The sequence below is a fragment of the Phyllobates terribilis genome, unplaced genomic scaffold, assembly GCF_046119375.1.
Source record: "Phyllobates terribilis strain yellow unplaced genomic scaffold, ASM4611937v1 Scaffold_1__5_contigs__length_1240528914, whole genome shotgun sequence".
In the NCBI taxonomy this organism is placed as follows: domain Eukaryota; kingdom Metazoa; phylum Chordata; class Amphibia; order Anura; family Dendrobatidae; genus Phyllobates; species Phyllobates terribilis.
The window spans coordinates 255,424,794-255,496,882 of NW_027362761.1; the positions used below are offsets into that span (position 1 = coordinate 255,424,794).

A 72,089-nucleotide genomic window follows, 5' to 3' on the forward strand; every position below is an offset into this window, starting at 1 on the left:
GCCATTTATATCATTAGCTATTTGCTCTATCTGAATTTTGGAAGATATAATGAAGCTGCGATTGGTTTATTTTTTACATCTCCACATTCTAAAAGGCACATACAGGTGCTTCTCACAAAATTAGAATATCCTCAAACATTTAATTTATTTCAGTTCTTCAGTACAAAATGTGAAACCCAAATATTATATTGAGTCATTACAAAAAAGAGTGATCTGTTTCAAGTGTTTATTTCTGTTAATGTTGATGATTATGGCATACAGCCAATAAAAACACAAAAGTCATTATCTCAGTAAATTAGAATAATTAAAAAAACACCTGCAAATGCTTCAGAAGCGTTTAAAAAGGTCCCTTAGTCTGTTTCAGTAGGCTCCCCAATCATGGGGAAGACTGCTGACTTAACAGATGTCCAGAAGGCAGTCATTGACACACTCCACAAGGAGGGTTAGCGACAAAAGGTCATTGCAAAAGAAGCTGGCTGTTCACAGAGTGCTGTATCCAAGCATATTAATGGAAAGTTGAGTGGAAGGAATAAGTGTGGTAGAAAAAGGTGCACAAGCAACCGGGATAACCACAGCCTTGAAAGGATTGTTAAGAAAAGGCCATTCAAAATTTTGGGGGAGATTCACAAGGAGTGGACTGCTGCTGGGGTCATTGCTTCAAGAGACATATACAGGACATGGGATACAAGTGTCGCATTCCTTGTGTCAAGCCACTCATGACCAATAGACAATGCCAGAAGCGTCTTGCCAGGGCCACGGAGAAAAAGACCTGGACTGTTGCTCAGTGGTCCAAGGTGTTGTTTTCAGATGAAAGTAAATTTTGCAGCCTGTGGCACTGCTGAGGTGTTATGGAAGCCCAGGTTGCTTTGATAGCAGCCTTCAGCTCGTCTGCATTGTTGGGTCTGGTGTCTCTCATCTTCCTATTGACAATACCCCATAGATTCTCTATGGGGTTAAGGTCAGGCGAGTTTGCTGGCCAATCAAGCACAGTGATACTGTTGTTTTTAAACCAGGTATTGGTACTTTTGGCAGTGTGGACAGGTGCCAAGTCCTGCTGGAGAATGAAATTTCCAAAAAGCTTGTCGACAGAGGGAAGCATGAAGTGCTCTAAAATTTCCTGGTAGACGGCTGCGCTGACTTTGGTCTTGATAAAACACAGTGGACCTACACCAGCAGATGACATGGCTCCCCAAACCATCACTGATTGTGGAAACTCCACACTAGACCTCCAGCAGCTTGGATTGTGTGCCTCTCCACTCTTCCTCCAGACCCTGGGAGCTTGATTTCCAAATGAAATGCAAAATTACTTTGCATTTACTTTTAGTGTCAATGACTGCCCTCTGGACATCGGTCAAGTCAGCAGTCTTCCCCATGATTGTGGAGCCTACTGAAACAGACTAAGGGACCTGTTTAAACGCTTAAGAAGCCTTTGCAGGTGTTTTTTGTTAATTATTCAAATTTACTGAGATAATGACTTTTGTGTTTCATTGGCTATAAGCCATAATCATCAACATTAACAGAAATACACACTTGAAATAGATCACTCTAGAATCATAGAATCATAGAATCATAGAATGGTAGAGTTGGAAGGGACCTCCTGGGTCATCTGGTCCAACCCCCTGCTCAAAGCAGGATTCACTAGATCATCTCAGACAGATGTCTGTCCAGCCTCTGTTTGAAGACGTCCATTGAAGGGGAACTCACCACCTCTCGTGGCAGCCTGTTCCACTCATTAATCACCCTAACTGTCAAAAAGTTTTTTCTAATATCTAATCTGTATCTCCTCCCATTTAGTTTCATCCCATTGCTTCTAGTCTTTCCTTGTGCAAATGAGAATAAAGATGATCCTTCTACAATGTGACAGCCCTTGACATATTTGTAGACAGCTATTAAGTCTCCTCTCAGTCTTCTTTTTTGCAAGCTAAACATTCCCAAATCCTGCAACCGTTCCTCATAGGACATGGTTTGCAGACCAGTCACCATTCTGGTCGCTCTTCTCTGAACTTGCTCCAGTTTGTCTATGTCTTTTTTAAAATGTGGTGCCCAAAACTGTACACAGTATTCCAGATGAGGTCTGACCAAAGAGGAGTAAAGACCGATAATGACTTCACGTGATCTAGACTGTATGCTTCTGTTAATACATCCCAGAATTGTATTTGCCTTTTTTGCTGCTGCATCACACTGTTGACTCATGTTCAGTCTATGATCTATTAGTATACCTAAGTCTTTTTCACATGTACTGTTGCTGTTTGTAATGACTCTATATAATATATGAGTTTCACTTTTTGTATTGAAGAACTGAAATAAATTAACTTTTTGATGATATTCTAATTTAGTGAGATGCACCTGTAATTGTATACAGTGCCTACAAGTAGTATTCAACCCCCTGCAGATTTAGCTGGTTTGATAAGATGCAAATAAGTTAGAGCCTTCAAACTGCAAACGAGAGTAGGTTTTATGAACAGAAGCATAAATCTTACAAACCAAAAAGTTATGTTGCTCAGTTGAATTTTATTAAATTTTAAACATAAAAGTGTGGGTCAATTATTATTCAACCCCTATGTTTAATATTTTGTGGAATAACCCTTGTTTGCAATTACAGCTAATAATCGTCTTTTATAAGACCTGATCAGGCCGGCACAGGTCTGTGGAGTTATCTTGGCCCACTCCTCCATGCAGATCTTCTCCAAGTTATCTAGGTTCTTTGGGTGTCTCATGTGGACTTTATTCTTGAGCTCCTTCCACAAGTTTTCAATTGGGTTAAGGTCAGGAGACTGACTAGGCCACTCCAACACCTTGACTTTTTCCCTCTTGAACCAGGCCTTGGTTTTCTTGGCTGTGTGCTTTGGGTCGTTGTCTTGTTGGAAGATTAAATTACGACCCATCTTAAGATCCTTGATGGAGGAGCGGAGGTTCTTGGCCAAAATCTCCAGGTAGGCCGTGCTATCCATCTTCCCATGGATGCGGACCAGATGGCCAGGCCCCTTGGCAGAGAAACAGCCCCACAGCATGATGCTGCCACCACCATGCTTGACTGTAGGGATGGTATTCTTGGGGTCGTATGCAGTGCCATCCAGTCTCCAAACGTCACGTGTGTGGTTGGCACCAAAGATCTCGATCTTGGTCTCATCAGACCATAGAACCTTGAACCAGTCTGTCTCAGAGTCCTCCAAGTGATCATGAGCAAACTGTAGACGAGCCTTGACATGACGCTTTGAAAGTAAAGGTACCTTACAGGCTCGTCTGGAACGGAGACCATTGCGGTGGAGTACGTTACTTATGGTATTGACTGAAACCAATGTCCCCACTGCCATGAGATCTTCCCGGAGCTCCTTCCTTGTTGTCCTTGGGTTAGCCTTGACTCTTCGGACAAGCCTGGCCTCGGCACGGGAGGACACTTTCAAAGGCTGTCCAGGCCGTGGAAGGCTAACAGTAGTTCCATAAGCCTTCCACTTACGGATGATGCTCCCAACAGTGGAGACAGGTAGGCCCAACTCCTTGGAAAGGGTTTTGTACCCCTTGCCAGCCTTGTGACCCTCCACGATCTTGTCTCTGATGGCCTTGGAATGCTCCTTTGTCTTTCCCATGTTGACCATGTCTGAGTGCTGTTCACAAGTTTGGGGAGGGTCTTAAATAGTCAGAAAAGGCTGGCAAAAGAGATCTTTAATCCACACATGTGAAGCTCATTATTCTTGGTGCCTGAACTACTTCTTAATACTTTAGGGGGACCAAACAGAATTCTTGTGGTTTGAGGGGTTGAATAATAAATGACACTCTGAATTAACTTTTAACGTTTTAAAAAAAAAACAAAAAAAATAAACAAAACAAAATTTGCTGCAGTGCATTTCCCACTTCCAGGCTGATCTACAGTACAAATGTCACAATGCCAAGTTAATTCCGCATGTGTCAACCAGCTAAATCTGCAGGGGGTTGAATACTACTTGTAGGCACTGTATATGATATTGTTTTGTTCCCATTTTGTATCATCTTTGTATATTTTTTTATAAACACTGCATACCTTTCTGGATTAAATATATAAAATGTAATAGCTTTGTTCATCTTGCTCTGTAAACCGCACCCCTGAAGCCATACGCTAACTGTAACGGCTGTCCAATCAGCTTGTATAAACGATTGGTTCTGGCAGCTAGTAGTAGTTCCTTTTTTGTTATGGTGGAGTTGGCAGTGACCGTACCAGGTTATATATATATTCCATGAGCTGGAATCAGAGGTGTATATACCATACACTCACTGTGAGTTCCCCAATAACTGGCCTGGTAGTATAAGCAGAAGTGGCCTCATCCATCACTCGTCAGTCAATTACGTAATGGCCCTGACAATAGGTGGCAGTGGAGTTGCATTCCCCTTGACAAACTGGTGGCAGCGGTGAGATCTGTGTGACCTCACCACTCCCCCCAGCCAACTGTAATCCTTGACAAATGACCATGCTGTTTATTGTCCTTTGGCTTAAATGACGACTCTAGGGTTTCATATTTTATTAACCCCTCATTTTAACCTTCAGTAATATATGAACAATGCAAGCATTAGAATACTTGCTCATCATTGCCTTCCCTCTTTTCCAATGCTGCTCTATGTGACTTCAGTTGGGATTAACTCAAACAGCGTTTCTGTGTTGACCGGAAGTCACTTGTTGACCGGAAGTCACTCTCTCAATACAAGGCTTTGAGAGACAAAGAAAAGGAAAAATCGCAATTCCAGTGGTCGAAATTCCAAGTAAAAAAATCCAAACTTTATTCCATCAATTAAAATGTAACAAAATGCCAGGATGGATCACACATACAGGAAAAGATTTTCAGTGGCATGCTTTAGTCATGGTTTTGTACAGAAGAGCAATGTAGCTAATTTATGATGAAATCCTAGATCAGGTTTTGGTATATAGCCAATGACATAGAACTAATATGAATTTAATATGTGGATTGCACGACGGGTTAGAATAACAAGATACCTTTTATATACTTTTAATTCCACAGCTGTTAACATCTCAGCCATTTTGAAACATTTTGTACAGGTATGTAATAGAGATTATTCTACTTTGAGGTATTGAAAAGTCTATGGACCTTTAAGGAGCGGAGATCACAAACGCAAACTTCTTACTTCATCTGGGTTTTGGAGTGATTTTCTACCACAATGGAGCTATTTTGTGTTCCGTACATGTAAACTCATCCTTCGGAAAGCTACTCCTCACAGCACAAGTATCAAACACGTGCCAATTACAGACCAGACAAATATGCACTACTCAAGTAACAAACCAATAGGGTTCACTCACAGATAGGACACTTGACGCACACACCCAAATGGGACACAAGCCTTAAGATGGTCATACATATTAGATGGCTGTTGGCCAAATGATACTTTGTCTGATCATTCAACCAACAGCCATCTCAGCCGACACTCCCATACACAAGGGCGCTTGTTCAGCTGAGCGCGCCTGTGTTTCCTATGAGAAAGCTGCTGGCTGACACGTTGGCTTGTGGCTTATCTACAGGAAAACAATATGCTGGACATCTCCATTCAAATTTGACTGTCAACTGAACCCATTGATATTGAGTTGTTTACATGCACACTATTTGAAGGACACATACTGCGCATGCAACTCACGCAAGGGACATATGATACACTAGCGCCACTAATGCACTAGATCAGGGGACCCCAACCTGTGGCTCGGGAGCCACGTATAGCTCGTGGACCCATGATGTGTGGCTTGCAGCTGTCTGCCAGCTTGATGCATTAGTAACAGGTCTAACAAAAAGCTAGGAAGACCACCTCTCTAAATGGTGACTTTTTGAGCAGCCCCACAAAGACAATATGGAAAGGAGTCTGCTGCTCACTAGGATAGATGTGGGTGAGGGTGGTAGTAGGGAGCTGCAGGACACTGAGGCAGCTAGCTGGGTGACAGTTAGAGGGGGGGTAGAGGGAAGAGTGTCAGGGAGGCTAGTCCTGATCTGACACACCCCAATAAGTTTTCAAAGTTGGCAGATGAGGGGGGTGTCAGTACAGGGGTAGCACTGCTGCAGCAAGGCATGTCCCCTGAAAGCCGGAGGAGTGTCAGCTCCTGTAAGGGGGGAAATAGGAGAGCAGGGCAGGACAGGCAGGTGCTGGTAGTGGGGGACTCAATTATTAGAGGAACAGATAGGGCAATCTGTCACAAAGACTGGGATCGCCGAACAGTGTGCTGCCTACCTGGTGCTCGAGTCCGGCACATCACTGATCGGATTGACAGATTACTGGGATAGGCTGGTGAGGACCCAGCGGTCATGGTGCACATTGGCACAAATGACAAAGTTAGAGATACAGCACAGACCAAAAGTTTGGACACACCTTCTCATTTAAAGATTTTTCTGTATTTTCATGACTTTGAAAATTGTACATTCACACTGAAGGCATCAAAACTATGAATTAACACATGTGGAATTATATACTTAACAAAAAAGTGTGAAACAACTGAAAATATGTCTTATATTCTAGGTTCTTCAAAGTAGCCACTTTTTGCTTTGATGACTGCTATTCAGTCCTACTGAATAGACTGTTAGAATTTGTATTATGGCAAGAAAAAAGCAGCTAAGTAAAGAAAAACGAGTGGCCATCATTACTTTAAGAAATGAAGGTCAGTCAGTGCGAAAAATTGGGAAAACTTTGAAAGTGTCCCCAAGTGCAGTTGCAAAAACCATCAAGCGCTACAAAGAAACTGGCTCACATGAGGACCGCCCCAGGAAAGGAAGACCAAGAGTCACCTCTGCTTCTGAGGATAAGTTTATCCGAGTCACCAGCCTCAGAAATCGCAGGTTAACAGCATCTCAGATTAGAGACCAGGTCAATGCCACACAGAGTTCTAGCAGCAGACACATCTCTTCTACAACTGTTAAGAGGAGACTTTGTGCAGCAGGCCTTCATGGTAAAATAGCTGCTAGGAAACCACTGCTAAGGACAGGCAACAAGCAGAAGAGACTTGTTTGGGCTAAAGAACACAAGGAATGGACATTAAACCAGTGTAAATCTGTGCTTTGGTCTGATGAGTCCAAATTTGAGATCTCGAGTGAAGGCAAAAGGGCCAACAAGTGCTAAGCATCTCTGGGAACTCCTTCAAGATTGTTGGAAGACCATTTCCGGTGACTACCTCTTGAAGCTCATCAAGAGAATGCCAAGAGTGTGCAAAGCAGTTATCAAAGCAATAGGTGGCTAGTTTGAAGAACCTAGAATATAAGACATATTTTCAGTTGTTTCACACTTTTTTGTTAAGTATATAATTCCACATGTGTTAATTCATAGTTTTGATGCCTTCAGTGTGAATGTACAATTTTTATAGTCATGAAAATACAAAAAAATCTTTAAATGAGAAGGTGTGTCCAAACTTTTGGTCTGTTCTGTAGGTGGAAGGTCCTTAAAGATGATTTCAGGGAATTAGGCTGCAAGCTTAAAGCAAGGACCTCCAAGATGGTATTCTCTGAAATACTGCCTGTACCACGTGCCACGCCAGAGAGGCAACGGGAGATTAGGGAGATAAATAATTGGCTCAGGAATTGGTGTAGGGGGGTTTGGGTTCCTGGAGAACTGGGCCGACTTCTCAGTTGGCCACAGGTTCTACACTAGGGACGAGCTGCACCTCAATGGGGAGGGTGCAGCTGTGCTGGGGGAGAAAATGGCTAGAAGGTTGGAGGCGTGTTTAAACTAGGGATTGGGGGGGAGGGTATTCATTTTATAGGTGGGGAAGATAGTGCTGATAGTGACCTAGGCACAAATAAAGAAATTGGGGGTGCGGTTCGAAAAGTCAATATAGTAAGAAAGAATAGAGGTACAGAGAGATACATAAAATGTATGTACACTAATGCCAGAAGCCTCACCAACAAAATGGAGGAATTAGAATTAATTTTGTTGGAAAATAATTATGACATGGTGGTGATATCTGAGACATGGCTGGACGAGAGCCATGACTGGGCAGCTAATTTACAGGGCTATAGTCTGTTCAGAAATGACAGTACAAACAAGCGAGGGGGGTGTGTGTGTTTATATGTAAAATCATCGTTAAAAGCCATCTTGTGTGAGAATATATGTGAATCTAATGAAAATGTAGAGTCCCTGTGGGTGGAGATAAGGGGAGGGGGAAAAATAATAAATTACTGATAGGGGTTTGCTATAAGTCTCCAAAAATAATGGAAGCAGCGGAGAATATCCTCATAAAGCAAATAGATGAAGCAGCGACTAAAGAAGAAGTCATTATTATGGGGGACTTTAACTACCCTGAAATACATTGGGGAACAGAAACCTGTAGTTCCAGCAAAGGTAATAAGTTTTTGACAACTATGAGAGACAATTACCTTTCACAACTGGTTCAGGACCCAACACGAAGGGGGGCACTGCTAGACCTAATATTAACCAACAGGCCAGACCGCATATCAAATATACGAGTTGGGGGTCACTTGGGTAATAGTGATCACAAAATAATAAGTTTTCATGTATCCTTTAATAAGATGTGTAGTAGAGTGGTTACAAGGACACTAAACTTCAGGGAGGCAAATTTCCAGTGGTTGAGAGATGATCTTAGTGCAATAAACTGGGACGATATCCTGAGACATAATTACACAAAGCAAATGGGAGACATTTATTAGCATCCTGAATAGGACCTGTGCACAATATATACTATATGGGAATAAACATGCAAGAAATAGGAGGAAACCACTATGGCTAAATAGAGCTGTAAGGGGCGCAATAAGTGACAAAAAGAAAGCATTTAGAGAGTTAAAGCAAGTAGGTAGTGATGAGTAGTGATGAGCGAGCACTAAAATGTTCAGGTACTTGTTGCTCGGGTCGAGCAAATTGGAATACTCGGGTGCTTGACCCGAGCAACAAGCCCAATGTAAGTCTATGGGAAACTCGAGCATTTTTCCCCCGGCGGTCTGCAGAGGGCCTAAAAATTGCCCAAATTGATGGGAACAGCATGGGGAAGACCCCTGGAAGCATTTCTGACTCCCAGGTCACTGCTGTCAACAACGTTGTCAGAGTATTACGCCACTTTTACGGACTCACAATAAAACATACAAAAACAAAACCAAAATGGATTTTCCTGGGAAATATATTAAGGAACATCCTTTCCAGGATAATGACTTGTATATAAGGCAAAATAAATAACCAAAACCAAAAATACTCCTCCACACCTTGGGCTATGTTCACAAGTAGCGTTTTTGATACGTTTTTGCACTTTTGCATTGCTTTCAACAAAGACAAATGCATTCACTGGGAAATGTCATTTTAACATTTTACACCCTTATCTGGCCATGTGGTGTGTGACACATCATCAGACACATGCATACAGTGCTGAAAAGACATGGGAACAGCATGGGGAAGACCTCTGGAAGCATCTCTGACTCCCAGGTCACTGCCTAAAAGTGTGCCCATCATAAGTGATCCTTGGCGCATGCGAAGATGCCTCCCACCATGCACCTGTCATTGCAGACTTGCAACAATCACCGACCATGTCCTTGTCCCAGTGCAGCGTTCAGTTGTCCCTACCCCATTTCTTGGAATGCAAGCTCAAGTATGCAGCCAGCCACCCACCCACAGGCTGCAATACTATACTGCCAAATTTTTGACAGTTGCTTGCACTTGAAATGTGGCCTTTTAGGCTCGTGGAGGTGGAAGCTTTTCATAACCTCATGCCGGCGGCGGCTGGGTGTCCATACTCGGTCCCCAGCCGTCACTGTTTCTCCCGGTGTCGTCTCTGCCTTCCACAAGCACGGGACCCACAACATTACCCGTGCCCTCCCCAGTGCACTTACTGGGAAGGACCGCCTAACCACCAACACGTGGACAGGTGAATGTGGCCAGGGACGGTACGGAGCCAGTCCACAGCTTTTTTTGCTGAGAGTTGTATTTAGCTCGGTGAAAGGACCGGCATAGAGGGAAACCGTACCTACCCTGGGTGTCATTTCTCCCAGGAAGTCCTCTAATGCAGCTTGTTGCAGAAGCAATGGCAGCCCGTCCAACATCAACTCGCACTTGTCGGTGGTGCTTTGACACACAAACATCTTTCTTTGCACATTTAATTTCATGAATACAGAGGTGGACAATGGCCTGATCTGCAATGCGGTTTAAGAAATAACATGCATAAGCATGTCCGATCCACATTAAAAAAGCAGCCATAGAGTGTCCAGGAACCTTCCCCCACACTTTTCTTAGCCAGGGCTGCTTCTCGGCAGGGTTGGACGGGCCCACCAGAGAACCGGAGACTCCTCCGGTGGGCCCTGGCTTCTCCTTCAGGAGAGTTCATAGTGCCGAGGTGAGGCCATGATGATGATAGAGGCCACCATCTGCTTAGTTTCTGTTACTTGGAATGCAAGCGCAAGTATGCAGCCAGCCAAACAGGCCGCAACACTAAACTGCCAGATTTCTGAGCAGCTGCTTGCACTTGAAATATGGCCTTTTAGGCACATGGAGGCGGAAGCTTTTCACAACCTCATGGTGGCAGCCGGGTGTCCATACTCGGTCCCCAGCCGCCACTGTTTCTCCCGGTGTCATCTCCGCCTTCCACAAGCACGAGTCCCACAACATTACCCATGCCCTCCCCAATGATCTTACTGGGAAGGACCGCCTACCCACAAACACGTGGACAGGTGAATGTGGCCAGGGACGGTACGGAGCCAGTCCACAGCTTTTTTTTGCTGAGAGTTGTATTTAACTCGGTGAAAGGACTGGTATAGAGGGAAACCGTATCTACTCTGGGTGTCATTTCTCCATCACCAGGTTCCGCCCATTGTCACACATGACCATGCCTGGCTGTATGTTCAGCGGTGAGAGCCACAGATCAGGCTGCTGTGTTACAGCTTTCAACAACTCTGCAGCGCTGGGCGGTTTGTCAATTAAGCATTAAGCATGTTATCTTCAGCACAGCCTGTTGCCGCTTGGCTGTGCGGTCAGTTTGTGACTGATGTGGTCATTTCGAAGATGGAGGAGGGGGTGCAGGAGCTGAACAATGTGATTACATTGAGGTTAAATTGGTGACGCTGCTTTTTATACTAAAGAAAGATCCTATTGTTTTGTTTTTTTACGCTACTTTTTAAGACAAATGCATTCACCGGGAAATGTCATTTTAACATTTTACAACCTTATCTGGCAATGTGGTGTGTGACACATCATCAGACACATCCTGTTTTATTTATGATGGAGGGACTCTGAAAGTCATAAAGCCTATTTTTATAGGGCCATCAGACGGCCCTTACTATTCTTAAAAGGCCAGCAATCGTCCCTCGCTATTGTTAGAGAGCCATCAGCCAGCTATGCTTTGCTGTTCCCATTATTAACAAGTGGGTCTCCTATATTGTTATTGAATATCCAGTGACTGTAAGGGCTGCCAAAAATTTGGACGCAACCCAATACCCCTTTGAAGAGACATAGAGGAGGGTCTCAGTAAAAAAAATGTTCCCATTATAAAGGAGCAGGTGTCCTATAGTGGTAATGCCCATGCTGTGACTGCAAGGGCTGCAAAAATTTGGGAAAACCCCACTAAGAATTTAAAGACACATAGACCAGGGCCACAGTAACGACAAATTCCCATTAGAAAGGAGAGAGTCTGCTATACAGTTATAGTGTATGCAGTGATTCAAAGGCTGACTAATTATAGGAAAACCCCCACTAAGAATTTAAAGACAAATAGAGCAGGGCCACAGTAACAAGGTACGACATGTTCCCATTAGAAAGGAGAGGGTCTGCTATACAGTTATAGGATATGCAGTGAGTCCAACGGCTGACAAAATTTAGGAAAAACCCCACTAACAATTTAAAAAGACATAGAGCAGGGCCACAGTAATGACATTCCCACTAGAAAGGAGAGAGTCTCCCATAGTGTTAGCCTATGCAGTGAATGCAAGGGCTGCCAAAAATTTGGAGGCATTTCAATGCCCCTTGGAAGAGACGTGGAGGAGGGCCTCATAAAAAAGTGTTCCCATTAGAAAGGAGCGGGCCTCCTATACTTGTAATGCCCATGCACAAGTGTATTGGCTGACAAACATTTACCCCTGGGGGGTATACATGAATATAGTGTATAAAAAAATTTTTTTACGGGCATCATAAACACCCTTTAAAAAAATTATGTGGGTGTTGCATCACGGACCACAGTCACCCTGGCAATATGGTGGTGGAGGATGAGGAGAAGGAGGAGGACAAGAGCAAATAGCCAAAATCAGGAAGCATATAGCCATGTGTGGGTGTGAAAAGGTGCATGGGAATACACCTCCGAAGAAAAGACACTGGATTTGAGTTTATGTTACGCTGCTATCATTCGGTGGTGTTGAGAAGTCTGGCCCAATCCAGCCCTTGTTCATTTTTATAAGAGTCAGCCTGTCAGCATTTTCAGTTGACAGGCGGATGCGCTTATTAGTTATAATTCCACCAGCGGCACTAAAAACCCGCTGTGATAAAACGCTGGCGGCAGGGCAGGCCAGGACCTCCAAGGCGTAGAGAGACAGTTCATTCCACGTATCCAGCTTGGATACCCAATAATTATAAGGCACAGAGGAATCACGGAGGACGTTGGTGCGGTCGGCAAGGTACTCCCTCAGCATCTTCCAAAACTTTGCACTCCTTGTGAGAGTACCCCGCGCCTCAGGGCCTGTGCGATGGGAGGGTCAGAGAAAACTCTCCCAGAACTTTGACAGTGTTCACTTGCCTCTGCTGGATTGAAATTGTGTCTCTCTCGCCTGTACTCCTTGGTTATCCAACGAAGTGTGCCCTCTGCCGCCAGCGTTATCAGATGGGAATTTTTTTAATAGTTCCGCAACAAGGGCCTTCTGGTACTGCCCCATTTTTGTAGACCTGTCCGCCTCAGGAATAAGAGATATAAAGTTCTCCTTGTAGCGTGGGTCTAGAAGTGTCACCAACCAGTAATGACTGTCACCCAAAATTTTGAGAACGCGAGGGTCATGGGAAAGGCAGCGTAACATAAACTCAGCCATGCGTGCCAGACTACTAACAGGCAAGACTTCCGTGTCCTCACCAAGAGGATGACTGACCATGCTCTCCTCCTCCTCCTCCTCCTCTCTGTCCTCTGGCCATCCACGCTGAACAGACGGTATGACAGCTGTGCAGGTAGTATCATCTATAGTGCATGAAACTAGCTCCTGTCCTTCCTCCTCCTCTTCTTCCTTATTGTCACCCAATCCACGTTGGGATGAGATGAGGCTTGGCTGTGTGAAATCACCCTGTATGGTTCCTTGCTCCATCTCATCGTGCTCTGTCTGCAATGCATCCTCTTTGATTGTGAGCAGAGAGTGTTTCAGAAGACAGAGAAGCGGGATGGTGACGCTAAATATGGCGTCATCGCCGCTCACCCTCTTGGTGGAGTCCTCAAAGTTTTGGAGGATGGTACATATGTCTGACATCAATGTCCACTCCTGAGGTCTTATGTGTGGAGTCTGAACTGAATACCGACTGCCTTGTTGATGCTGGTACTCAACAACTGCCCTCTTCTGCTCACAAATCCTTCCCAACATCTGCAGTGTAGAGTTCCAAAGCGTGGGGACATCACACACCAGTCTGTGAACCAGAAGCTGCAAACGCTGCTGAATCACGGCAAGGGCGGCGGAAGCTGTAGCTGATTTTCTAAAATGGGCACACAGGCGGCGTACTTTAACAAGCAGATCCGGCAGCTCCGGGTAAGATTTGAGAAACTGCTGAACCACGAGGTTAAGCACATGGGCCAGGCATGGTACATGTGTGAGCTCGCCTCAGAGCCGCCACCAGGTTCCGGCCATTGTCACACATGACCATGCCTGGCTGTAGGTTCAGCGGTGTGAGCCACAGATCTGCCTGCTCTTTCAGAGCTGTCCATAACTCTTTAGCATTGTGTGGTTTGTCACCTTAGCTTCAGCACAACCTGTTGCCGCTTGGCCGAGGCAGTGCTGCAGTGCTTCCAGCTTGTGACTGATGTGGTCACTTCAGAGATGGAGGCTGAAGAGGAGGAGGAGGCTGAAGAGGATGAGGTGCAGGAGCTGTAGACCGTGGGGGCAACCCTGATTGACCTAGGGCCCGCAATCCTTGGCGTTGGGAGGACGTGTTCCGTCCCAAGGTCCGACTGGGTCCCGGCTTCCACTATGGTTAACCCAGTGTGCCGTCAGCGAGATGTACCATCCCTGCCCACAAGCACTGGTCCATGTGTCTGTGGTTAGGTGGACTTTCCCAGTAACTGCGTTGTTGAGGGCACGGCTGTTTTCGTACACGTGCTTGTGTAATGCTGCGACGGCACACCGGAAGAAATAGTGGCAACTGGGGACCAAGTACCGAGGGACGGCCGCCGCCATCAGGTTGCAGAATGCTTCGGTCTCCACAAGCCTAAAAGGCAACATTTTGAGCGCAAGCAGTCGTGAAATGTGAGAATTTAGTAGTGTGGCCTGTGGGGCGTTGGCTGCATATTTGCGCTTGCTTTCCAAGGACTGGGGTACGGACAACTGAACGCTGCGCTGTGACAAGGACATGGACGTGCTTCCTGATGCTGCTACCTGAGAGTGCGCAACGACAGGTGCAGGGCAGGAGGCATCTTCGCATGCACCATGGACAGGGGATTGGCTTGCATGCACAACAGCGGAAGAAGCAATGGTGCCACCTGCAGACACTGTTCCTGGACCCTGGGGTTCGGCCCACAAAGTCGGGTGCTTTGCTGCCATGTGCCTGATCATGCTGGTGGTGGTCAGGCTGGTCGTTTTGCCACCCCTGCTGATGCTGGCCTGGCAGGTGGTGCAAATGGCCTTTTTGGGGTTATTGGCAGAGTCTTTAAAAAACAACCAGACTCGGGAAGACCTAACAGTTGTACTGGCAACTTCCTTCATGTTGGTATTACGGGGAGTGGTTGCCTGCCTTCTGTCTGCGGCCACCACACTGCTTCTTCCTGCCTGTTGGGGTGCCCTGTCTCCCTCCCCCTGTGTGCTGCTTTCCTCGCTCTGCATGTCCTCCTGCCAGGTTGGGTCAGTTACTATATCATTTGCCACCTCGTCTTTCACTTCCGCACCCTGGTCTTCCTCCTGACTTTCTGGCAATTGTGTCTCATCATCGTCCACCTCTTGTGACACTTTCCCACCGTCACCTTCGTGTGACGTGGTGCTCAAATATTTGGGCATCGCTACATGCGATCTCCTCTTGCCCCGCTTCAAGTGGACCAGGCGAGAGGCCTGAATCTATAAATGGAAAAGTGAACAGCTCTTCAGAGTGTCCAAGTGTGGGATCAGTTGTCTTCGGGCACTCGGCATGGTGAGAGGAAGGAGGATCAGGGAGAGGAATATGCGGTCCAGACTCACAGCTACTTGTGGAAGACAGGGTGGTGGTGTTGGCTAAGTGACTGGAAGCATTATCCGCTATCCAACCAACAACCTTTTGATACTGCTCTGGGTTCAATAGTGGTGTGCTGCTGTCCCCTAGGAATTGGGACAGGAAGGTCAGGTGAGAAGATGTGGGTGTTTGTTGTGGCACAATTTCAGCTTGCCCAAGGCCTTGTCCTCAGCCTCTGCATGCGCCATCACCATCACGTCCAGTTCCCCGTCCCATGCCACGTGCCTTTCCCATTTTAAATGGAGGACAGTATCTTCCACGCTCACTACAAATGACTGAGTTTGGAGCGAACTTATATCTGATCTGTGTGACGGAGAAAACAGAGTTTTAAATACCTGGCCTGTAGGTAAGTACAATCATGGCCAAAAGTTTTGAGAATGACACCAAAATTATATTTTCACATGATCTGCTGGCCTCTGGTTTTTATTAGTGTTTGTCTGATATTTATATCACATACAGAAATATAATTGCAATCATATTATGAGTACCAATAGGTTATATTGACAGTTAGAATGAGTTAATGCAGCAAGTCAATATTTGCAGTATTGCCCCTTCTTCTTCAAGACCTCTGAAATTCTCCCTGGCATGCTCTCATTCAACTTTTGGACCAAATCCTGACTGATAGCAGTCCATTCTTGCATAATCAATGCTTGCATTTTGCCAGAATTTGTTGGTTTTTGTTTGTCCACCCGTCTCTTGATGATTGACCACAAGTTCTCAATGGGATTAAGATCTGGGGAGTTTCCAGGCCATGGACCCAAAATCTCTATGTTTTGTTCCATGAGCCATTTAGTTATCACCTTTGCTTTATGGCAAGGTGCTCCATCATGCTGGAAAAGGCATTGTTGGGCGCCAAACTGCTCTTGGACGGTTGGGAGAAGTTGCTCTTGGAGGACATTCTGGTACCATTCTTTATTCATGGCTGTGTTTTTAGGCAAGACTGTGAGTGAGCCGATTCCCTTGGCTGAGAAGCAACCCCACACATGAATGGTTTCAGGATGCTTTACAGTTGGCATGAGACAAGACTGGTGGTAGCGCTCACCTCTTCTTCTCCGAATAAGCTGTTTTCCAGATGTCCCAAACAATCGAAAAGGGGATTCATCAGAGAAAATGACTTTGCCCCAGTCCTCAGCAGTCCACTCCCTGTACCTTTTGCAGAATATCAGTCGGTCCCTGATGTTTTTTCTGGAGAGAAGTGGCTTCTTTGCTGCCCTCCTTGAAACCAGCCCTTGCTCAAAGAGTCTCCGCCTCACAGTGCGTGCAGAAGCACTCACACCAGCCTGCTGCCATTCCTGAGCAAGCTCGGCACTGCTGGTAGTCCGATCCCGCAGCTGAAACAGTTTTAAGATACGGTCCTGGCGCTTGCTGGTCTTTCTTGGGCGCCCTGGAGCCTTTTTGACAACAATGGAAGCTCTCTCCTTGAAGTTCTTGATGATGCGATAGATTGTTGACTGAGGTGCAATCTTTGTAGCTGCGATACTCTTCCCTGTTAGGCCATTTTTGTGCAGTGCAATGATGACTGCACGTGTTTCTTTAGAGATAACCATGGTTAACTGAAGAGAAACAATGATACCAAGAACCAGCCTCCTTTTAAAGTGTCCAGTGATGTCATTCTTACTTAATCATGACTGATTGATCGCCAGCCCTGTCCTCATCAACACCCACACCTGTGTTAATGGATCAATCACTAAAACGATGTTAGCTGCTCCTTTTAAGGCAGGACTGCAATGATGTTGAAATGTGTTTTGGGGGTTAAAGTTCATTTTCTGGGCAAATATTGACTTTGCAAGTACAGTAATTGCTGTTAAGCTGATCACTCTTTGACATTCAGGAGTATATGCAAATTGCCATTACAAAAAATGAAGCAGTAAACTTTGGAAAAATTACTATTTGTCTCATTCTCAATACTTTTGGCCATGACTGTAGTTTGAACAGCAAACTGGTGTGAATTGCTTCACTGACACACTAAAGGAAATTTTTAATGGAGGCCAGAAATGGCAGTATTTTCTGACAACGTATATGTGATCCGTTTGACGGAGAAAACACAGTTTTAAATACCTGGATTTCTAGCGCTGTAGTATGGAAAGGATCTGGCTGTATCCTGCAGTGCCAACAAGCAAATGGCGCAGAAAAAACGGTGTTCTCTGGATTGCTTTTTAAGCAAATAATGAGGATTAAGATCCAAAAAAGTATTCCTGGCCCCTGAGACCTGGGCCTTTGTATAGAAATATCTAACAGCAGCAGAAGGCAGAATTGGAATGGAGCCTCTTGTGCTATATGCACTGCAGTCTGCTATATACCCTGCCTGCCTGCCTATATACACTGCCTGCCTGATATCTCTGCAGATGGATTAGTTAGTCCTCAAAAGGACTGTCTGTTAAGATGGATATGTGTAATGTACGGTTTTTCCTCCTACACTACCTAATACACAAGCAAATCTCTCCCTGACGCAGCAGCAGCTCTCCCTACACTGTCTGATTCCGGAGTGACTGTGACGCTGTGCGGCCAGCCAATCACTGTAATGCCACAACCAACATAGCTACGGCATTACAGTGAGTGGCAGGCAATCCCTGCATGTTGATTGGCGCTCTAAAGAGCGCCAAACATGCAGGGAGGGGACCCGAGCTCCCGCTGAGCAACCCCGGAAATACTTGGCGAGCGCCGAGCATCTCGAGCAGTGAGATGCTCGGGCGAGCACCGAAAATTAAATAAATTCTGTAAAAACCAAATCAAGGCAGCAAAGATTGAGACAGAGAGACTCATTGCCAGAGAAAGTAACAATAATCCCAAAATATTCTTTAACTACATAAATAGTAAGAAACTAAAAAATGATAGTGTTGGCCCCCTTAAAAATAGTCTGGGTGAAATGGTGGATGAGGATGAGGAAAAAGCCAATATGCTAAATGATTTTTTTTCAACAGTATTTATACATGAAAATCGCATGACAGAAAACATGATCAGTGATGACAAAAATTATCCTTTAAATGTCACTTGCTTAACCCAGCAGGAAGTACGGCGGCGTCTAAAAATCACTAAAGTTGACAAATCCCCGGGCCCGGATGGGATACACCCGCGAGTACTGCAGGAATTAAGTAAAGTCATAGAGAGATCATTATTTTTAATCTTTAAAGATTTCATAATAACAGGGTCTGTACCACACGACTGGCATATAGCAAATGTGGTGCCAATATTCAAAAAGGAGACAAAAAACAAACTTGGAAATTATAGGCCGGTAAGCTTAACCTCTACTGTGGGTAAAATCCTGGAGGGTTTTCTAAGAAATGCTATACTAGAGTATCTGAAGAAGAATAACCTCATGACCCAATATCAACATGGGTTTACAAGGGACCGTTCCTGTCAAACTAATCTTATCAGCTTTTATGAAGAGGTAAGTTCCGGACTGGACCAAGGAAATGCAGTGGATGTTGTGTATATGGACTTTTCAAAAGCTTTTGATACGGTTCCACACAAAAGGTTAATACATAAAATGAGAACAATGGGGATAGGGGAAAATATATGTAAGTGGCTTAAAAACTGTCTCAGTGATAGGAAACAAAGGGTGGTTATTAATGGAACACACTCAGACTGGGTCACAGTTAACAGTGGAGTACCACAGGGGTCAGTATTGGGCCCCCTTCTTTTTAACATATTTATTAATGACCTTGTAGGGGGCATACAGAGTAGTATTTCAATATTTGCAGATGACACTAAACTCTGCAGGGTAATCAATACAGAGGAGGACAATTTTATATTACAGGAGGATCTATGTAAACTAGAAGCTTGGGCTGATAAATGGCAAATGAGCTTTAATGGGGATAAATGTAAGGTAATGCACTTGGGCAGAGGAAATAAAATGTATAATTATATGCTTAATAGTAAAACACTGGGCAAAACTGTCACTAAAAAGACCTTGGTGTATTGGTGGATGACAAGCTCACGTTTGGTGGCCAGTGTCAGGCAGCTGCTGCAAAGGCAAATAAAATAATGGGATGCATTAAAAGAGGCATAGATGCTCATGAGGAGAACATAATTTTACCTTTATACAAGTCATTAGTGCGACCACACTTAGAATACTGTGTACAGTTCTGGTCTCTGGTGTATAAGAAAGACATAGCTTAACTAGAGAGGGTGCAGAGAAGAGCGACCAAGGTTATTAGATGACTGGGGGGTCTGCAATACCAAGACAGGTTATTACACTTGGGGTTATTTAGTTTGGAAAAACGAAGGCTTAGGGGTGATCTTATTACTATGTACAAGTATATGAGGGGATAGTACAAAGACCTTTATACTGATCTTTTTACTCTGAGGCCTGAGACGGGGACAAGGGGGCATCTTCTATGTCTGGAGGAAAGAGGGTTTAATCATAATCACACGCGGATTCTTTACTGTAAGAGCAGTGAGACTATGGAACTCTCTGTCTCATGATGTTGTAATGAGTGATTCATTTCTAAAATTTAAGAAGGGCATGGATGCCTTTCTTGAAAAGTATAATATTACAGGTTATATATACTAGATTCCTTCATAGGTCGTTGATCCAGGGAACTAGTCTGATTGCCGTATGGAGTCAGGAAGGAATTTTTTTCCCCAATGTGGAGCTTAGTGTTTGCCACATGTTTTTTTTTGCCTTCCTCTGGATCAACATGTTAGGCTATGGGTTGAACTAGATGGACTTAGTCTTCCTTCAACCTTAAAAGCTATGTTACTATGAATGCCCATATACTGGACTAGGAGTTGGAGCGATAACTATGGCAAGCTGGCTATAGGCTTATATTGCAAGTTAGATGGTTGCTTGATGCTGGATGTAATAGTGTGGTGGTGTGCCTGATACAAAAATACCAAATGGGGGTAAAGTGGGAACCCCTGGATATACAGGTGCATCTCACTAAATTAGAATATCATCAAAAAGTTAATTTATTTCAGTTCTTCAATGCAAAATGTGAGACTCATATTATATAGAGTCACTCAAACAGAGTGATCTATTTCAAGTGTTTATTTCTGATAATGTTGATGATTATGGCTTACAGCCAATGAAAACATAAAAGTCATTATGTCAGTAAATTAAAATAATTAACAAAAAAACACCTGCAAGCCTTTCTAAGCGTTTAAAAAGGTCCCTTAGTGTGTTTCAGTAGGCTCCACAATCATGAGGAAGACTGCTGGCTTGACAGATGTCCAGAAGGCAGTCATTGACACACTCCACAAGGTCCCAGAGTCTGGAGGAAGAGTGGAGAGGCCACAATCCAAGCGGCTTGAGGTCTAGTGTGAAGTTTCCACAATCAGTGATGGTTTGAGGAGCCATGTCATCTGCTGGTGTAGATCCACCGTGTTTTATCAAGACCAAAGTCAGCGCAGCCGTCTACCAGGAAATTTTAGAGCACTTCATGCTTCCCTCTGCCGACAAGTTTTTTTGGAGGTGGAAATTTCATTCTCCAACAGGACTTGGCACCTGTCCACACTGCCAAAAGTACCAATACCTGGTTTAAAAACCACAGTATCACTGTGCTTGATTGGCCAGCAAACTCTCCTGACCATAACCGCATAGAGAATCTATGAAGTATTGTCAAGAGGAAGATGAGAGACACCAGACCCAACAATGCAGACGAGCTGAAGGCTGCTATCAAGCAACCTGGGCTTCTGTAACACCTCAGCAGTGCCACAGGCTGATCGCCTCCATACCACGCTGCATTGATGCAGTAATTGATGCAAAAGGAGCCCCGACCAAGTATTGAGTGCATTTACTGAACATATATTTCAGTAGGACAGCATTTCGGATTTTTAAAACATTTTTCAAGCTGTTGTTATAAAGTATTCTAATTTACTGAGATAATGACTTTTGTGTTTTCATTGGCTGTAAGTCATAATCATCAACATTAACAGAAATAAACACTTGAAATAGATCACTCTGTTTGTAATGACTCTATACAATATATGAGTTTCACTTTTTGTATTGAAGAACTGAAATAAATTAACTTTTTGATGTTACTCTAATTTAGTGAGATGCACCTGTAATTCTACTGCTTCTGTGTGATTTCTGTGGGGAAAGTTTGGCTGTTATTATACCAGTATTGGGGGCTATGTGAGGTGGGGGCAGGCAGGAGATGGATGTATACACCACATGTATACAACAGCTTTCTACTGTCAACTCAGGATGGCTGAGCGAGAGTCCGCTATGCTGCCGCAATGGCTGCACTAGCTCGGGAACAGACCGGGAGCTGGAATGTAGGGTCTGTTACTACATCTGCTACAAGCCAGCCTCTAAATAATAGTAAACTGGGCATTGTGTTGAATAAACTACCTCGTTTGTTATATGGATGCATAGGAGAGAAATCAGGGCTCGGGAGTAGGTAAGTGTTCTCTCTGAATCTGACTCCCTCATAAATGGCCAGTGATTAGTAATAACAAATGTTATTCATAGCCATTATTAACAAAGAGCATTGGAGCTATATGAAGATGTAAAAAATACATGAGAAAACATGATGTGATAACTGATTTGTTGTCACCTCCCTGGTTATCACATTTTTTTTAAATAAATAAGATTGATAGATATTTGAGTTAGTGCAAATTAATAGGCCCAGTCCATTGGCCATGACAATAGTCTATGTCTTTCGGAGGGATTTGGGGGAAGTGCATCTTACATGACAACATCTGGAGCTCTTGTTCTGATTAGCCGGCTTGGTGTAACGTCATCGTTGTAGCAAGACTCACATGTGACGTCGTGCCAGGCCGGCTAATCAAAAGAAGAGCTGCGGATGCGATCAGGTAAATGGCGGTCCTTCCGCTCTCATCCAACGACTATTGACCACTTTCACGGCCAATAGATTGGGAAGTTTGAATCGATTTGCACCAACTCTAATAGACACATTCTAATTAACATTTTTCAACTTTTCTAAATTTCTATGAAAGGTGATGACTTAATTTTACAGTATTAATATTATATATTAACCCCTTTACCCTGAAAGGCTGTTTGCACCTTCATGACCAGGCCAATTATTACAATTTTGACCAGCGTCACTTCATGAGGTAATAACTCTGGAATGCTTCAACGGATCCCACTGATTCTGAAACTGTTTTTTCGTGACATATTGTACTTCATGATATGACTTGGTAAAATTTCTTCGATATGACTTGCATTTATTTGTGAAAAAAATGGAAATTTGACAAAAATTTTGAAAATTTAGCAATTTTCAAACTTTGAATTCTTATGCCCTTAAATCAGAGAGGTATATCACACAAAGTAGTTAATAAATAACATTTCCCACATGTCTATCTTAGATAAAAACAATTTTTGAAACAATTTTTTTTTTTAGGAAGTTATGAGGGTTAAAGGTTGACCAGCGATTTCTCATTTTTCCAACAAATTTACAAAAACATTTTTTTAGAGACCACATCACATTTGAAGTTACTTTGAAGGATTTATATGACAAAAATACCCAAAAGTGAAACCTTTCTGCACCCCCAAAGTACTGAAAACCACATTCAAGAAGTTTATTAACCCTTCAGGTGCTTCACAGGAATTTTTGGAATGTGCAGTCAAAAAATGAACATTTAAATTTTTCCGCAAAAATTTAACTTTAGACCAATTTTTTTTTTATTTTCGCAAGGTAACAGGTAAAAAAGGACCTCAAAATTTATTTTGCAATTTCTCCTGAGCATGCCAATACCCTATATGTGGGAAAAAAAAACTCCTTGGGCGCACGGCAGGGCTCGGAAGGGATGGAGCACCATTTGACATTTTGAATGCAAAATTTGCTGGAATAATTAGCGGACGCCATGTCGCATTTGGAGAGCCTCCGATGTACCTAAACAGTGGAAACCCCCCACAAGTGACACCATTTTGGAACCTAGACCCCTCAGGGAACTTATCTAGATGTGTGGTGAGCACCTTGAACCCCCAGGTGCTTCACAGAAGTTTATGACATTGAGCCGTGAAAATAAAAATTTCACATATTTACTACAAAAATGATTTTTAGCCCCTAAATTTGCATTTTCATAAGGGTAACAGGACAAATTGCACTGTACAATTTCATGTCCAATTTCCCTGAGTATGCTGATACCCAACATGTGGGGGAAAACCACTGTTTGGGGGCACAGCAGGGCTTGGAAGGGAAGGAGCGCCATTTGACTTTTTGAATGCAAGATTTGCTGGAATAATTAGTGGATGCCTTGTCGCATTTGGAGAGCCCCTGATGTGCCTAAACAGTGGAAACCCCCCGCCCCCCCAAGTGTCATCATTTTGGAAGCTAAACCCCCTCAGGGAACTTATCTAGATGTGTGGTGGGCACCTTGAACCCCAAAGTACTTTACAGAAGTTTATAACGTGGAGCTGTGAAATTAAAAAATTCACATTTTTCCCACAAAAATACTGTTTTAGCACCAATTTTTTTTAATTTTCACAAGGGTAACAGGAAAAAATGGAACCCAAAATTTGTTGAGCAATTTTTCTGAGTACGCAGATCAACCATATGTGGGGGAAAACTACTGTTTGGGTACACAGCAGAGCTCAGAAAAGAAGGAGTGGCGGTTTGGAAAGAAGACTTTGATGGAATGGTCTGCGGGTGTCATGTCGCATTTGGAGAGCCCCTGATGTGCCTAAACAGTGGAAACCCCCACACAGGTGACCCCATTTTGGAAACTAGACCCCTCAAGGAATGTATCTAGATGTGTGGTGAGCTCCTTGACCCCCGAGGTGCTTCACAGAAGTTTATAACGTAGATCTGTAAAAATAAAAAAAAATCACATTTTTCCCACAAAAATGTTCTTTTAGCCCCAAATTTTGTATTTTCACAAGGGTAACAGGAGAAAATGCACCATACAATTTGTTGTTTCTCTTGAGTATGCTGATACCCCGTATGAGGTCGAAAACTACTTTTGAGGCACGGTGCAAAGCTCAGAATGGAAGAAGAGCCATATTGGAGTTCACATTTTGCTGGACTGGTTTGACGGTGCCATGTCACATTGGCAGGTCCCCTAAGATGCCAGAACAGTAGAACTCCCCATAAGTGACTCCATTTTACTACACCTCTCAATGAATTCATCTAGGGGTTCAGTGAGCATGTTGACACCACATGTGCCTGACAGAATTTTACACCATTGGGCGGTGAAGAACGAATAATCACATTTTTACCACAAAAGTTCTGTTTTAGCCCCAGATTTTACATTTTCACACTGGGAAATGGGTAAAAATTGCACCAAAATTTGTCACACAAATTCTGCTGAATGTAGAAATACCACATATGTGGCTGTGCAGTACTGCTTAGCCACATGGCAGGACTCGGGGGGGGACGGAGCGCTATTTGACTCCTGGAGCGCAGATTTTCTTAGAATAGTATGCGGACTCTATATACAGAGACCCGAAGTGCTAGAAGAGCAGAATCCCGCCTCAAGTGACCCCATTATGTAAATTATACTCCAATGGGAATTTATCTACAGGTGTGGTGAGGATTTTAACAACATGGGTGTTTTCCAGAAACAAGCAGCAGTGGATGTTGCTGAGTGAAAGTTGCAAACTGCCGTTGTAGTGACCAATAAGTTGTTGTGACCAGTACGTTGTGCCCAGCTCGTGCTTCTGGAGACATGCACCCGTAAATTAGACGGGCTCTCAACGCTACAGAAATGCCAAACATGTAGACGCTAACTGCGGTTTAGGCACACTGTGGGGCTCAGAAATTAGGGGGGCATTTGGATTTGGAAGCACAGAATTTGATGAATTTCTTTTGGGGGCAAGGGCCATTTCGCTTTTCCAGAGCCTTTGTGCTACTATTAACGTGGAAGTGCCTATATTTCCATTAACAGATTATGGACCTGAGTGGGGACTTGCTTTTTTTATGAATTGAGTTGAAGCTTTTATTGTGATCCAAAATGTTATGTAAAATGCTCCTATTTATCCGACACTGATATCGGTGTTCCATTTAAATCTCCGAGTGATGTAATTCAGATGAAACCCCAAGGGATCCAATCACTATAATGAGGCAGGAAAGTTACTCTGGACTCCATCTGGCCTCTGTTCAGCAGTGTCGTTTTTTTCAGAGGTTCACAAAACTGTGGCCGACGGCATTTTTATGCACGCCTAATAAAAAGACAGGCACCTTGGGATCACAGGCCAAACGGTGTTCATGGTGCCTCCATCTCCCTCATTACAGGGAATCTTCCGCCAGGGGTTCTGTCTGAATCACATTTTTCAAAGATTTGCACGGAAGCCCCGGTATAAGCGCTCAGCACAGAGCACAGGATAAATGTGAGCTGAGCCTTACTGCAATCTTTGTGAGGCAGAATGAACAAATCAGAAGCAGGTGAAGAATTGGTTTTGTTTATTTCTTATGCCGTTCCTCGTGCGGTATAATTGATTAGGCAAATTTTTTCTTTGGGTTGGTGCGATTACAGCGATACCAGATTTATATCGGATTTTTATGTTTGGCTGCTGTCACACACTAAAAATTTTGGCACTTTTACACAATAAAAACTATTTTATAGAAAAATTAATTATTTTTGCATCGCTTTATTCTGAGAGTTATAACTTTTTTATTTTTCGGCTGATGGAGCTTTATGGTGGATTGTTTTTTGTGGGACAATATCATGTTTTCAGCGGTATCATTTTTATTTACATTCGTCTTTTTGATCGCGTTTTATTCCACTTTTTGTTAGGTGGTATGATTATGATGATAAACCATTATTTTTTGCCTTGTGGTTTTTTTTTAACCGTGTTCACTAAAGGGGTTAACTAGTGGGGCACTTTTATAGGTTGGGTCTTTCCGGACGCTGCGATACCAAATATATGTACTTTTATTTTATTTTTTTCAGAATAATATTTATTTATGGGTGCAATATATTTTTATTTATTTATTTATTATTTTTTGATTATTTTTTTTTATATTTTTACAACTCTTTTAAACATTTTTTTTTTACTTTTTTACTTAGTCCCACTATGCAGTCTGATCACTGTTATAAGACATAGCAGTGCAGGATCACTGCTATGCCTTATAGCAGTCAGCTCTGCAGACACAAGATAGTTAGATCATGCTCGGCGCATGATCTAACTACCTTGCTAGTGCCTGGTGACCAGGATGTCGTCATGACAAAATAGAGTCACCATGGCAACGATCGGGACCCCACGATGACGTCGCGTCGTCTCCGATCCAAGAGCAAAGGGGCCTCTGCTCACTTGCTAAATACTGCAATCGCAGCGATCGCAGAATTTAGGAGGTTAAAGTGCCGGCACTGAGTGCTGGGTGTCAGCTGTCAGAATCAACTGACACCCAGTGGCGAACGCGCCATACGTCCCATGTCGGTAAGTACCAGGCCACAGAGACGAATGGATATGTCCCATGTCAGAAAGGAGCTAATATATATAAGTATATATTTTAATTCTAAGACCGAATCGGTACATTTCTGCCAACTCTACAGACCTTGGGGAAATAGTGCCACATACTGATTACATATAAAAAAACAGACCAAGTCTAGAATAGTCATACCACATGTGGAATTCTTGTAGAAATGATGCTTTGTGCATTGTGGTACTGTAGCCATGTGGCGCCATACTGATGGAAGATAATCCTTATATAAGTACATGCCAGATCTCACAAGACCTGCTTTCATATTGTCACACCACAATTGTTTCCAGATTAGCAAATGCTTCATATTTAATCTTCTACTGATGCAGCCAAGAAGATTATCCACATAACGCAAATGTTAACTCCAAGATGGAAACTTCAGGACCTGCAGCAGAATGGAGGACTTCATCCTAGGTCAGTGACGACACCACAGCACACCCTTTACAGATTGTTTTTTTTATTTTTTACTTTTTTTATTTGACAGGCAAATGTTTACAAATACAACTGGTGATGCAAACATTCTTCAGGAATATTCAATTATTGCCCAGATCTGCATTGTAGTAGAGCAGAGGATGCAATTAATTATGCTTTGCCTTTTGGGCAAGGACTTCACCTCCCCCTCTTTGCTCCCTGTCAGATTTAGATTAAACTGTTTACAGCGTTATCCTCGCCAAGAGATCTCTAATTTCTAAACTGGGGACAGATCAGTGTCCCACAACACCCCCACCGGTGTCCCACAACACCCCCACCGCTGTCCCACAACACCCCCACCGGTCTGGCTCTGTGTGCTTTTGTTTTCCTTGCCAAATAGCTCCCAGGAGAATGCTCATTAACTGCTAATTAATGGCCTGGGACCCAAAGGTGGGTGATTTTGAAAGGAAAAAGTTGGCTTAGCTCTGAGAGAGTCAGCCTTGACCTTTGAAAATGTTTTATTTCTAAAGCACTTAAGGGGTGCTTAGATATCCACACTGTGAAAGTTAACCCTAGAATTATTCCGACTGTTTACAAATCAGAAACAAAATAAATAATTCACCCTGAAGAACAACTCCTTAAGATTTATTCTTCAGATCCTCAGCTGGTGCAAGGGTGATCTACCCCTGGAATACAAACAGGTTTTTTGATTTGAAAAACATTTTCCACCTGTTGTCAACAACTTGTAATTGCAGCTTGTGATCAGTAGATGGCAATAGTACCCCTCTCTGTAGATACATCTTGGCATGGGAATATTTTTGCCATTTCGATTAGGTAGGAACAAAATTAGTACTTTGGTAAAAGTAAACTAAACAGAAATATTTGTCAGGCTGATTATTACATTATTAAACTAAATATACAATTACATAGAGAGAGCTTAAAAAAAATTATATATATATAGATATATATACCAGGGGCGGACACAGACTGTAGTGGGCCCCTGTGCAAGAATTTTTTTGGGGCCCCCCCCTGCCCTTCATAGGGGGCATGAAGGCCCCCCCCCCCCTTGTGCATCTCTGATTCCCCCCACTCCTAGTTAATTAATTGTATTTAAAAAAAAATAAAACTTGTTATACTTACCCCCAGGGCCGGCTCCAGGTTTTTGTGGGCCCTGGGCGACAGAGTTTCAGTGGGCCCCTTTAACACATACCATGATTCATGATGCACAGACACCACAGAGAAATATATACATATAGTACAATGCAAAGATTTCACTTACTACATTACATGAGCGATATCCTCAGCGCACAGTGCAGACCGGACAGTATAGTCCTCCATACAGTATTATGGGCACCATATAATGCTCCATACAGGATACTAACCCCCTTATAATGCTCCATACAGGATACTGGTCCCCATATAATGCTCCATACAGGATACCGGTCCCCATATAACGCTCCATACAGGATACTGGTCCCCATATAACGCTCCATACAGGATACTGGTCCCCATATAACACTGAATACAGAATACTGGCCCCCATATAACGCTCCATACAGAATACTGTCCCCCATATAACGCTCCATACAGGATACTGGCCCCCATATAACGCTCCATACAGAATACTGACCCCCATATAACGCGCCATACAGAATATTGGCCCCCATATAACGCTCCATGCAGGCTGTTCCCCCCTTATAATGCCCCATTACACGAGCGATATCTATTGTAAATTCTACAATAGCTCAGAAACCGGCGAATCCTCACAGCGCACAGTGCAGACCGGACAGTATAGTGCTCCATACAGTATTATGTGCACCATATAATGCTCCATACAGGATATTGGTCCCCATATAATGCTCCATACAGGATACTGGTCCCCATATAACGTTCAATACAGGATACTGGTCCCCATATAACACTGCATACAGTATACTGGCCCCTATAAAATTCTCCATACAGAATACTGACCCCCATATAACACTCCATACAGAATACTGACCCCCATATAACGCTCCATACAGTATACTGGCCCCCATAAAATTCTCCATACAGAATACTGACCCCCATATATCACTCCATACAGAATACTGACCCCCGTATAACGCTCCATACAGAATACTGGCCCCCATATAACGCTCCATACAGAATACTGGCCCCCATATAACGCTCCATACAGAATACTGGCCCCCATATAACGCTCCATACAGAATACTGGCCCCCATATAACGCTCCATACAGAATACTGGCCCCCATATAACGCTCCATACAGAATACTGACCCCCATATAAAGCTCCATACAGAATACTGTCCCCCATATAACGCGCCATACAGAATACTGACCCCCATATAACGCTCCATACAGAATACTGGCCCCCATATAACGCTCCATACAGAATACTGGCCCCCATATAACGCTCCATACAGAATACTGACCCCCATATAATGCTCCATACAGAATACTGTCCCCCATATAACGCGCCATACAGAATACTGACCCCCATATAACGCTCCATACAGAATATTGGCCCCCATGTAGCGCTCCATGCAGGCTGTTCCCCCCTTATAATGCCCCCTGCAGGATGACACCCCCCTTTCTTTTAATGCCCTATGCAGGATGTCACCTCTACCCCCCATAAAATGCCCCATGCAGGATGTCACCTCTCCCCCCCATATAATGCCCCTTGCAGGATGTCACCTCCCCCCTTTTCAATGCCCCATGCAGTATGTCAGACGACCCCCTCCCTTATAATGCCCCATGCAGGAGGTCACACCCCCCCTCCTTATAATGCCCCATGCAGTATGTCACACACCCACCCTCCTTATAATGCCCCATGCAGGATGTCAATTCCCCCCTCCCCCTCTTATAATGCCCCATGCAGGATGTCACACCCCCTCCCTTATAATGCCCCATGCAGGAGGTCACGCCCCCCCTCCCTTATAATGCCCCTTGCAGGATGTCACTTCCCCCCTTCCCCTCTTATAATGCCCCATGCAGGATGTCACTTCCCCCCTTCCCCTCTTATAATGCCCCATGCAGGATGTCACACCCCCCTCCCCTATAATGCCCCATGCAGGATGTCACGCCCCCCCTCCCTTATAATGCCCCATGCAGGATGTCACCTCTTCCCCTCATATAATGCCCCATGCAGGATGTCACTTCCCCCCTTCCCCTCTTATAATGCCCCATGCAGGATGTTACGCCCCCCCTCCCTTATAATGCCCCATGCAGGATGTCACTTCCCCCCTTCCCCTCTTATAATGCCCCATGCAGGATGTCACGCCCCATCTCCCTTATAATGCCCCATGCAGGATGTCACTTCCCCCCTTCCCCTCTTATACTGCCCCATGCAGGATGTCACTTCCCCCCTTCCCCTCTTATAATGCCCCATGCAGGATGTCACCCCCCCTCCCTTATAATGCCCCATGCAGGATGTCACCCCCCCCATATAATGCCTCATGCAGGATGTCACCTCCCCCCCATATAATGCCCCATGCAGGATGTCACACCCACTCTCCCCCCACCATATAATGCCCCATGCCCCCATACATGAAAAAAATAAAAAAATCCAATACTCGCCTCACTTCTTACCTGCTGCTGTCGCTGCTCCGGACTCCAGCGTCGCCCGCGTCTTCCCGCTCTGCACAGGTCAGGAGAGAGCACGCGCGGTGTAAAGACATCACCGTGCCCTCTGACCTGAGACGTCACAGTCAGAGGACGCGGAAGACGCTGCGGAGGCACGGGGAGGGGTAAGTATTGTGCCGGCGCCGTCACATGACTGGAGATGTCCGAGCACTCAGCATGGGGCCAGGGGCCCATGCTGAGCGCAGGGACATCTCCGGTCATGTGACGGCGGGGGGGCCCCATGAGCAAACGCACAAGAGGGGGGCCCCGACCGGCCGGGCCCCATGCTGGAGTCAGGGCAGTCATGCCCTGATGGGGGCCCTGCTGGAGGGGCCCCCTCTCCCTCGGGGGCGCCCGTTCAATGAACTGGCTGCACGGGTGGTAGGTCCGCCCCTGATATATACACATACCCACACACATATACAAGCATGCTCTGGGATGTGAAACTAATTCACCGTTGTGTGGCTTGATGGATAATGTGAGGCGTGAAGAATAGAGCTGAGCCATGGATCATGAGACATGAGAAGCAACAGCAAAACTTGTGTTATCTGTAAAACTGTTCCTCTTTATTCCAACATAAAGTAAAAAAACACTGTAAGCACATGCAACAACTAGTTCTGCTTACGCGTTTCGAACCTTTGTGTGGTTTTCCTCATAACTTAGCTACTCCTTGTAATGAGTAGGAAGTGCACAAAGGTTTGAAATTCTTAGGTCGAACTTATTTTTGGATGTGCACACCATGTTTTCTTTCATGATGTACTTTGGCCTGAGGGACCTCGATGAAGCCAGTACAGGGACTAGCTCAGTTGACTTTTTGGAGAAGCATCTATGATTTACAGGCATTTTATGCCATGAATGTGCCGCACCCTTGCTGGGACCTGTGGTGCATCTGGGATTAGAAGATCCCAGCGGTTAGCTGATCACAGTCCTCTTTGGTATCTGCACTGCCATTCATGAGTTAAACAGGTTTATGGTTTCTTGTGGTATAGAAGGGGTTAAGAATTCCTTGTTTAAACTCTCCTGGGTTTTCCATTGGCTCCTGTCTCAGTTGCTGCTTATTGGGACTACTACTACTACTTTCATTATTTAAACCCTCTCCTAGCTTTTTCCCATGCCAGCTATAGAGTTTCTATCCTGTGCCATACTTCTCTGGAGGAGGTGTTCCTGGAGAAGCTGTTGTGTTCCTTTTGATACCTGTGGAGTTCCATTTGTTTGTGTATTTTCCCCTGTCTGTCTCATTCCCTGTGTTGTCGTATCGTAGTATCAAGGATCACAGGTATCCAACTCAAAAATCAATGTGGCGCTTCCCAAAAAAATCTTTCACATGTTCTCATCATATATATGAGAAGAATTTTTTATTCTAGGCAATCAATAATAATATTATTTTGGGAAGCGCCACATTGACTTTTGAGTTGGATACCTGTGATCCTTGATGTTGCCTTAGGAGAGCAGTTCATATCTCTCCTAATTATCCACCGTGTGCTGCATACCCGTGAAATATAAAAATCTATTACTGGATCCCCCAAATTTTCCTATGACATAAGATTTCATTTGAAGCCTCAATATACTGGATACCAGGTGAGCAAAGCACTTGGTAAATTGATTCTGTTATCCTTAACAGCTACTCTTAGATCGGCGCCGCTGGTCTTACAGAGAAACCCTTCCTAGTCTTATCGTAGTAGTAAAACTAGTGTCTATTCAGGGCTAGACCCAGGGTCAGCTAGGGCTTAGGCACGTAACGGGGAAGAAGGACCAATCTAGGGTGATAGGGAGTGCAGGGCTCAGCATTAGGTGAGTGTTTAGGGGTCAGCATCTTCTCCCTCTCCCTATTGGCAGGGCTCCCCTTTACCTGTTTCCTCACTTTTCCCTTTGAGTCACACACCAGGCATCTCTCCGCCCTGGTGTGAAATGTTAATATTGCATTAAAAGTTATTTTCTGTTATGCCAAATCTGTCAGGCTATAGAAAAACATCATTGTCAACCTGTAACTGTCTTGAGTAACAATTTAGTGGCAGTTTGTGGACAGGTTACCTTTAATAACACATGTTGATATTTTTCACGATATTAACTATACCAGAGCTATTAAAAATTCACCTTTCTAATCAGTGGTGGATTAAGATTAGCAGTTTAGAAGGCGTGCCCCCCCCCCAGGTACCCTATGTATCACGTGACATGTCACATGATCCCCTTTGATAGATCATCTAAGTGACACACAGATGCTTTGGTCACATCTGTACATGGAAAATGACAGAATTTTTTTTTCCACTATGTACAGCCCTATACAAAACATAGCACTATATATAAAGGGGTGGAAGATTAATTTTCTTGAGGGGCCACATGAGAGATCGTGACTGTTGTGGAAGCCGCACCAATAGGCTGAAATTTATTCTGCTCAATATTAATAATATCAACAAAATAATAAAAAAAAAGTTATATTAATTGTATGGCTTAATATTGAGCAGAATTAAGTATGCTGACATCCTGCTATATACTGTATGAGCCCCTTTTAGAGTTCCCTAGATACAGTATGAGCCCGCACACAGCCCCCTACATATAGAATGAGACCCCACACTGCCACTTACATACAGTTATGAGCCCCCACATAGCCCCCTTCAAACAGTATGAGCCCTCACATAGCCCCCTTCATACAGTATGAGCCCCCACATAGCCCCCTACATACAGTATGAGCCCCCACATAGCCCCCTACATACAGTATGAGCCCCCACATAACCCCCTACATACAGTATGAGCCCATACATAGCCTCCTAGATACAGTATGAGCCCCCACATAGCCTCCTAGATACAGTATGAGTCCCCACATGGCCTCCTAGATACAGTATGAGCCCCCACATAGCCTTCTAGATACAATATGAGCCCATACATAGCTCCCTTCTCTGATAGACTTTCGGTTCCACAGCCAGCTCAGATAATGGTCGAATGCAAAATGCAGCTGCCTGGGAGACACCTCTGACCACCGCAAGAGGTGGCACGAAGGCACCCCCTGACGACTGTACCCAGGTCACATGCCCCCCCGATTCCCCTAGGTATGGCCCTGTACAGTCTATATGATAATACATGACTGGTATCTTTAGTATAATTAGGGATGTGTCCTTCTGTCCGAAGCTTCTATAGACTGCGCAAACACAATGCTCCTGCGCAGTCTGGCTGCAGACAGAAAGACACATCCACATACCAGACAGGGATGAGGGGTGTGGCGCCAGAGATCGTGGTATGCGAAGGCACTATATGCATACTGCGATCTCCGGCACCATAAACATATACCTGTTCGGTCCTGTCATCTCTGGAGAGGCCGGGGGAGGAGTGTGGCGCCAAAATCGGCGCCTGCGCATAGCGTGATTTTCGGCGCCATTTTAGTGAAGAGAAATTTGCACAGTGTCTTCAACAAAATGGACAGCGTGGTATGCGCATGCGCGTACTCTAGCATCATTTTGTTGAATACACTCTGCACAATTGTATTCATTAAAATCAAACCGGATATCGCGCTATGTGCAGGCGCTGATTCCAGCGCCATTTTAGTAAAATAACGCAGGCAATGCGCTGCAGTGGAGCAGTGGAAAGGCAAGTAGGAGTGGTTTTTTATTTATTTATGTTTGGGTGGGGGAGCGCATATCAGGATGGGGGACCAGGACTGGGTAGCGTATACCAGGATTGGGGAGCATTGACCAGGATGAGGGGGGGGCATATACCAGAATAGGGGACCAGGATGGGGGGAAGCATATACCAGGATAGGGAACCAAGATGGGGGGAAGCATATACCAGGATAGGGGACCAGGATGGGGGAGCATGTACCAGGATAGGGGACCAGCTTGGGGGGGAAGCATATACCAGGATGGGGGAGCATATACCAGGATAGGGGACCAGGATAGGGGACCAGGATGGGGGGTAAGCATATATCAGGATGGGGTAGCAAATACCAGGATAGGATACCAGGATGGGGGGTAAGCATAGACCAGGATGGGGGAGCATATACTAAGATGGGGGAGGGAGGAAGCATGGACCAGGATGGGGTTGCATATACCAGGATGGGGTAGTATATACCAGGATAGGGGGCCAGGATGGGGGATCATATACCAATAAAAAAGCTCACCACCTGGGCGTGGAATGGGTTCAATAGCTAATACAGTGATACAGACATCAGAAGTTATATACTATACACATTGTTATATCCCATCTGATGTCTGTACCACAGTATACCATACAGTAATCTGTATACTGGATGACATTTTTTGTACAGGGATATACCGTACACTGTACTGATCACACTTGCACACAGGACCTCAAATATTATATATGGAGCAGTATAGTATGTGATGTCCTGCAGGTTCAGGGTTGATCAGTTAGTGTAGGATCCTGTATGCTTATGTCTGTGGTCGTTCTGCTGGGACTCAGTGTGATTTATTGCAGGACTCTGAATTTTCCTGCAGATCTGGTGATGCTGGAGCTGATGACCTGACACTGACAGCACGACCAGATCTGCAGCAAAGGTCAGATCTGCAGCAATAAGTCACACTGAGCCCCAGCAGAGCGGCTGCGGACCTGACACTAAGGGATCCGTGTGATCTCCTCAGGAGGGGAGCAGCGTCTTGCAGCCTCCTCCTCACTCCAGACATCCTCCCCAGACCTTATATTTACCGCCATTCACAGAGGCCTGATCCACCAGCTCCTCTCCGGCAGGATGATGAGCTCCAGGCGCCGCTGTGTGACGTCAGCTCTGGAAACGCAGCACACAGCGTGCAGGGGGCATGTCTGCCTCCCTATGATGCGGCCGACCGGCGTCTAAGGCACAGTGTGGTCCTCCTGCCTCTGGAAAACATTATAATGAGGGAAATCTGGCCATGGGCCACCCCCCGGAGCCTCAGGCCCCGGGTAGTAGCCCAGATTGCCCTCATTATAATCCGCCTATGTTTCTAATCCAGGTATTTTTGCAATTTTGGTCCAGAACTGCTTTCAGTTGATTGTGTTCTTCAGCAAACATAGACATAATTTTACTTTCACTAAAATAATGTTCTTTTCACAAATTTTCTTTGACACTAAGCCCATTGGCGATTAGGTATCCACATTGTAATGTGCTGATTTTAGAACATGTCTAACAACCAGAGACAGTGCTGTAGTTGAAGGGCATAGCCTCCTTGTCACAATGCACAAGTCTGATATACCTGTATTGCCCAGCAAGGGGAGCCAAAACCATTGTTCATGAGACGCTGATGAACATTCGGGTAGGAGGTTTAGTGTAGAAGAGAAATGCATGGCAATCAAACATGAGAGAGGAAACAGCACAGTGTGATGGATCAACACGTGTTTACTGCAGAGCCCCGCAGCCAGCGATAACGCAGGGAATAGAACAGTGAGGCTACGTTCACACAACCGTATTTTCATTACGAGTGCCGTCCATGAAAAAACGGACAACTCATACCCTTGTTATTCAATTTGGCTGTTCAGATAATCATTTTTTTCACACGGACTGAATACTGAATGTTTGTGTGAAAAAAAAAGCGCAGCATGCACTAGTCTCTTCTTTATTTTGGATGAGACTCACTTATTCAAGTATAAGTGTGAGCAAAAAAAAATCGGATCTCATACAGATTAACTGTATAATAACCAATTTCTACAGAAATGTTGCAATTCAATAACATTGGAAACTGTATTTGGTCATGGAAATTTAAATAACTCACCACCCCATAATGCCCTGCAGCTGTCACAGCTATCAGATTATCAGACCTTGTATGTGGGTGGTCAGTCATAGATCAATGTTACCAATAGATCACAGAACTTTCCATCAGTAAGGCAGAGTTGGTTTGCATCTCTTCCAAATCCCACTGGGCGCAGCCAGCAGGGAGGCGCCATTGGGTCACCTAATTCGATGGTCTGAGGCATCTCCCAGATGACATTTTGCTGCCCTCTGGGATTGGCATTTTCTGTTTCTCGATCTGGTTGTCAAACTGACAGCCGACTCAGAGACCATGTTAAACAAAACACCAGCTCCCTGCACTCAATTATAGTCGTGTCTTTCCGGGAATGAGTATAATTGAGGCTCTTCTGAATCATGGTGAAGACAGCAGCATGATCAGGTAAGCATGATCAAGGTAAGCGCAGTTTTATTGGGGGGGAATCTTGTGAGGTGACAGTTTGGGGGGTGTGGGAAGTCTGAGCGGTCAGTAAGGGGAGCAGTGTGAGGGTACAGTAGGGGGGGGAATAGTGTGAAGAGACAGTATGTGAGGGAGAAAAGTGTGAGGGGACAGTATAGGGGAAATAGTGTGAGATAACAGTACGAGGGAGAAAGGTGTGAGGACACGGTCTAAGCGGTAGTGTGAGGGCACAGTATGGGCGAATAGTATGAAGGGACATTATGAGGTGGGAAGTGAGAGGGGACAGTATGGTTGTGAGTGTGAGGGGCAGTATAAGGGTAAGAATAGTGTAAGGGTACAGTATGGTGGGGGAGTGTAAGGGGACAGTATGTCGGGGGAGTGTAAGGGGATAGAGTGAGGGGACAGTATGGAGGGGAAATGATGTGAGAGGTCAGTATGGGGGAAATAGTGTGATGGGACATTAAAGAGGGGAAAGTGTGAGGGGACAGTATGAGAAAGGAAGTATGAAGGGACAGTATGGGAGGGAAGTGTGAGGGAACATTATGAGGGGAGAAATGTGAGGGGACAGTATGGGGGAGAAAGATGTGAGGGAGCAATATGGGGGAAGTGTGAGAGGACAGTATGGGGACAATAATGTGAGGGGACAGTATGGGGGGAAGTGTGAGGGGACAATATGGCGGTAGTGTTAGGAGACAGTATGGTGAAAAGTGTGAGGGGTCAATGTGAGCAGTATGAGGGGGAGAAAAGTGTGAGGGGACAATATGATGGGGATATGTATGTGGAGGGAGTGTGAGGGGACAATATTTGATACAAAGGTGTGAGATGACAATATGTGGGGGAATTTGGGGGACAGTATGGGAGGGAAAGTATGAGGGGACTGTATAGAGGGGAAATAATATGAGGGGTCAGTATGGGAGGAAATAGCATGAGGGGACAGTAAAGAGGGTAAAGTGTGAGAGGACAGTATGAGCAGTATGACAGGGCAGTATGGTGAGGGCAAAAGTGTGAGAGCATAGTGTTGGGGACAATATTTGGGAGAAAAGTGTGAGGGACACGGTGGGGGAAAGTCAAGGGGGACAGTATGGGGAGAAATATGTGGAAAGGCAGTATTGGGAGGAATAGTGGGAAGAGATAGTATGCGAGGAGAGTGTGATGAAGAGAAGTATAAGAGAACAATATGAGGGAAGACATGTGTGACCTTGCAGTATGTGTGAGGGGACAATATAGGGGGAATAATGTGAGCAACAGTATGAGGGGAAAATGTGTGAAGGGAAAGTATGGGGGAGAAATATGTGAAGGTACAGTATTGAGGGGAATAGTGGCAAGAAACAGTATGGGGGGCGTGAAGGGACAATATGGGGAGGAAAAATGTGAGGGGACAATACGGGTGAGAAGTGTGAGGGGACAGTATTGAGGGGAATAGTGTGAGGAGTCAGTATGGAGGAAAAGTGTGAGAGAACATAATGGGGGATTAGTGTGAAAGGACAGTATGGGAAAGAATAGTATGAGCAGATAGTATGGGGGGGTAGTGTGAAGGGACAGTATTTGTGGGAAAATGTGAGGGGATAGTATAGGAGAGAAATGTGTGAAGCGACAGTATTGAAGAGAATAGTGTGAGGGGATAGTATGGAAGAAAAATGTGCAAGGGGACAGTATGGGGTGAGAAAAGTGTTAGGGGAAAAAATGGGGGAAGAAATTGCATGGGTAGAGTATGGAGGGAGAAAAGTGTGAGGGGGCATAATATAGACTACAAAAAAATAAAAAATAGGGCTTGCACACTTTTAATAAATGAATGTACAGGTGCATAAATGCACTATGTGGCCAATACACAAACATATGCATACACGATGCAACAGCAAACTGCGACTAATGAATACATGAACTCCAATATTGATGTAAACCTTAAAAGTGTAAGGTACTTAGTTAGCATTTTTTGATCAAAGAGGGCAAAAGCCATCCAACCACTTCAAGGTGTACCTTTTAATATGGATGGTCCCTAACCACTATATGTCCTACCTCTCCATGTGCCAAGGTAGCCTCATCTTAATTGGGAGTGAAAAGGAATCCAGGACTAGCTCGCAATTAAAACCTTGTATGGGAAAGATAGGTGGATAAGGGTGCTGAGCATTAATTATGGGACATAATTGCGAGACATTCATTACAGGTGGAGGAAAGGCGATTCTGGCAGCTAAAGAGGAAAGGGTTCTTTACAGTCAGAGCAGTCAGACTGTGGAATGCTCTACCACAAGCAGTAGTAATGGTAAACACTATAACAACTTTTAAAAGGGGGCTGAATGTTTTTCTCATAACAAATGGCATTGTCGGTTATAAATAATCTAGTGATAGAGAATGTATAACTGGTGGAGAAACGTTGAACTTAATGAACCGAAGTCTTTTTTCAATCTATGTATCTATGTAACAACTGTAACCCTGCTAAGCTTAAAGGTGTTTTCCCACAAACGAAAGCTGATTTTAATCAATAGATCTTGGAATAATAATAAGTTCCACAATTGGATATGAATAAATAAAATGTTCCTGTGCTGAGATAATCTTATAAATGTGCCCCTGCTATGTACTGTGTAATGGCTGTGTCTGACTGTGCAGAAACACAGTCTGATCATACCACATCTCCTGGGCAGGGGGGGAAGCAAAAGACAATGCAGACGTTACAGCACAGGATCACAGCTGATTCTTTTTGTAAAAAATGTCACTGCCTGTTTTTAAATAATGTTTTACTTCAAAAAAAATAATCAGCTGTGATCCCCTTCTGTGCTATCTGTATACTCTTGCTTCCTCCCCTGCCCAGGAGCTCAGGTATGATTAGACCATTTTCCGTATATGGTCAGACACATCCATTGATTAAAATGAACTTTTGTTCATGGGAAAACCCCTTTAAATTTTCTTGGACAGTTTTTGTACTTATTTCACAGTACTACTATTGCTGTTGTTTTAGCCTCTAGACTGGCTATTCACTAGGAGTTTGCTATCTAAACTCTCTGTCTTACATGTTACCGCTATAGCCCTTATTCAGTGCTGGGTGATATTTGTCACAGTTGTTTCTTATGTGTTGATGGAATTTTGGTACTTTTTTGTTGCTATACAGTGGCAACCAAAAGTTTTGCTTTATTTTTAAAAGTGTGATTACTTCTGTCTGGTTGTTGTGATGCCATTTTCCTGGTGATTTTAGTAAACCGGAAGCAAATGGTTGTCAGCTATAAGAAAGAAAATTATGTTTGACATTGTGTTATCCCTTTATGTGTTAGTTTACAACATTTACCGGGCCAATTGTTTTGCATATATTGTTATGGGTAGTCAAATTTTGCCTTAATTTTTTTATGTACTGTATGTTTTTAGGTTAAACATGGCAATGACAAATCCAAATTTATCACCAGATGTCAGGAAGCTTATTATTCTAAGAGTGAAGTCAGGCAAAAGCCAAAAAGAGGTAGCTATGGAATTCAACTGTTCAACTGTTCTCAGAGTCAAGTGTCACGTATGTTAAAGAAAGAAAAAGAAGGTTATGGAACAGCTGACAAATCTAGAAGTGGACGACAAAGGAAAGCTTCCTCCAGAGTTGATCACAATATTAAGAAAAAATCAGTATCTGATGTCCATAAAAGTGCTGTACAGATTTCGCACGAAATGAACGAAGAATATGGGGTCAAAGTGAGTCGCCAAACTGTAGTGCGATGGCTAAGAGCAGTAGGGTTGAATGCACGAGGTTACAGTCAAGAAGCCTATCATCTCTGCAAAGAACCTGAGGGTCCGACTTGAGTTTGCCAAAGAACACAGCAAATGGAAAGAGACAGATTGGTCTAAGGTGTTGTGGTCAGATGAATCCAAGTTCAATCTATTTGGTAGTGATGGCAAGCACTATATATACTGCCCAATTGGAAAACGTAAAGATGTAAGGTACCAAACACCTACAGTGAAACATGGTGGTGGCAATGTCATAGTATGGGGCTGCTTTTTCTGCATCTGTCATTGGCTCTCTACATATAATTAATGGAAATATGAATGCTACCATGTACAAGGATATACTGGAGAATGTAATGCTGCCACATGGTAAAACCAAAGTAGGCAGGAGATGGAAATTCCAGCAAAACAATGATCCTAAGCACACATCCAATTTAGTAAAAAATTTGTTAGCAAAGAAAAATGTTTGCCTGTTGGAATGCCCAAGCCAATCACCTGATTTAAACCCTATAGAGCACCTTTGGGATGAGTTAGGGTAATGAGTTGGGGCTCGTATTTATAGCAATAAAGATGAATTGTTTGAAGATTTGCAAATGGAATGGAGCAAGATCCCTCAAGATGTCTTGAATACCCTAGTGGCTTCAATGCCCTGTCGATGTAGTGCAGTAATTAAAGCAAGAGGTTATGCTACAAAATACTAAGTTATGGCATTGTAAACAATGAATTACTCTCTATGAATAAATACTCTCAATAAATAGTACTGTATATGCCAAACTGTTGGCAGTCAGTTTTCTTTAATTAAATGACCATACCTATATTCAAAAGCATTTTGATTAAAATTAAGGTCTTGGATGATGTCAACTTTAAATTCATCACCAGGAAAATGGCATCACAACAACAAGACAGAAGTAATCACACTTTTTTTAAAAAAAGCAAAACTTTTGGTCGCCACTGTATGTTTGATAAGGTTTTTAAACCTCTTTTTTATCTCTTAGGTTACCTTAATGGAGTCTGTTGGCAGAGGATCTGGTTGGAGCAAAACTATTTTCAAGGTCAAAGATTGCTTGAGGAAATGTGCTAAATTCCAAGCTCTGATCGCTATGAATTTTCAACATGATCTCCAAGATCAGGCTCTAAGCATCACAGGACATAGTGATGAAGTTTAAAGGGAATCTGTCACCCCCTGGGAGATTTGAGACCTCTAATATGGGCATACAGATTATAGAAAAGTAAATCTATACATACCTGTATGGCCCATAGTAGAGGTCTACTTGCAGAGAAATGTAGTGTTATAAAATCTGTGTTCACATGCTTGGCGTCCCCTGGATGCCAAGAAATCCCCGCCTATCTGATTAGGAAACCCAGAAATCCCCACCTATCTGTTTTTTTAGCATGGTTCCCCCTCTCCCCTGCACGTCACAGGCCCTGTGACGTGCCCTCGTCTCACTCATTTCCCGCGCATGCGCAGAGCATCAGGAGCACTTCTTTTTCTCCCGGCCCCGTTGTTCTCTGCCGTGTTCTAATGCGCAGCGCGCCAGGGAGTCACAGTGAGTTAAATAAATAAATGTTAAATAAACTGATAGGAGGGGATTTCTGGGCTTCCTAATCAGATAGGAGGGGATTTATTGGCATCCAGGGGACGCCAAGCATGTGAAAACAGTTTTATAAAACTACATTTCTCTGCAAGCAGACCTCTACTATGGGCCATACAGGTATGTATAGATTTACTTTTCTATAACCTGTATGCCCATATTAGAGGTCTCAAATCTCCCATGGGGTGACAGATTCCCTTCAATCAGTCTACAAAAACTTTATTAAAAATGAACTGAAGTTTGTAGAAAAATATTTTTGATTTAATTTGCAAGACAGTTGTAAAAAAATATTTCTTGTTCTAAAAGAGTTTGTTTTTTCAATTTGGCAAATATTGCGAAATGCTTGACCTGAGATATCTCAATCAACTCATCATAAAGAAAATATCTTCTCGCGGTTATATTTTGAACTTCTTCGCAAGAAGTTCTGTCCTGGAAGATTCCTCAGTTCCATCTTCAGAGGTACTAATAGTCTCTTAAAAGAGGAAGAGGACTGGAGCTCTAGTGCCACCTATTGGAAGCAACAAACATTAAAGTTAACATCAACCCTTTAAAGGGTTTTGACACATGACTTAGAATAAAAAGCTAAACCAGAAACTCATTTTATCCTCTTCTCAGCACATGCTGGTTTCTCAGTCATACCACTGTGGATGTGGTGCAAGCAAAATGCAAAGATGAGTAATGGCGCTCCGGGTACACAAGCTCCAAGATTAAACATCGTTTTTCACAGATAACAGTAACAGCAACTTCTAATAAATGTATGATTAAAACCTTTATTAAGAACATGATAAAGGATTCCTATGACATTATAGGGATAAATCCCCTTGACAGGTTCTAACACTGCCCTTTGAGGAAGGAAAATCATTTCATAAATCTAAGAGAGATAAAAATCTCCATTTTATTCTCCAACTCATCATGTAAGGAATCAGACTTCATCAGACTCAGGTGTGGCATCCAAAGGAAAAAAATATTGGTGTATTCAGATAATAATGAGCCAGGTGAATCTTGTATTTAAAGACAAATTACATAAATAAAAGTGGTTATAGATACTGTTGTCGCCACATAATGTGAGACATTGTGTCTGCTCCAAATTAAATTGTAAAATTCAAATACGTGCACGGAAGAACTACGACTGATACATTTGAACATCAGGCTAGATCTACTTTATTACATGCTCTGGTCCAGGTTTATATATGTTATTAGTATTCATACTTTAAAACAATATAATTGGCTCAGCTTATCTCTAAATATGTGCTGGCATTAGCATACATACATCTAATTGGCTAAAGGTAATTCTGTCTACACATAGCTCATGACAGCATAGCGGCTGTCTGTATAAATCATGGCAGTCTAATCTTTAGCGTTTCTGCGGGCTTCTTCAAGGGCACAGAGTTCAGCTTCCCGGGTAAACGTGTGGGGGCATGTACTCTGCATCTATGATTTCATGAAGGGAAACAGCAGCATATCCAGTGTAGAACTGGCCATGCACGCCATACTGCGATCCATCCACAAAGAGCTCATGGTCTGGGTTATCTAGTGTGACGTCAATAACATGACTGAAACCCCACGTGGGACATTATTTGTACACTGTCATGTTCCTCTTGTGGCTTAACTAGCAGATCACCCACATTACCACTACCACCCCTCTCCCCCTCTCCAGAGGCAACAAGTTGGCTGGATTCAGAGTAGTGCAACAGTGAATGGTGATGTTATCAGGAATGAGGAGGGCACAATAAAGTCTGAGATGTCAAGCAGTACTGAGAAAGAATGGCAGTAGCATCATGAGAGATGCAAGCAATGAGAGAAAGTTAAAAGATACAAACTGATACAGCAGAAATAGGATTCTCAGTGAGACACTGACTCTCCAGTGAAGAGACTGGAGAAGGGGGAAGGAGGGGGGTTATCACGCTCTCCTCTCCCTCCTGACCTTAGACTGCAGTTTCTGTGTCCAGCTTCTCACAATTATAACATGTGAAATATATTTGTCCTTGCCTGGACAGGTCTTACATAAGAGGGGCTCTGGACTGGGTTTTTGCCTTGTTATTCAGGGCATTTGTTGCTTCCACACTCTTGGCTACTTAGAGTATCACGGCTGAGGACATAGACAGGTACTCCAGGCAGGACACTATTAGTGGCTCTTAAATCATGGGCTTTAAACTTTCAACAGAGGCACAGGACAGTAAATGGGTGTGAACTTTAGACGTGTTCTCATATACTAAGTCCTGCCATCTCTGCCAGAGCAGGTATAATATTTTTTTTCTGCTAACAGGAGAGAGCATTTCATTTCATTTTGTCTACTTTCTCTAACAAATGGCATGGGAAACGTTTCAGGGTCTGGCATTCTACTCATCACGGCCAGCATTTCACTAGGATTTCAGGGACACTACACACCCTTGGAGCTCTATAGTCTCTGGTCCCCCAGACTGGAGTGTGAGATCTGGTGGTAGCAGTCTGGACGAGAGCTGCGGGTGAGCAGTAGGGGGGGGGATTAAGGTGAGCTGCCCAGCCTGACTGGGTAATTGTCCTAGTGAATCTATCATAGCAGCAAAAGGCTGATGTATAACTGCTGCATCCATTTGGGTTGTGTCAGGGGAGGTGCTGAAGGGCAGGGTAAGACCTGAAGGGGCGTTAGTCCCATCCAGTGCGGCATAATATTGAGTGGGGGCCTGGCCGAGACTTATGGGGGTGTAGCACTTGGGACACTGGCCAAGGGTGGGGGGGGCACACTATGAAAATGGATTGTGGGGCGTTAACAAAAAGGGTACAATCAAGTTTTAGGAGTAGGAGGTTTAATGGATCCTATGTGCCAAAAGGGGGCACCACATACACAACAGGTCGCCACCCAATCTGGATTCTGATTCCTACATACTCTACATGTTCATCCCTTAGAGACAATATACGGGGTGGAGTCAAACTGGGAGCGGCAGCTGGATCGATGCCATTTTTGTTACATACTTTAACATACGAAAACTTATCACCATGTTTTTCTTCCTCCAACTCGCCTCTAGTTACAGATTTAGAGTTTTTCCACCATATCTCAGTCTGTTCTAGTAAACTAACATAATTTAAACAACCTTCCTGTTCCTTCAATATACTTCCAGAAACCTTTATCAAATCTGCCACCCGGTGGACAACCAAACACCAAACAAAATCTATGCATTTTCTGCACAAATTTCTTTCCTTTCTTTCTGTTTCTTTAAAAACAGGAATACATGACTAAAGACACAAACCAGTGGGGGCTCATACCTTTCACAATGGATTGTAAACTCTATACAGCACCTCTACCATGCTCAATCTGTTTCTTACTAAACAGAATAATGCCCATCTTCTGTTTCTTTAAAAAAAAAAAAGAGGAATACAGGACTAGAGTTAAAAACCAGCGGGGGCTCGAAACCACACACACATTGGCTTTCCACTCTGTCACTCCATGCCTGACTTCTAATCAGACGAAAACCATCAGCCCCTACGTCTAGGAGCCGGAACCATATGGGTTTCCTTAGCAATACAAAAGGCAGCTGCTGACAATCACTAATATCTGCTCCACTGGGTGCAATCAACTAATCACTACAATCCAACTCCACGTACAGATAACCAGTGAAATACCAAATCCACACTCCCCATACAACACAGAAGTTCAACACAGTACACAAGGTCTCATCAGGGTTCTTTGTCTAACAATAATGGACCCACTTACTATGAACAGATCGAATGACCTGCAACTACCTACCCAACGTGGACTGCAATCCACGAAAACAGAGGAATAATTTCAGGTAGTGTAAGAATAAAGCTTCTTCCCAATTGCTGCAGCTGTTCCGAATATCCATCTGTCTGGGGTCCAGCAAATTGGTTGGGTCAGCAATCTTTTGCATTAGTGGATCCCTGTTCGTTGCGCCAGGTTTGTCATCGCCACATAATGTGAGACGACGTTCTGAGACGTTGTATCTGCTCCAAATTAAATTGTAAAATTCAAATACGTGCATGGAAGAACTATAACTGATACATTTGAGCATCAGGCTAGAACTACTTTATTACATGCTCTGGTCCAGGTTTATATAGGTTATTAGTATTCATACTTTAAAACAATATAATTGGCTCAGCTTATCTCTAAATATGTGCTGGCATTAGCATACATACATCTAATTGGCTAAAGGTAATTCTGCCTACACCTAGCTTTTGGATTTTAGGAATCTCTTAGGCTGTGTGCCCACGATGCGTTTTTGGTGCGTATTTTGGTGTGTATTTGCAGCGCATAAACGCTCCAGAAACGCATTGCATACCTTATCCCATGACTTCCTATGACATTCTGCAAGTTCTGTGGACATGGTCCGTATTTTTTCTGTGCAGATTTTACTCGCAGAAAAAATACGGACATGACCAATTCTTGTGCGTTTCTGCATGCGTATTTGCCTATACAATGCATTGGAAAAACGCATGGCAAATACGCATGCAAATACGCGTCAAATATGCGTCAAAAACCGCATGTAAAAACCGCATGCGTTTTTCTGCCAAGGAGATGCAGAAATGCTCAGGAAAATTTCTGCTTCATTTCTGCATCGTGGGCACTAAGGCTGAGTTCACACGATGCGTTTTTCATGCATTTCCGCGGCGTTTTTGCAGTTGCATAAACGCCGCGGAAATGCATGAAAAACGCATGGTAGAAGGGCAGCAAAGTTCCCCAATTGAAATCCGCATGTGCTATGCCCATGATGCGGATTTTTCCACAACGTAAACGCTGCGCTCAAAAATCTGCAGCATGTCAATTAATTTTGTGGAAACGCTGCTTTTTTGGCGCCATTGACTTGCATTAGACCGCATGGAATCCGCATCACTTTATATGTTGATGCGCTTTTCATGCGGTCTAATGTGCGGATGGTACCCTGGTGTGGATGAGAGGACTCTCATCCAGACCCAGGTACCATTAAAAAAAAAAGAATAAAATAAAAAATATATACATACTCACCTTCTGACAGCAGGCGCAGCGCTCCTGCTTGGTTCCCCGCACTTCGCGGTTGAATGAAGAAGGACCTTCGCTGACGTCAGAGTCATGTGACGGGTCACGTGACGCTGACGTCGGCAGGTCCTTCAGTCTTCACTGCCGGTAGCCGGGACCGAGCGAAGCAAGACACCGGGGGCCATCAGAGGGTAAAGTATATATTTATTTTTTATTTTTTGACATTCACACACTATATAAATCCATGCCGGCTGCATGGATTTATATAGTGTGAAGTTGACAAGCACTTTCCAAGTGATGCTAAAATCGCTTGGGAAGCGCTTGTCATCCCGCATGCGGAAATGAAAGTGAAGACCGCTTCATTTCCGCATGTCCCTGGCAGGAAACCGCATGTACAATCCGCATGCGTTTTTTTCCAGGGAGATGCAGAAATGCTCAGGAAAAAATCCTGAGCATTTCTGCATCGTGTGCACATACCCTAAGCCTTACTTTCTAGTTTCGTTTCTTCCTTATGTTTTCTTTGAGTCTCTAGACAAAGACATTCCTGGGGGACATCTTATCTCACACACACATACTGACTCAAACTCCATTCTGGTAAGCAGAAAATGCATGTACAAAGATCAAAATGGAGTCAGTATAGATAAAGTATAACTCCTGCTCTCACAATACAATGAGTACAAATACAGTGTATGAAGATGGGATAAACCTTCATTTTCATAAAAGTAAATTTAAAGAATTTTCCTTAGTTAGGAAATCCATGATTGGAAACGTTTAGATCTGGAACAGGGAGTTTCTAAATAACAAAATTCTTATCAAGATCACTAATGTAGCTAATATTGTGCTGTGGGTTAAATAAAGGCTGGGGGACGGTAGGACTTGCATTGAAAAAAAATGTTTTGGAAACTAGGGACTATGATCTCTTTGTTGGCCTTCAATTAGAAAATATTCTGCCTACGACCATCATGGCCATAGAAGGAGATCATCTAATTCAGATGAAGTGACAGATTCTTATATAGACAAAGACGATTTAAATTCAAATTTAAATTCAACCAAAAGAGATTGATGTCCTTCAGTAAGAAGATGGGCAATCAAAAGGCTGCAGAGTTTATCCACTAGGATAGCCGTCCTGTAGAGCAGATTGTAAAAAAATCAAAATGATTAAATACTTCCTAAAATACATGGTTGACATCAATAATTCAGACATTTCTCCAGGCTGGTACTATCTGATTCTGAACCCTAGAAAGAATACCTTAATTATTCAACTCTTGGTAGGAATTAGTAGAGAAAGGGGCTCTGGAAAATGTCCCTCATTTGTAAAGAGTCGTAGAAATTTATTCCAGAATTTTCCCTGTTCCAAAGCCAAGAAATAGTGGAGGTTATCAATCTGTTCTGTAATGACAATTCTAAAGGACAACCATTACTTGTCCACAATGAACTGTATACAGATGCTTACCTACATGTCCAAAGTCTTCCAAAATTCAGGAAATACCTTGCAGTGCACTTTACGCTTTAGACGGCATATCATCATCAAAGATTGCAGTAGTGCCAGGGGAGGACATATCATTGGTGCAACCTGTGCAGCCACACAGGGGCCAAGAGATCAGGGTGCCCACTACTACCTTCGACGCAGGTAGAATGATGCATTATGAGCTATTGAGCTGCAAAGGGCCCAATATACTGTTCTAGTACGGGGGCCCTCTTCTGAGCAGTGCTTATAAGAGACCTCATGGTGAAAGTCGTGTCATTCCATAACTTGATGATTTGGTCTTCAAAGCATCATTCAAGAAAAGTAATAAAAAACAGCCTTCCTAACTCCAGGTCAGATTACCAAGCTAGCAGAATACAGCAGACCCCCATGATAAATGCGGGGGCAGCACAGGTGCAAAATACTGATGGAGCAACCACACACAGACCTACCAATTCATGGAGGGAGTGGTTGCCTAGTATTAAAAATGCACACAGATGGAGCTTGCATAGGTCGCCAGTCACACAGATACATGTGATGGACAGTGTCTGGCTTACAGCCTATTGATGATGCCCATACTGATGCCCATACAGGAGGGCTGCCCAGCACTATATAAGTGCACCCCACATGACAGGCACCCCAAATCCCCCAACCAACAGTGCGTGGGTGCACCCTTCAAAGCATCATTCAAACAACAGATTGTCCCCGAGCCCCAGCTCAGTGTAAAAATGAATCATGGTTTTCTGCTTAACCACAAAAAATTGTAGTTGGTTCTAGTGCAAGTACTGAAATTTTATGGGCTTCATCAGTTGACATTAAAGTTTTGTCCAGAAAAAATGAAAGGATTGTTCAAGTGATGATTAGTGATGGGTGAGCACTAAAATGCTCGGGTGCTTGTTGCTTGGGTCGAGCACATTGGAATACTCGGCTGCTCGACCAGAGCAACGAACGCAATGTATGTCTATTGGAAACTTGAGCATTTTTCAGGCGGCTCCCCCCAGCGGTCTGCAGAGGGCATAAAAATTAATTGCCCAAATCGATGGGAACAGTGCTCAAATGGCATGGAAACAGCATGGGGAAGACCACTGGAACCATTTCTGACTTCCAGGTCACTGCTGTCAACAATGTTGTCAGAGGTATTTGCATTGCTTTCAACCGTGACAAATGCATTCACTGGGAAATGTCATTTTAACATTTTACAACCTTATCTGGCCATGTGGTGTGTGAGACATGATCAGACACATCCTGTTTCATTTATGAAGGAGGGACTCAGAAAGTCACAAAGCCTATTTTTATAGGGCCATCAGGCGGCCTTTACTATTCTTAAAGGGCCAGCAGTCGGCCCTCGCTATTCTTAGAGAGCCATCAGCCGGCTATGCTTTGTTGTTCCCATTACTAAAGATTGGGTCTCCTATACTGTTATTGCGTATGCAGTGAGTGGCAGGTCTGCCCAAAATTTGGACACATCCCAATACCCCTTTGAAAATTTGGACGCACCCCAATACCCCTTTAAAGAGACTTAGAGGAGGGCCTCCTGAAAACAATGTTCCCATTATTAGGAAGTGGATCTCACATACTGTTTGCCTATGCAGTGAATGCAAGGGCTGCCAAAAATTTGGACTTACTCCAATGCCCCTTGGAAGAGACGTAGAGGAGGGCCTCCTGAAAAAAAATGTTCCCATTATTAGGAAGTGGGTCTCCCATTGTGTTTGCCTATGCAGTGAATGCAAGGGTTGCCAAAAATTTGGAGCCACTCCAATGCCCCTTGGAAGAGACGTGGAGGTCAGAAGGCGTCCTGAAAACAATGTTCCCATTATTAGGAAGTGGGTTTCCCATTGTGTTTGCCTATGCAGTGAATTCAAGGGTGGCCAAAAATTGGGAGGCACTCCAATGCCCCTTGGAAGAGACGTAAAGGACCTCATGAAAAAATGTTCCCATTATTAGGAAATGGGTCTCCCATAGTGTTGATCAATGCAGTGAATGCAACGGTTGCCAAAAATTGGGAGGCACTCCAATGCCCTTTGGAAGAGACGTAGAGGGCCTCATGAAAAAATTTTCCCATTATTATGAAGTGGGTCTACCATAGTGTTGGCCTATGCAGTGAATGCAAGGGTTGCCAAAAATTGGGAGGCACTCCAATTATCCTTGGGAGAGACGTGGAGGGCCTCATGAAAAAACGTTCCAATTATTAGGAAGTGGGTCTCCCAAAGTGTTGGCCTATGCAGTGAATGCAAGGGATGCCAAAAATTCGGAGGCACTCCTATGTCCCTTGGAAGAGACATACAGTCATGGCCAAAAGTTTTGAGAATGACACCAAAATTATATTTTCACATGATCTGCTGGCCTCTGGTTTTTATTAATATTTGTCTGATGTTTATATCACATACAGAAATATAATTGCAATCATATTATGAGTACCAATAGGTTATATTGACAGTTAGAATGAGTTAATGCAGCAAGTCAATATTTGCAGTGTTGCCCCTTCTTCTTCAAGACCTCTGTAATTCTCCCTGGCATGCGCTCAATCAACTTTTGGACCAAATCCTGACTGATAGCAGTCCATTCTTGCATAATCAATGCTTGCATTTTGCCAGAATTTGTTGGTTTTTGTTTGTCCACCAATCTCTTGATGATTGACCACAAGTTCTCAATGGGATTAAGATCTGGGGAGTTTCCAGGCCATGGACCCAAAATCTCTATGTTTTGTTCCATGAGCCATTTAGTTATCACCTTTGCTTTATGGCAAGGTGCTCCATCATGCTGGAAAAGGCATTGTTGGGCGCCAAACTGCTCTTGGACGGTTGGGAGAAGTTGCTCTTGGAGGACATTCTGGTACCATTCTTTATTCATGGCTGTGTTTTTAGGCAAGACTGTGAGTGAGCCGATTCCCTTGGCTGAGAAGCAACCCCACACATGAATGGTTTCAGGATGCTTTACAGTTGGCATGAGACAAGACTGGTGGTAGCGCTCACCTCTTCTTCTCCGAATAAGCTGTTTTCCAGATGTCCCAAACAATCGAAAAGGGGATTCATCAGAGAAAATGACTTTGCCCCAGTCCTCAGCAGTCCACTCCCTGTACCTTTTGCAGAATATCAGTCGGTCCCTGATGTTTTTTCTGCAGAGAAGTGGCTTCTTTGCTGCCCTCCTTGAAACCAGCCCTTGCTCAAAGAGTCTCCGCCTCACAGTGCGTGCAGAAGCACTCACACCAGCCTGCTGCCATTCCTGAGCAAGCTCGGCACTGCTGGTAGTCCGATCCCGCAGCTGAAACAGTTTTAAGCTACGGTCCTGGCGCTTGCTGGTCTTTCTTGGGCGCCCTGGAGCCTTTTTGACAACAATGGAAGCTCTCTCCTTGAAGTTCTTGATGATGCGATAGATTGTTGACTGAGGTGCAATCTTTGTAGCTGCGATACTCTTCCCTGTTAGGCCATTTTTGTGCAGTGCAATGATGGCTGCACGTGTTTCTTTAGAGATAACCATGGTTAACTGAAGAGAAACAATGATACCAAGAACCAGCCTCCTTTTAAAGTGTCCAGGGATGTCATTCTTACTTAATCATGACTGATTGATCGCCAGCCCTGTCCTCATCAACACCCACACCTGTATTAATGGATCAATCACTAAAACGATGTTAGCTGCTCCTTTTAAGGCAGGACTGCAATGATGTTGAAATGTGTTTTGGGGGTTAAAGTTCATTTTCTGGGCAAATATTGACTTTGCAAGTACAGTAATTGCTGTTAAGCTGATCACTCTTTGACATTCAGGAGTATATGCAAATTGCCATTACAAAAAATGAAGCAGTAAACTTTGGAAAAATTACTATTTGTCTCATTCTCAATACTTTTGGCCATGACTGTAGAGGGCCTCATGAAAAAATGTTCCCATTATTAGAAAGTGGGTCTCCCATAGTGTTGGCCTATGCAAAAATGAATGAAGGGCTGCCAAAAATTGGGAGGCACTCCAATGACCCTTGAAAGAGACGTGGAGGAGGGCCTCATAAAAAAATGTTCCCATTAGAAAGGAGCAGGTCTCCTATACTTGTAGTGCCCATGCACTTAATGTATGGGCTGACAAACATTTACCCCTGGGGGGTATACATGAACATACTGTATAAAAAATTTTTTTACAGGCATCATAAACACCCTTTAAAAAAATTATGTGGGTGTTGCATCACGGACCATGGTCACCCTGGTGATATGGTGGTGGAGGATGAGGAGAAGGAGGAGGACCAGAGCAAATAGCCAAAATCAAGAAGCATATACCCATGTGTGGGTGTGAAAAGGTGCATGGGAATAAACCTCCAAAAAAAAGACACTGGATTTGAGTTTATGTTACACTGCTATCATTCAGTGGTCTGGCCCAATCCAGCCCTTGTTCATTTTTATAAGAGTCAGCCTGTCAGCATTTTCAGTTGACAGGCGGATGCACTTATCAGTTATAAATCCACCAGCGGCACTAAAAACCCAATCTGATAAAACGCTAGCAGCAGGGCACGCCAGGACCTCCAAGGCGTAGAGAGACAGTTCATTCCACGTATCCAGCTTGGATACCCAATAATTATAAGGCACAGAGGAATCACAGAGGACGTTGGTACGGTCGGCAAAGTACTCCCTCAGTATCTTCCCAAACTTTGCACTCCTTTTGAGAGTACCCCAAGCTTCAGGGCCTGTGCGATGGGAGGGGCTGAGAAAATTCTCCCAGAACTTTGACAATGTTTCCCTGCCACTACTGGATTGGAGTTGTGTCTCTCTCACCTGTACTCCTTGGTTGTCCAACAAACTGTGACCTCTGCCGCTAGCGTTTTCAGATGGGAATTTTTTTAATAGTTCGGCAGCAAGGGCCTTATGGTACTACCCCATTTTTGTAGACCTGTCCGCCTCAGGAATAAGAGATATAAAGTTCTCCTTGTAGCGTGGGACTAGAAGTGTCACCAACCAATAATGACTGTCACCTAAAATTTTGAGAACGCGAGGGTCATGGGAAAGGCAACGGAACATAAACTCAGCCATATGTGCCAGACTGCTAACAGGCAAGACTTCCGTGTCCTCACCAAGAGGACGAGTGACCATGCTCTCCTCCTCCTCCTCTCTGTCCTCAGGCCATCCACGCTGAACAGATGGTATGACAGTTGTGCAGGTAGTACCGTCTATAGCGCATGAAACTAGCTCCTGTTCTTCCTCCTCCTCCTCCTCATTGTCACCCAATCCACGTTGGGATGAGATGAGGCTGGGCTCTGTGTAATCTTCCTGTATGGTTCCTTGCTCCATCTCATCGTGCTCCGCCTGCAATGCATCCTCTTTAATTGTGAGCAGAGAGCGTTTCAGAAGACAGAAGACAGATAAGTGGGATGGTGATGCTAATTATGGCATCATCGCCGCTCACCATCTTGGTGGAGTCCTCAAAGTTTTGGAGGATGGTACATATGTCTGACATCCATGTCCACGCCTGAGGTCTTATGTGTGGAGTCTGAACTGAATACCGACGGCCTTGTTGATGCTGGTACTCAACAACTGCCCTCTTCTGCTCACAAATCCTTCCCAACAACTGCAGTGTAGAGTTCCAACGCGTGAGGACATCACACACCAATCTGTGAGCCGGAAGCTGCAAACGCTGGTGAAACACAGCAAGGGCGGCGGAAGCTGTAGGTGACTTTCTAAAATGGGCACAGCTCCGGGTAGGATTTGAGAAACCGCTGAACCACGAGGTTAAGCACATGGGCAAGGCATGGGACATGTGTGAGCTTGCCTCGCCTCAGAGCCGCCATCACGTTCCGCCCATTGTCACACACGACTATGCCTGGCTGTAGGTTCAGCAGTGTGAGCCACAGATCTGCCTGCTCTTTCAGAGCTGTCCACAACTGTTCAGCATTGTGCAGTTTGTCACCTAAGCATATTAGCTTCAGCACAGCCTGTTGCCGCTTGGCCGAGGCAGTGCTGCAGCGTTTCCAGCTTGTGACTGATGTGGTCATTTCGGAGATGGAGGCTGAAGCGGAGGAGGAGGCTGAGGAGGATGAGGTGCAGGAGGTTTAGACTGTGGGGGCAACCCTGATTGACCTAGGGCAATTGACCTAGGGATTGACGCAATCCTTGGCGTCGGGAGGACGTGTTCCGTTCCAAGGTCCGACTGGGTCCCGGCTTCCAGTATGTTAACCTTGTGTGCCGTCAGTGAGATGTACCGTCCCTGCCCACAAGCACTTGTCCATGTGTCCGTGGTTAGGTGGACATTCCCGGTAACTGCGTTGTTGAGGGCACGGCTAATGTTTTGAGACACGTGCTTGTGTAATGCGGGGATGGCACACCGGGAGAAGTAGTGTCGGCTGGGGACTGATTACGGAGGGATGGCCGCCGCCATCAGGTTGCGGAATGCTTCCGTCTCCATGAGCCTAAAAGGCAACATTTCGAGTGCAAGCAGTCGCGAAATGTGGGAATTTGGTAGTGTGGCCTGTGGGGCGTTGACTGCGTATTTGCACTTGCGTTCCAAGGACTGGGGCATGGACAAAAGAACGCTGCACTGGGACAAGGACGTGGACGTGCTTCCTGATGCTGCTACTTGAGAGTGTGCAATGACAGGTGCAGGGCAGGAGGCATCTTCGCATGCACCATGAACAGGGGATTGGCTTGCATGCACAACAGCGGAAGAAGCAGTGGTGCCACCCACAGACTCTGTTCCTGGACCCTGGGGTTTGGCCCACAAAGTCGGGTGCTTTGCTGCCATGTGCCTGATCATGCTGGTGGTGGTGAGGCTGGTCATTTTGCCACCCCTGCTGATGCTGGCCTGGCAGGTGGTGCAAATGGCCTTTTTGGGGTTATCGGCAGAGTCTTTAAAAAACAACCAGACTCAGGAAGACCTAACAGTTGTACTGGCAACTTCCTTCATGTTGGTGTTACGGGGAACGGTTGCCTGCCTTCTGTCTGCGGCCACGACACTGCTTCTCCCTGCCTGGTGGGGTGCTCTGCCTCTCTCCCCCTGTGTGCTGCTGTCCTTGCTCTGCATGTTCTCCTGCCAGGTTGGGTCAGTTACTATGTCATCCACCACCTCGTCTTCCACTTCCGCACCCTGGTCCTCCTCCTGACTTTCTGGCAATTGTGTCTCATCGTCGTCCACCTCTTGTGACACTTTCCCACCGTCGCCTTCATGTGACCGTGGCTGCTCAAATATTTGGGCATCACTACATGCGATCTCCTCTTGCCCCGCTTCAAGTGGACTGGGCGAGAGGCCCGAATCTATAAATGGAAAAGTGAACAGCTCTTCGGAGTGTCCAAGTGTGGGATCAGTTGTCTCTGGGCACTCGGCATGGTGGGATGAGGGAGGTTTAGGGTGAGGAATACCAGACTCATGGCTACTGAGACTTGACCGTGTGGAAGACAGGGTGGTGGTGGTGGCTAAGTGACTAGAAGCATTATCTGCTATCCAACCAATAACCTTTTCACACTGCTCTGGGTTCAATAGTGGTGTTCTGTGGTCCCCTATTAATTGGGACAGGGAGGTCGAGCGAGAAGATGTGGGTGTTTGTTGTGGCACAATTTTAGCTTGCCCATGGCCTCGGCCTCTGCATGCACCATCACCATCACTTCCAGTTCCCTGTCCCTTGCCACGTGCCTTGTCCATTTTAAATGGAGGACAATATCTTCCATGCACACTACAAATGGCTGAATTTGGAGCGAACTTATATGTGATCCGTGTGACGGAGAAAACACAGTTTTAAATACCTGGCCTGTAGGTAACTATTTTTAACAGCAAACTGGTGTCAACAACTTCACTGACAAACTGAAACAAATTTTTAATGGAGGCCAGAAATGGCAGTATTTTCTGAAAATGTATATGTGATCAGTGTGACGGAGAAAACAGTTTTAAATACCTGGCCTGTAGGTAACTATTTTGAACAGCAAACTGGTGTCAATAGCTTCACTGACACACTGAAACAAATTTTTAATGGAGGCCATAAATGGCAGTAATTTCTGAAAACGTATATGTGATCCGTGTGACAGAGAAAACACAGTTTTAAATACCTGGCCTGTAGGTAACTAGTTTGAACAGCAAACTGGTGTCAATAGCTTCACTGACACACTGAAACAAAATTTCAATGGAGGCCAGAAATGGCAATATTTTCAGTGCAATTATATGTGATCTGTGTGACGAACAAACCAGTTTTAAATAGCTGGATTTTTAGCGCTGTAATATGGAAAGGACCTGGCTGTATTCCGCAGTGCCAATGTCTAGAAATATCTAACAGCAGCAGCAGACAAAGCTGGAATGGAGCCTCTTGTGCTAAATGCATGGCAGTCTGCTATATACACTGCCTGCCTGCCTATATACACTGCCTGCCTGATATCTCTGCAGATGGATTAGTCCTCAGAAGGACTGTTTGTTGAGATGGATATGTGTATCTACTATAGTTTGGTATACCTACACTAACTAGAAACAAGCAAATCTCTCCCTAACTCAGCAGCACCTCTCCCTACACTGTCTGATTCCGGAGTGACTGTGACGAGCACTGCGGCGCCAGGTCTGATATAGACCTGATGACGCTGTGCGGCCAGCCAATCACTGTAATGCCACAACCAACATGGCTGCAGCATTACAAAACCTAAACTTGGAAAAATTCCAAAATCCACTAACAAATGAAAAAGTAACAATCATTATTGATAAATAGTATTAAAAATACATCGTCAAATAATCACAGAAATCCTCAAGATCATTGGAAGAGGGAAAGGATGAAACAGACAAAAAAATATCAGCACAAAGGGACACATGTAGTAGTTCTATATAGGAATTATTATCAGTTCCCATTGGTAAGATTACCTATAATAAGGAGATGAATGATGTCATGAACATTATAGTTCAAATATGATCTAGTGACAGTGGTCACATAGATCAGTAACGTATTAGGGCAGAGCATCTAAATGATGAAAATGTTCAAGCCCTCAAAAAGGGGCAGTGACCAGAAGTTGCTCCTATCAAGATGAAAAACGTACCCATAGGGATTGTCACTGAGTATGGTCCCGTGCCGAATATAACGCCCCGACGCGCGTTTCGCACACTGGATGCTTTCTCAAGGGGAGTGTGATCAAAGGTATATGTGCCTCACCTGATAAATACCCATCTGTGTCCGGAAACCACCAATCGAAAGGCCGTGCGCCAGCGCTGTGACAGAGAAACCGGAAGTGCGGGGTCCGGCTCTCCTTTCTGACACGCACTAGGGAAATCCCCGTTTGACGTCATATGTGCATGCCGGAAATGACGGAGACCTTAGCCTGACAAAGGATAATCTGTCGCAGTGCGCATTCGCCTACCGGCGCCATCTTTTGGTAGTCCGTGCTCACATTTAATAACATAGGGTGTAAAGCGCTTGTCTCTCCTAGGAATCACCACGAAGAGATTTGGAGTTGCGTCAGCCCCTATAGGGTGAGAAGTGTAGAACCTTCAAATTAGGAGGTCCGCAAAACCCCAATGTCACAAAGGGCCCTCCCCCAATTGTATAGTGTAATGAAATAACAACATAGGGGAATAAGAGAATAGAAAATGGAAAAAATGGGAAAATAATAATAATAATAATGAAATCAAAAATGAAAAAATGGCAGCGATAACAAATACAACAGGAAGTGCACCGTTATGCATCATTATAAATGCAGCAGTATCCAAAGATTGCAGAGGCAATCAATGTATGTGATTGCAATAAATAAATATCTGTTGATACAAAAAAGTTGATATGTACAATTATAAGTACAACAGCAGATAAATAGATTTGTCCAACTGCAAATGGGTAAATGTGCATAGATGCATCCAGGTGCACAATTGATATACAAGAATATATATGCGCAATATTATGAAACACAGGAAAAAAAAAAGAGAAGAAAGACATTATTCTCACATCCTTACGTATCGTGGTATATAAAATAAACCAAAATACTGGATATCATATATGCAGTGGATGCAATTCAAGAATGTCCAGTGATGTAAAAGGAAGAATGGTTTCCAGAGTCCTCATTTCCTTGCTGAGATTCGGTGGGTAAGGAATTCGGACAGAGATGGGTCCAAAGCGCATTAGAGTTGAATGCTTCCATATTGACACAAGATAGAAATGATAGCAAATCATTCATGCTAAATTGCGGAGGCATAAAGAAAAGAAAATTAAAACCACACAAAAAAAGAGAACAAAGTTAAAATCAAAATTAAAAATGTAGAGATTAAAGGAAGGGTGAGAAACTAAGTTTCTCATTTAACCCAATAGGTGACATAGTCCCCAAGCTGGTGATCCACTTAAGCTCTAATTGAGCTAGGGCTTTTTTGACATCCCCTCCCCGAATACCGCAATGGATTCGATCAATCCCCCTGATTATAAAACCCCGGGGGTCAGAATTGTGGCAGGTCTTAAAATGTTTTGGGATGGTCTTCATGGTCGTCAAGTCCTCCACCTCCCTTGCCGCAACAATATCCCTAACATGCTCCCGAGTCCGGATACGTAACTCCCTGGATGTTAATCCCACGTAGATTTTTCCACATGGGCACACCCCGTAGTATACCACATAGCACATATGTAGCTAGTGACCGCAAAGGTCCGAGTCCCATCTGCCGTATCAAAGGAGGTGGCTCTACTAATGTTGCCCTTTGTACAGGCAAGGCAATCACCGCAGGGGAAGCATCCCCATTTTTGTTTACCAGTCCCAAAATAATTTTTGGTTTTCGCCACATAGTGGCTATTAACTAGATGGTCCCGAAGGTTTTTACTGCGTCTTGCCGTCATGAGTGGAAACTCAGGGATCTCCTTTTTCAAGACTGGATCGGTAAGTAAAATAGGCCAATGTTTCACGAGAATATCTTTTATAGAGTTCCACTCACAGTTAAAAGTGGAAATAAATCTTATTTTCGGGATATCAACAGATTTTTTCTTAGTAGTTCTAAGGAGTCTTTCCCGCGGAATTGTGTTTACCCTGTTGAAGCCCCACTTAATAGTTCTTTGGCTATAACGACTGTCTAGGAACCGATCGCGCAGATCACGGGCCTGCTGTTCAAAAGAAACAGCTGTAGAGCATGTTCTTTTGGCCCTCATGAACTGTCCCATGGGGATGGCCCTGATAGTCAAGGGTAAATGCGCTGAAGAAGCATGTAGTACAGAGTTTACAGAAGTTGTCTTACGATAAATGCTGGTCTGGATCAGGCCTAATTGGTCAACTGACATCGCAATATCCAGGAAGTCAATCTCTTTTCTTCTGTATTTGTATGTTAATTTAATATTATAGTTGTTTGTATTCAATTCCTCAAAGAAAGTGGCTAACTGAAAAGGGGTTCCCTGCCAAATAACTAAGAGATCATCTATATACCGGAACCAGCACTGCACATGGCCAGCGGCACCGGCCCCATCATCGCAAAAGATCTCCCTCTCCCAAAGGCAGAGGAAGAGATTCGCATACGATGGGGCACATGCCGCGCCCATGGCAGTACCTTGTGTCTGCAAATAAAACCGATCCTTGAAGGTGAAGAAGTTATGTTTGAGAATGAATTCCAAAAGCTCCAAAATCAAGTTGATCAAGGGCCTGTCCAGACTGCTTGTCTCTAAGAAGAAATGAGCAGCTCTAATTCCGTCATTATGGTCTATGCAAGTGTACAGGGACTCAACGTCGGCGGTCACCAGCCACATATCCTCATCCAGGGAGATGCCATCTAATTTCCCCAGGACGTCCGAGGAGTCCCTGACATAGGAGGGCAACGTTTCAACCAGTGGTTTCAAATAATGGTCTATAAATTTGCAAACTGGTTCGCATAAACTTCCCATGCCAGAGACTATCGGACGCCCCGGGGGATCCAATGGTTCTTTGTGAATTTTTGGGAGTAGGTATAGTGTGGGTAGTTTTGGGAATTTCACAGTTAGACCTTCCAATACTTTTTTTTGGATAATTCCTTCCTCGTATGCCATAGTCAAATTTTTTTGAAGTTCACAACTGAAGTGTGATGTTGGATTGCTAGAGAGAGTGGAATAGTTTTCTTTAATCCTCAGCTGCCTATATACCTCCTTCTCGTACTGGTTAACTGGCCAGATCACAACATTGCCACCCTTGTCGGCCGCTTTGATGACCACGTCATCTAAGGCTTTAAGTTCTTTAAGGGCCTTTCTCTGCAGCGGGTGTAGGTTGTCTCTCCTTATCCCACCTGGAATTTTCTTAAAGTCTTCCATGACCATTTTTGAGAAAATTTCAATTGATGAGCAGACCGACAAGGGGGGGAATGTGGTCGATCTAGGCAGGATAGTTTTAGGGAAATCAATGCTTGGGCTTTGCTCCAACAGGAGATCCTCCAATGTGTCCAATGCTTCCAATTCCCTATCACTCATGGAACTCAACTCATGCTCGGGCCTATGATGTAGTTTTTTCAACGTTAATTTGTGGCAAAAGAGATGGAGTTCCTTGACTGCCACAAAATAATCGAATCCACTGACCGGTGAAAAAGACAAACCCAACTTTAAAAGTTCATAATGTGTAGGGGATAATTCATGCTTAGATTAATTACCTCCATGTTATTACTCCTGGTTTTCTTGGTGTACTGATATGGAGGAGTAATTTTTCTTTTTGAATAAGATTTGGTCCTGTTTCTTAATTCCCTTGTGGTGCCCATGTTCACAGTATTCTCAGATTGAGAGTCACTGATATTGGGACGTATTTCGTCCATTGAGGTATGGGATGAGATTGAGCCAGAACGTGACCTGGTGATGGAGCCCTTTCTAGAGCCCCTATTTCTCCACCGGTACATCGTATTGTTCTGGAGATCTGTCATATCTCTCTGGAATTTCTTGGTTTTTGCAGTGCACACTTCATTTTCCCATTTTACAAAATTAAGTTCCAATTCCTTATTAATTTCTTCAAGAGCCTAGTAATGATACATCCCAAAGTCAACTCTAAGTCTGAGCGCACACGATGCGATTTTTATGCATTTCCGCTGAGCTTTTTCCGCCTTGAAAATGCATTAAAACCGCTTGTTAATAGTTCTGCCATGTATAGCAATGGTAATCCGCATGTGCTGTGCACATGATGCGGAAATTTTGGCTCCGGATTACCATTGCGGCAAAAACTGCTGTAGGACCATTTCTAGAGCGTTTCTGCCGTGAATTCGCACCCATTGACTTGCATTGAATCGCAGCAAATCCGCATGTATAATATCTATACCTGCGGATTTGCTGCGTTTCAATGAAAATCAATAGGCGCAAAATCGCACCGGAATTGCGCTGCTGGTGGTATCCGGGTCGGGAGAAGAGGCTGCTACTCCTCTCATCTGACCGCTGCTCTGGCTGATAACAGCGAGAGCAGCGTGGATGGAAGGAGCAGCAGTCTGCTCTTCCCATCCCACGTGCACGCAGTAGTAAAAGAAAGAATAAAAAAGTAAAAAGAAAAGAAAAAAGCTTTATTCTCACTTATCCTGCGGCCCCCTGTGTCCTCCTGGTCCCCGGCGGCGATGCTCTGTCCTCGGCGGCTAGCGGTACACTGCGGGGCGCGGGCTCGCGCCCCGCAGTGTACTGCCAGGACCTGCAGTGATGTCACTGATCACCTGATGGTCACGCGACCATCAGCTGATAGGTGACATCAGCAATCACCTGATGGTCACGCGACCATCAGCTGATAGATTACGTCAGCGATCACCTGATGGTCACGCGACCATCAGGTGATCGGTGACATCAGCGGTCAGCTGATGTTTGCGTGACCATCAGCTGATCAGTGCCGGCAGCAATCAGCTGTTGGTCACGTGATTCCATAATTTTTTCCCTCTGCTTGGTCTGAAAAAAATTACCCTTACTGAGTACCACATTTTTAATCTTGATTTCTTTTAGTGTTTTTTAAAGCCCTAAAGTTGACATTTGAAATGAATTTAGTTTTGTGCCATGTCTGTGATCTGCTTTTTTTAAACATTAAACAACTGAATGAACATCCTCCAAGCCCGGTGATTCCATAATTTTTGCAAGGGGTTGTATATGGTGGATTCACATGTACCGACAACAAAAGTGTGGCATTAGAACACCGCGTTTTGGATGCAACATAAATACGTTGTGTCCAGAGAGCTGCTGAGTGCTGATCGGTGGACATAGCGGCTAACGAACCAGCTGTGAGATGTCATTTAATGACCAGGGACCATGTTTGCCTAATGGCACCTTCCCAGACTAAAATTAGCATCTCACAGCAGTCACATAAATGACATGAATAGAAATGCTAATGAAGATTGGGTGAATGGGACTAGCTGACACCCAGCTCTTTTGTTTGGTGATGTCAATTTGTCAATCAGACCTTTTCATGACCAAACTTTAATTAAAGTAAAGAAACACCCAGACAGTGTAAACACTTTATTTGAAATACAACAGACCCATTCTTTAATCATTCAAACTAACCAATATACTCACCCCAGTTCTTATGGTAATCCAAGGGCTTAAGCAATGTCCTACTAACTTTATTTAGCTCTTAAAAGCATTCATTGATGTACAAAAAACCTTCAAATAACGCATGTAAAGCGCATGTAAAAACGTGTCAAAAACGCATGTAAATCTGCATGCGTTTTTTTCTGCCAGAGAGAGGCAAAAACGCTTAGGAAATTTCTGCTTCAAATCCAGAACGTGTGCACATACCCTTAAGGTTTTGACTGCTCAACCAGGGTTATGACTCCTAAAGTTTTCCAACATATGCAGTGCCTTAGGCCAAAGGTCATTGCTAAGGCTAAGGGTTCCCCATTGTAGCTGGATGTGGATCCTTCACTGGTTGGTATTCCGTCATTCTTGGAAGATACAAAGACATGATTACAAATTATGCAGGAATTTAATTTATCTGAGCCTCCATTGATGTGGAGATTTATATACACAAATAATACATGAGCATGGAATCAAGGCTATAAGAAGTATTGTGAAAAAAGAATGGAAAGATGAGAAATGTACTACATTTATTTGTGATGGATTATACTTTGTACTCTGGTATTTGATAGTAGATAGTGTAACCAAAGCAATGGTTCAGCAGTAGGAACTCTGGTAGCCCCTACATTAGCAAATATATTTTTGGGAAAATTTTAAACTGCATATGTGCATAATGTGAATAATTGTTTTCTGCGTGATATACATTTATGATTGAAATATTTGGATGATATTCTTATTATATGATTGGGTTCGCAGTCTGAATTCTTGGAGTTTGTCTCTTTTATTAGTAAGAACAATTTTTACATCTACATAAAATAAATACAACATAGGATTTTATGCACCAGGATCAGGAGCTGGGGGCTCGTTTGAAAAAAAAAAAAGTCTACACGTAAGAGGTACTTTGAAAAACATGTGAAGCGGAAAAAATAAAAGTAGAAGAGATCTGATTTGTCCAATAGTAAGAGGAAACAAAACTGGCATTTTATATTTTCATTTGAATATAATCCCAAGGCAACTTGTTTAACAAATTCAGCATTGGTATATTCTATAAAATTACCCAATTCTAATGGAGATTGCAATAAAAAAAAATACAACTGTATCATATAAATGTGCTCGGGATCAATTAGTGAGGAGTAAATTTATCTCGGATCTTAGAACTTGGTTGGAAAAATCTTTGACATTAGGGTGATGGGACAACGCTGAAAACCCCCGTGCATGTCATGGTGGTACTCTTGTGAAAGCCAGCTATAAGAGACAGCAGTACTGTGGTGTTGCTGTATACAGCAGAAGAAATCGGATGAGTGTAGGTTCAAGTTCCCTATGGGGACTGACATACAGAAGAAAAAAAGTTCAAATCACCCTCTACCTTGAAAAAGGTTCTCATTTGAACCGAAACGTCGCTGAGCCCCAATGGGCTATTAAATGACATTTTCTATTTTTTTCTAAAATGGTGTGCTTTTTTTTCAAAATATCTGAAGGATTGGTCTATGCCTGGAAGGCTTGGCACCCATACTACTGCTGTTTTTAATTTTTTTCTCTCTATATATATATGTACACTGCTCAAAAAAATAAAGGGAACACTCAAATACTCAAATAACACATCCTAGATCTGAATGAATGAAATATTCTCGTTGAATACTTTGTTCTGTACAAAGTTGAATGTGCTGACAACAAAATCACACAAAAATCATTAATGGAAATCAAATTTATTAACCAATGGAGGCCTGGATTTGGAGTCACCCCCAAAATTGAAGTGGAAAAACACACTACAGGCTGATCCAACTTTGATGTAATGTCCTTAAAACAAGTCAAAATGAGGCTTAGTATTGTGTGTGTCCTCCACGTGCCTGTATGACCTCCCTACAACGCCTGGGCATGCTCATGATGAGGTTGCGGATGGTCTCCAGTGGGATCTCCTCCCAGACCTGGACTAAAGCATCCGCCAACTCCTGGACAGTCTGTGGTGCAACGTGACGTTGGTGGATGGAGCGAGACATGATGTCCCAGATGTGCTCAATCGGATTCAGGTCTGGGGAACGGACGGGCCAGTCCATAGCTTCAATGCCTTCATCTTGCTGGAAATGCTGACACACTCCAGCCACATGAGGTCTGGCATTGTCCTGCATTAGGAGGAACCCAGGGCCAACCGCACCAGCATATGATCTCAAAAGGGGTTTGAGGATCTCATCTCGGTACCAAATGGCAGTCAGGCTACCTCTGGTGAGCACATGGAGGGCTGTGCGGCCCTCCAAAGACATGCCACCTCACACCATTACTGACCCACTAGCAAACCGGTCATGCTGAAGGATGTTGCAGGCAGCAGATCGCTCTCCACGGCATCTCCAGACTCTATCATGTCTGTCACATGTGCTCAGTGTGAACCTGCTTTCATCTGTGAAGAGCACAGGGCGCCAGTGGCAACTTTGCCAATCCTGGTGTTCTGTGGCAAATGCCAAGCGTCCTGCACGGTGTTGGGCTGTGAGCACAACCCCCATCTGTGGACGTCGGGCCCTCATACCACCCTCGTGGAGTCGGTTTCTAACCATTTGTGCAGACACATGCACATTTGTGGCCTGCTGGAGGTCATTTTGCTGGGCTCTGGCAGTGCTCCTCCTGTTCCTCCTTGCACAAAGGCGGAGCTAGCGGTCCTGCTGCTGGGTCGTTGCCCTCCTACGGCCCCCTGCACATCTCCTGGTGTACTGGCCTGTCTCCTGGTAGCGCCTCCAGCCTCTGGACACTACGCTGACAGACACAGCAAACCTTCTTGCCACAGCTTGCATTGATGTGCCATCCTGGATCAGCTGCACTACCTGAGCAACTTCTGTGGGTTGTAGAGTCTGTCTCATGCTACCACGAGTGTGAAAGCACAACCAACATTCAAAAGTGACCAAAACATCAGCCAGAAAGCATTGGTACTGAGATGTGGTCTGGGGTCCCCACCTGCAGAACCACTACTTTATTGAGGGTGTCTTGATAATTGCCAATAATTTCCATCTATTGTCTATTCCATTAGCACAACAGCATGTGAAATTGATTGTCAATCAGTGTTGCTTCCTAAGTGGACAGTTTGATTTCACAGAAGTTTGATTCACTTGAAGTTATATTCTGTTGTTTAAGTGTTCCCTTTATTTTTTGAGCAGTGTATATCACATGTACACACAAAGTTTTGCTCATTTGTAAGGGTCCAATCAAAATATAAACAGCATGACAAGAAAATAAAAATTCCAGAGTTGCAGTTTCAGTAGTGCAAACAATTTGCATTAAGAGGTGATCAAAGCATTGTATCTACCCACAAATGGTATCCATGTTTATTATCGACAGAATCCTACTGACATGTTAGAATCATATTTCCAGGTAATCTTAACTGTATAATGAATGCTGTAAATAAGTCAAATTGTGAAATGGAGGGTTTTTTCCGTTATTTTGCCAAATTTGAAATTTCTTGCTTTCCAGTTCATGGCATGGCAAAATGGATGGCGTCATTCAAAAGTAAAACTTGTCACGAGCAGGAAAGGATTAAAATAAATAACTAATAAGCAAGCCCTCATACAACCGTCGAAAGAAAAATAAAAAAGTTAAAGCTCTTTGAAGGAGATGAAAACAAAAGTGAAAAAATGAAAACTATAGGGAAGGAGATAAAAGTGACCTTTACCATTTTTCAGACAACACAATAGTGGGGAAAAAGGCGCCTGCATTTTGCTGTTTCTTCATTATTGGAAGGGGAAAAATCAAAAAAAACACCAAAATTCTTGGCGCACATCAAGTCAACTCCAGAGGGAAACTGGAGAAGAGTGGCATCAAATTCTTCATCAGGTATTTCTTAGATTTGAATTCAATGATGTATTCTGTAAGTGGATTAAATTACTCTATACTAAACCACGCGCTAATATTCTCATCAATGGAATTATGTCGGCCTACATAGACTTGGGAAGGGGAACTAGGCAAGGGTGCCCTCTATTCCCTATGCTTTTTGCGCTGGCAATAGAACCCATTGCCCTCAAACTTACAGGATACTGTGATAGAATGAATCAAGATAAATGCTAAATCAGAAAAAAGTTCGTTTATATGCTAATGATTAGTTCTTTTTCTATCCTCTGTTGAACACTACTTTCATAGGGCAATTAATCTGATTAATCATTTTGGGGAATTTTCAGAGTTTACCATAAACTGAGGTAAATCTTCGGTCATGTGCTTAAAAGCCAATATACCTGGCACTGTAGCTTATGGTTTACAAGTTGTAAACAAATGTAAATATCTTGGAATTATCAACAGAGAAACAATTTAAGATTTAAAAGACAACATCCACCCTCTGTCTACTATGCGGCAGAAGAAATCTGAGAGCTGGTCCTAACTCCCCCTCTCAATAGCTGGCAGAATTAATCTTATTAAAATGAGAATTCTTCCTAAATGCCTTTACATACTCGAACACTCCCTATTAAAATACCCAAAATATATTTTTTAAGAAATTACATAGCTTGATAGCCACATTTATGAGGGACTCTTCTAGGCTTAAAAATGGTTTTCCGCTGCTCTTCAACCCATTATATATCATGGCTCTTCAAAACAATACATTTTGTAATATACTTGTATTATTATTTATTATTATAGCTCCATTTATTCTATGGCGCTTTACATGTGAAAAAGGGGTATACATAGCAGAAACACAATAATCTTGAACAAAACGAGTCAGGACTGGTACAGGAGGAGAGAGGACTGCAGAATTGGTGACTTGTTTCCATTATACCTTTTCTCTGATTGTTCCTCACCTGGTTTTGTCTCCCACTCCTGAGAAAAAGTACTGACCGAATACTGACCAAATACTGATAGTGGGGCCGTGGCCTTAGTCTGCCTCACCAGGCAGTATGATTCAGCAGTAGAGCAGGGGTTGAGGACACCTTTGCTAGTGAAGTGCTGTGATCTGCATTTCAAAAGCAAAGGGGTTATGTAATCAAATCTCTGTGAAAGGCTATTGCTTTAGAATACTGGCATGGACACCTGAAAAGCACCGAGATTTGCATAAACACAGTGGGGTGCATGTAATCAGAGTAAAAGGAGGCATGGAGAAGGGAGGAGGGGTGTGATAAGTGCTGGCTCACAGGCCACTGCAATGCATGATGACACTTAGAACACAGTGAGCCTGGGGACAGGAAGTGATCCATGTAAGCATCAGAGCTGCAGCTGGCAGACACCAAGGGATGCTATGTGTATGATAAAATATCATGACAGCTTGGGGCCCCTGTGCAAGATCTGTGTCTGGACCCCCTCCTTTAGTGGTGATAAAGCTGCAGATGATATATAAAGTTTGTATGTATAATATATATATGTATATATATATATATATATATATATATATATATACATACACACAGTACAGACCAAAAATTTGGACACACCTTCTCATTTAAAGATTTTTCTGTATTTTCATAACTATGAAAATTGTACATTCACACTGAAGGCATCAAAACTATGAATTAACACATGTGGAATTATATACTTAACAAAAAAGTGTGAAACAACTGAAAATATGTCTTATATTCTAGGCTCTTCAAAGTAGCCACCTTTTGCTTTGATGACTGCTTTGCACACTCTTGGCATTCTCTTGATGAGCTTCAAGAGGTAGTCACCGGAAATGGTCTTCCAACAATCTTGAAGGAGTTCCCAGAGATGCTTAGCACTTGTTGGCCCTTTTGCCTTCACTCTGTGGTCCAGCTCACCCCAAACCATCTCGATTGGGTTCAGGTCTGGTGACTGTGGAGGCCAGGTCATCTGGCGTAGCACCCCATCACTCTCCTACTTGGTCAAATAGCCCTTACACAGCCTGGAGGTGTGTTTGGGGTCATTGTCCTGTTGAAAAATAAATGATGGTCCAACTAAACGCAAACCGGATGGAATAGCATGCCGCTACAAGATGCTGTGGTAGCCATGCTGGTTCAGTATGCCTTCAATTTTGAATAAATCCCCAACAGTGTCACCAGCAAAGCACCCCTACACCATCACACCTCCTCCTCCATGCTTCACGGTGGGAACCAGGCATGTAGAGTCCATCCGTTCACCTTTTCTGCATCACACAAAGACATAGTGGTTGGAACCAAAGATCTCAAATTTGGATTCATCAGACCAAAGCACAGATTTCCACTGGTCTAATGTCCATTCATTGTGTTCTTTAGCCCAAACAAGTCTCTTCTGCTTGTTGCCTGTCCTTAGCAGTGGTTTCCTAGCAGCTATTTTACCATGAAGACCTGCTGCACAAAGTCTCCTCTTAACAGTTGTTAAAGAGATGTGTCTGCTGCTAGAACTCTGTGTGGCATTGACCTGGTCTCTAATCTGAGCTGCTGTTAACATGCGATTTCTGAGGCTGGTGACTTGGATAAACTTATCCTCAGAAGCAGAGGTGACTCTTGGTCTTCCTTTCCTGGGGTGGTCCTCATGTGAGCCAATTTCTTTGTAGCACTTGATGGTTTTTGCAACTGCACTTGGGGACACTTTCAAAGTTTTCCCAGATTCTGAATGATATTTAGAAGGAGGGAACAGGGGAAAGTTAATTTACTGAGAAGTTAAGGTGGTAGGCTTGTTTAAAGAGATGGGTTTTTAAAGCGCGCTTGAAGATATGGGGGCTAGGCATCAGTCGGATCGCCTGGGGTAGTGCATTCCAGAGAACTGGCGCAGCACGAGAGAAGTCTTGGAGACGGAGGTGCGAGGTTCGGATTATGGGGGATGTTAGTCTTAGGTCATTTGTAGAACGGAGGGCATGTGTAGGGCGATAGACAGAGATGAGAGAGGAGATATAAGGCGTTGCAGAACTATGGAGAGCTTTGTGGGTGAGAGTGATGAGTTTATATTGGACCCTGAGGCGGATCGGCAACCAGTGTAAAGACTGGCACAAGATGGAGGCATCAGTGAAGCGGCTGGACAGAAATACGACCCTGGCTGCCGCATTCAGGATGGATTGGAGAGGAGAAAGTTTGGTAAGAGGGAGACCGATCAGAAGAGAGTTGCAGTAGTCCAGACGAGAGTGAATAAGAGCAACAGTAAGAGTTTTAGCAGTTTCAAAGGTGAGAAAAGGTCGGATTCTGGAGATGTTTTTAAGATGCAGGTGACAGGAGCGAGTGAGTGATCGGATATGGGAGGTAAAGGAAAGGTTAGTGTCGAATATGACCCCCAGGCAGCGGGCGTGCTGCTTGGGAGTTATGGTTGAACCCTGCAAGGTAATTTTGATGTTAGGTAGAGTTGGGTTAGTGGAGAGGAGAAACACAAGAAGTTCAGTTCAGAAGTTCAGCAATAGGAGTAATCCTATTGCTGCATATACGCATATACATTAATTGAGTATGTATACTCGGGACTACAGAACTGGAGAAGGACTGGGTATTCTGGTTACAAGTAAACTGAGCAGCAGTACTCAATGTCAAGCAGCAGCCTCAAAAGCAAACAAGATTTTAGGATGTATAAAAAGAGAAATAAAATCCTGCGATCACATATCCCTCAATATCATTGAGCCACTCTGGGGAGATCTCAAGCGCGCAGTTCATGCTAGACAGCCCAGGAATTTACAGGAACTGGAGGCTTTTCGCCAAGAAGAATGGGCAGCTTTACCATCTGAGAAATTAAAGAACCTTATCCACAACTACCACAAAAGACTTCAAGCTGTCATTGATGTTAGAGGAGGCAATACACGGTATTAAGAACTGGAGTATGTGAACTTTTGATCAGGGTCATTTGTATGTTTTTGGTTGTCATTTAGATTTAAAAAGAGAAAACACAGTAGTTTGACAATAAATGGCTTCACCCAACCAATAACCATGAGTGGAGAAAAAGTTTTTTTGTTATCGCTCATATTCTCTGAAACAAGGCCAAGAAAGGAAAAATTCTGCCGAGGTATGTAAACTTTTGAGCACAACTGTACATAACAAGAAAGGACGCTATGTAGTAAATAAAAAAAAAATAAAAATAAATATATATATATATATATATATATATATATATATATATATATATATACACACATATATACAGTACAGACCAAAAGTTTGGACACACCTTCTCATTTAAAGATTTTTCTGTATTTTCATGACTATGAAAATTGTACATTCACACTGAAGGCATCAAAACTATGAATTAACACATGTGGAATTATATACTTAACAAAAAAGTGTGAAACAACTGAAAATATGTCTTATATTCTAGGTTCTTCAAAGTAGCCACCTTTTGCTTTGATGGCTGCTTTGCACACTCTTGGCATTCTCTTGATGAGCTTCAAGAGGTAGTCACCGGAAATGGTTTTCACTTCACAGGTGTGCCCTGTCAGGTTTAATAAGTGGGATTTCTTGCCTTATAAATGGAGTTGGGACCATCAGTTGTGTTGTGCAGAAGTCTGGTGGATACACAGCTGATAGTCCTACTGAATAGACTGTTAGAATTTGTATTATGGCAAGAAAAAAGCAGCTAAGTGAAGAAAAACGTGTGGCCACCATTACTTTAAGAAATGAAGGTCAGTCAGTCCGAAAAATTGGGAAAACTTTGAACGTGTCCCCAAGTGCAGTTGCCAAAACCATCAAGCGCTACAAAGAAACTGGCTCACATGAGGACCGCCCCAGGAAAGGAAGACCAAGAGCCACCTCTGCTTCTGAGGATAAGTTTATCCGAGTCACCAGCCTCAGAAATCGCAGGTAAACAGCAGCTCAGATTAGAGACCAGGTCAATGCCACACAGAGTTCTAGCAGCAGACACATCTCTACAACAACTGTTAAGAGGAGACTTTGTGCAGCAGGCCTTCATGGTAAAATAGCTGCTAGGAAACCACTGCTAAGGACAGGCAACAAGCAGAAGAGACTTGTTTGGGCTAAAGAACACAAGGAATGGACATTAGACCAGTGGAAATCTGTGCTTTGGTCTGATGAGTCCAAATTTGAGATCTTTGGTTCCAACCACCGTGTCTTTGTGCGACGCAGAAAAGGTGAACGGATGGACTCTACATGCCTGGTTCCCACCGTGAAGCATGGAGGAGGAGGTGTGATGGTGTGGGGGTGTTTGCTGGTGACACTGTTGGGGATTTATTCAAAATTGAAGGCATACTGAACCAGCATGGCTACCACAGCATATTGCAGCGGCATGCTATTCCATCCTGTTTGCGTTTAGTTGGACCATCATTTATTTTTTAGCAGGATATTGACCCCAAACACACCTCCAGGCTGTGTAAGGGCTATTTGACCAAGAAGGAGAG

The 72,089-nt window shown here is 43.8% G+C and overlaps 1 long non-coding RNA gene across 1 annotated transcript; it reads left to right on the forward strand.

Annotated features, from left to right (window-relative positions):
* The first annotated feature begins 26,408 nt into the window (after positions 1 to 26,408).
* Positions 26,409 to 41,696, forward strand: LOC141166710 (uncharacterized). Its single transcript, XR_012251340.1, has 3 exons — positions 26,409 to 26,608; positions 26,981 to 27,065; positions 41,486 to 41,696. It is a non-coding gene; the product is annotated as an uncharacterized lncRNA (long non-coding RNA).
* Positions 41,697 to 72,089: the final 30,393 nt, after the last annotated feature.